General features: G+C 44.1%; 1 protein-coding gene across 1 annotated transcript; it reads right to left on the reverse strand.

Moving 5' to 3' along the window:
• Positions 1–35,589: 35,589 nt before the first annotated feature.
• Positions 35,590–36,834, reverse strand: LOC123426226. Its single transcript, XM_045110013.1, has 5 exons — positions 36,750–36,834; positions 36,532–36,547; positions 36,082–36,311; positions 35,780–35,878; positions 35,590–35,672 (listed from the first exon to the last, which is right to left on the reverse strand). Exons 1-5 carry the CDS (start codon positions 36,832–36,834, stop codon positions 35,590–35,592), a joined length of 513 nt encoding a protein of 170 aa, XP_044965948.1.
• Between the last annotated feature and the right edge of the window lie 35,255 nt (positions 36,835–72,089).

A 72,089-nucleotide genomic window follows, 5' to 3' on the forward strand; every position in this document is an offset into this window, starting at 1 on the left:
AATTGGTGTAGGCACCACAGGAACAACTTCCTATGCACTGCTACACACTAGTCGAAGTGATGGTTCAGTGACCTCATCAAGTTCTATCACCCTCCCACTCAATTTTTTCGAGAGAAACCTTTCCTCAAGAAAGAACCCGTTTCTAGAAACAAACACTTTTCTTCCGGATCTGAGATAGGAGATGTATCCAACTGTTTTGGATATCTTATGAAGATGCATTTATCCGCTTTGGGTTCGAGCTTATTAGACTGAAACTTTTGCACATAAGCATCGCAACTCCAAACTTTCAAGAAACGACAGCTTAGATTTCTCTAAACCTTATTCTATACTGTGTCATCTCAACGGAAATACGCGGTGCCCTATTTAAAGTGAATGTGGTTGTCTCTAATGCATAACCCATAAACGATAGTGGTAATTCGATAAGAGACATCATAGTATACACCATATCAAATAGGGCGTGGATAAGTCGTTCAAACACATCATCACACCATGGTGTTCCAGGTGGCATGAACTGCGAAACAATTTCCACATTGTCTTAACTGCGTATGAAAACTCATAACTCAGATATTCATCTCTATGATCATATCGTAGACTGTTTATCCTCTTGTCACGATGATCTTCACTCTAAAATAGCTTTGAACTTTTCAACATTTCAGACTTGTGATTCATCAAGTAAATACTCTTGTATCTACTCAAATCGTCATTGAAGTAAGAACATAATGATATCCACTGCGTGCCTTAGCACTTATTGGACTACACACATCAAAAATGCATTACTCCCAACAAGTTACTCTACTTGTTTCATGTGGCATGTTTTGCATGTCTCAAGTGATTCAAAATCAAGTGAGTCCAAACGATCCATCAGCATGGAGCTTCTTCATGCATTTTACACCAACATGACTCAAGTGGTAGTGCCACAACTAAGTGGTACTATCATTATTACTTTTTATCTTTTGGCACTAATATTATGAACATGTGTAACACTACGATCGAGATTCAATAAACCATTGAGGGTAATTATTCAAGCAAATAGAATAACTATTATTCTTTTAAATGAATAATCGTATTGCAACAAACATGATACAATCATGTTCATGCTCAATGCAAACACCAAATAACAATTATTTGGGTTTCACCACCAATCCCGATGATAGAGGGAGCGTGCGACCTTTGATCATATCAACCTTGGAAACACTTCCAACACCTATCATGACCTCGCCTTTAGCTAGTCTCCGTTTATTCCGTAGCTTTCATTTCGTGTTACCTATCACTTAGCAACTTAACCGGTATCCAATACCCTCGCGCTACTAGGAGTACTAGTAAAGCACACATCAACATCATGTATATCAAATATAGTACTTTCGACTTTTCGAGCCTACTTATCTACCAAGCATCTAGGGTAGCTCCGCCTCAGTGACCGTTCCCCCCATAATAGGAGCACTTAGTCTCGGGTTTGGGTTTAGACTTGGGTCTATTCATTAGAGCAACAACTGTTTTGTTGTTTCACGAAGTATCCCTTCTAGCCCTTGCCTTTCATGAAACTTAGTGGTTTTACTAACCATCAACCATTGATGCTCCTTCTTGATTTCTACTTTTGCAGTGTCATACATCAGGAATCTCTCAAGGATCATTGTATCTATCCTTGATATGTTATAGTTCATCACGAAGCTCTCACAGCTTGGTGGCAGTGACTTTGGAGAACCATCACTATCTCATCTGGAAGATTAACTCCCACTTGATTCAAGTGATTATCGTACTCAGACAATCTGAGCACACGCTCAACGATTGAGTTTTTCTCCTTTACTTCATGGACAAAGAATCTTGTCGGAAGTCTCATACCTCTTAACAAGGGCACAAGCATGAAATCACAATTTCATCTCTTTAGAACATCACTCATGTTCCGTGATGTTTCAAAACATCTTCGGCGCCACGCTTCTAAGCCATTATGTATTTTGCATCGAAGTATCGCGTAGTCATCAGAAACGTGTATGTCGGATGTTCACAACATCCACAGACGACGATCGAGGTGCAGCACACTGAGTGGTGCATTAAGGACATAAGCCTTATGCGCAGCAGCGAGGACAATCCTTAGTTTTACAGACTCAGTCCGCAAAGTTTGCTACTATCAACTTTCAACTAAATTTTCTCTAGGAACATATTAAAAACAGTAGAGCTATAGCGCAAGCTACATCTTAATTCGCAAAGACCTTTAGACTATGTTCATGACAATTAGTTCAATTAATCATATTACTTATGAACTCCCACTCAAAAAGTACATCTCTCTAGTCATTTGAGTGGTACATGATCCAAATCCACTATCTCAAGTCCGATCATCACGTGAGTCGAGAATAGTTTTAGTGGTAAGCATCTCTATGCTAATCATATCAACTATACGATTCATGCTCGACCTTTCGGTCTCATGTGTTCCAAGGCCATGTCTGCACATGCTAGGCTCGTCAGGCTCAACCCGAGTGTTCCGCGTGTGCAACTGTTTTGCACCCGTTGTATGTGAACGTTGAGTCTATCACACCCGATCATCACGTGGTGTCTCGAAACGAAGAACTATCGCAACGGTGCACAGTCGGGGAGAACACAATTTATTCTTGAAATTTTAGTGAGAGATCACCTCATATTGCTACCGTCGTTCTAAGAAAGATAAGGTGCATAAAGGATTAACATCACATGCAATTCATAAGTGACATGATATGGCCATCATCATGTGCTTCTTGATCTCCATCACCAAAGCACCGGCACGATCTTCTTGTCACCGGCGTCACACCATGATATCCATCATCATGATCTCCATCAACGTGTCGCCATCGGGGTTGTCGTGCTACTCATGCTATTACTACTAAAGCTACGTCCTAGCAATATAGTAAACGCATCTGCAAGCACAAACGTTAGTTTAAAGACAACCCTATGGCTCCTGCCGGTTGCCGTACCATCGACGTGTAAGTCGATATTAACTATTACAACATGATCATCTCATACATCCAATATATCACATCACATTGTTGGCCATATCACATCACAAGCATACCCTGCAAAAACAAGTTAGACGTCCTCTAATTGTTGTTGCATGTTTTACGTGGTGACCATGGGTATCTAGTAGGATCACATCTTACTTACGCAAACACCACAACGGAGATATATGAATTGCTATTTAACCTCATTCAAGGACCTCCTCGGTCAAATCCGATTCAACTCAAGTTGGAGAAACCGAAACTCGCCGGTCATCTTTGAGCAACGGAGTTACTCATAGCGATGAAACCAGTCTCTCGTAAGCGTACGAGTAATGTCGGTCCGAGCCGCTTCGATCCAACAATACCGCGGAATCAAGAAAAGACTAAGGAGGGCAGCAAAACGCACATCGCCGCCCACAAAAACTTTTGTGTTCTAGTCGAGATTACATCTACGCATGAACCTAGCTCATGATGCCACTGTTGGGGAACGTCGCATGGGAAACAAAAATTTCCTACGCGCACGAAGTCCTATCATGGTGATGTCCATCTACGAGAGGGGATTTCCGATCTACGTACCCTTGTAGATCGCAGAGCAGAAGCGTTAAGTAACGCGGTTGATGTAGTGGAACGTCCTCACGTCCCTCGATCCGCCCCGCGAACCGTCCCACGAACCGTCCCGCGATCCGTCCCACGATTCGCTCCGATCTAGTGCCGAACGGACGGCACCTCCGCATTCAACACACGTACAGCCTGACAATGATCTTGGCCTTCTTGATCCAGCAAGAGAGATAGAGAGGTAGATGAGTTCTCCGGCAGCGTGACGGTGCTCCGGAGGTTGGTGGTGATCTAATCTCAGCAGGGCTCCGCCCGAGCTCCGCAGAAACGCGATCTAGAGGAAAAACTGTGGAGGTATGTGGTCGGGCTGTCATGGCAAAAGTTGTCTCAAATCAGCCCTAAAACCCCACTATATATAGGAGGGAGGGAGGGGAGGAGGCAGCCTCAAAACCTAAAGGTTTGGCCGAAATTGGTGGTGGAGGAGTCCTACTCCAATCCTACTTGGAGTAGGATTCAACCTTCCCACTTGGAAACTCTTTCCACCTTGTGTTTTTTCCTTCTCAACCCTTATGGGCCTTAGTGGGAACTTATGCCAGCCCACTAGGGGCTGGTTTATGTCTTTCCATAGCCCATGAGACCACTTGGGGCGTGACACCCCTCCTGATGGTCCCCGACACCCCTCCCGGCACTCCCAGTACACTACCAATGAGCCCAAACCTTTTCCGGTAATGCACGAAACCTTCCGGTAACCAAATGAAGTCATCCTATATATCAATCTTCGTTTACGGACCATTCCGGGAACCCTCGTGACGTGCGTGATATCATACGGGACTCCGAACAACATTCGGTAACAAACCATATAACTCAAATACGCATAAAACAACGTCGAACCTTAAGTGTGCAGACCCTGCGGGTTCGAGAACTATGTAGACATGACCCGAGAGGCTCCTCGGTCAATATCCAATAGCGGGACCTGGATGCCCATATTGGATCCTACATATTCTACGAAGATCTTATCGTTTGAACCTCAGTGCCAAGGATTCATATAATCCCGTATGTCATTCCCTTTGTCCTTCGGTATGTTACTTGCCTGATATTCGATCGTCAGTATCTGCATACCTATTTCAATCTCGTTTACCAGCAAGTCTCTTTACTCGTTCCATAATACAAGTTCCCGCAACTTACACTAAGTCACATTGCTTGCAAGGCTTGTGTGTGATGTTGTATTACCGAGTGCGCCCCGAGATACCTTTCCGTCATACGGAGTGACAAATCCCAGTCTTGATCCATACTAACTCAACGAACACCTTCGGAGATACCTGTAGAGCATATGTATAGTCAACCAGTTACGTTGCGACGTTTGATACACACAAAGCATTCCTCCGGTGTCAGTGAGTTATATGATCTCATGGTCATAGGAACAAATACTTGACACGCAGAAAACAGTAGCAACAAAATGACACGATCAACATGCTACGTCTATTAGTTTGGGTCCAGTCCATCACATGATTCTCCTAATGATGTTATCCCGTTATCAAGTAGCAACATTTGCCTATGGCCAGGAAACCTTGACCATCTTTGATCAACGAGCTAGTCAACTAGAGGCTTACTAGGGACAGTGTTTTGTCTATGTATCCACACAAGTATTGTGTTTCCAATCAATACAATTATAGCATGGATAATAAACGATTATCGTGAACAAACGATTATCGTGAACAAAGAAATATAATAATAACTAATTATTATTGCCTCTAGGGCATATTTCCAACAAATCCTACAGTCAGTCAGGCTCCGATACCAACACTGTCGGGACGCCGATCCTAAGCCATAAAAATCCAGCCTATAACACCTCACATCCCTATGCGGACTCACGCACGGTTAACCCCACGGCTGCCACCTTAACTTAGCCGGGACCGTTTTCGCCTTTTAACTCACGTATGCATTTGTGCCGCTAGCATTCCAAGGTCAAAGAACCCGGGTCAACAAACTAGTCATAAATTGAAGTGGCTCGAGTGTAGAGAGACATGCATACATAACCCAGCAAAGCAGGTGTCTGTCATCAGCGAGTGTAGACGAGTCGTAGCAAGCTACATGGACTCCATTACACCGCATGACATTTCCCCGTAGGGACAGACACAACAACTAAGAAGGATACATGCTGGTCAACCAATGCGTCCGGAGCAGTAGCGAACTACCAAGGCTCATGAGAAGCACAAAAGGGGCATTTCTATGTAAAGAGAGATACTAAGGACATACGTCTAGGTCTCGAATCCCGTACATATCACAGTGCATCACACGTATGCATGACATACTCGATATGCATACATACAACAATGGCATCACAACATAACCATACAACATCACAACATTTATTTAGAAGACTCGGAAGAGTCTTGCATAATATGTTCATACAGGCAGGGGTCACACGACCCGACACTCAAGACATACAAGCAGAGTCATACAAACCAAGTGGAAGCATAAAATTTGTGTCAGTACAAACAGTTGGAAGGAAAAGACATAAAGCCTGATTATCTACAGATCCCTTCTGAAAGGGGTCGGGTCGTAGCTGGGACATCAGCTACTCGTCATCATCGAGGTCTAGATGGAAACCACATGTTGGCTCGTGATAGTAAACATGAGTACAAGAGTACTCAACAAGACTTTAGAACAGATCTATCTACTCATGCACATGTATCAATAAAGGGGGTTGTGGTGTCTCATGCAGCAAGCCAGCTTTGACTCATGGCTAGACTAAACTACAATTTTAAATAGTTTTAACAACTTTGATAAGTCGTACACTATCATGGATTCCTTTGTGTCTCCCTACGGAAATGCCATACATAATACTCACGCTTATCTTGATACTTTTATGAGTAGCTGCTACTACGACAACAGACCTTCCCTGGTACGGCGTCAGGAATCCTGATGCTACGGCTAGGCCTTTAGGGACTTCCTTGGCAAATATGCAAAGGATTTCCCCGCGGCCTTGGAGCCTTGCATTGGTGTTCCCTTGAAGAGGAAAGGGTGATGTAGCACAGCGGCGGTAAGTATTTCCCTCAGTTTTGAGAACCAACGTATCGATCCAGTGGGAGGATCTCGTCAAGTGACAAGTGCCCGCACAAACACAAAGAGCTTGCACCCAACGCTATGAAGGGGTTGTCAATCCCTTATAGATTGTTTGAAAGTGAGAACTTAAAGCAACAAAGTAAACAAGCAAAGTAAAAGTGAAAGTGGAAACGATAGTTGTGAATAGACCCGGGGGCCGTAGTGTTCACTAGTGGCTTCTCTCATGAAAGCAAGTAGACGGTGGGTGAACGAATTACTGTCGAGCAATTGATAGAACCGCGCAAAGTCGTGACGTTATCTAAGGTAATGATTATATCTATAGGCATCACATCCAAAACAAGTAGGCCGATACTTTCTGCATCTACTACCATTAATCCACATGTCGACCGCTATCCAGCATGCATCTAGTGTATTAAGTCCAAAAGAACAGAGTAACGCCTTAAGCAAGATGACATGATGTAGATGGACAATCTCATATCTACGATAAAATCCCATATTGTTACCCTTGATGGCAACAAGATGATGTGTGCCTTGCTACCCCTTCTGTCCGTGGGAAAGGTCACCCACGGTATGAACCCAAAACCAAGCACTTCTCCGATTGCAAGAATCAGGGATCTAGTTGGCCAAACAAAACCCAAGACTCGGAGAGACTTACAAGGATATCAAATCATGCATATAAGAAATCAACAAAGACTCAAATATAATTCATAGATAATCTGATCACAAATCCACAATTCATCGGATCTCGACAAACACACCGCCAAAGAGGATTACATCGGATAGATCTCCATGAAGATCATGGAGAACTTTGTATTGAAGATCCAAGAGAGAGAAGAAGCCATCTAGCTACTAACTACAGACCCGTAGGTCTGAAGTGGACTACTCACGAGTCATTGGAGAGGCGATGATGTTGATGTAGAAGCCCTCCAACTCCAAAGTCCCCTCCGGCAGGGCACCGGGAAGGGTCTCCAGATGAGATCTCGCAGAAACGGAAACTTGCGGCGGCGGAAAAGTGTTTTCATGGATGCCCTGATTTTTTCTGGATTTTTAGGGAATTTATAGGCCAAAGAGCTACGGCAGGGGAACGCCAGGGAGGCCACAAGCCTGGTTGCCGCGAGCCCCCCTGGCCGTGGCAACGGGGCTTGTGGGCTCCCTGTGGGCCCCCTACCTTGGCCCTCAAGCCTCCTGATCTTCTTCCGTTCTGGCATAATTTAATTCAGGGATTTTATTCCGTTTGGACTCCGTTCCAAAATCAGATCTGAAAAGAGACAAAAACACAGAAAAAACAGGAACTGTCACTTGGCACTCAATTAATAAGTTAGTCCCAAAAAAGATATAAAAGGTAAACAAAACATCCAAAGTTGACAAGATAACATCGTGAAACCATCAAAAATTATAGATACGTTTGAGACGTATCAAGCATCCCCAAGCTTAACTCCTGCTCGTCCTCGAGTAGGGAAGTGATAAAGAATGAATTTTTGATGCTTTCATGCTACCTAGGATCGATGTCCTTTGTAACTCCTCTTATGTGACGTGAATGTTCAGATCCATTAGATTCAAAACAATAGTTTGCTATTGTCGTGGAGACAATAATAATTCAAGCAAACTAGCAAGGTAATCATGAACTTTCAAAATAACAAGGCCAAAAGAAAGTTATCCTTGCAAAACGAATTTAAATCATGCACAACCCCGGTATTGGCCAAGTAATTGTTTTCACACCTTTACTTTCTCAAACTTTTTCAACTCTCACGCAATACATGAGCGTGAGCCATGGTTTTAGCACTATAAGTGGTGTGGAGTGTGGTGGAGGTTGCAAGGCAAACAAGGAGAAGATGGTCACATTAACTAGGCATATCAATGAGCTTTGGAGATGCTCATCAATAGATATCAATGTAAATGAGTAGGGGTTGCCATACAAATGATGCATCAGAGCTAAGAGTATGTGAAAGCTCTTAAAGAAAACTAGCGGGTGTGCATCCAACTTGCTTGCTCACGAAGACCTAAGGAAATTTGGAGAAAGCCTATCATTGGAATATACAAGACAAGTTATATAATGAAAATTTCCCACTAGCTATATGGTGGTGACAAAACGAGAGACTCTCAATCATGAAGATCATGGTGCATAATATGCACAAGTGTGGAAAGATAGTAGCATTGTCCCTTCTCTGTTTTTCTCTCATATTTTTGGTGAGATCTTTGGCGTTTTTTATGGTGGGCATCTTTGGCCTATTTTATTTCCTCACATGGGACAATGCTCCATCAATGGTGATCATCACACTTACAACTCAAAACTTAAAGCAATGATGACTCTATATGGAATGCCTTTGGTAGTGTACCGTGACAATGATCTAGCATGGCATATACATCAATGGAAACATCATTCTAGCTATCTTATGATCATGCAATGGCAATGTAGAAGTGTTGGCACATGTCATGGTGGTAGTCGTATGGCAATATATCTCAGAATAGCTTTGAAAAAGCCATAGTAGGTAGGTATGGTGGCTGTTTTGAGGGAGGCTGTTGGCGGGTTTTGTGCACCGGTGGAAGTTGCACGACACTAACGAAGATAATGATGGTGGAAGGTGAAAGTGCATCTAAACCATGGAATCAACATTGGTCATGAAGAACTCATATACTTGCTGCAAAAGTTTTAGTAGTAATCGAAACAAAGCATTCAACGCATACTCCTAGGGGAAGGGTTGGCAGGTATAAACCATCGCGCGATCCCGACCGCCACACAAAGGATGACAATCAATAGACTACTCATGCTCAGACTTCATCACATAGCAGTTCACGATACGTGCATGCTACGCGAATCACTAACTTCAACACAAGTATTTTTAGATCCACAAGACCTTACTAGCATAACTTCAATATTACCACAACCACAACTCAAAACTAATTGAGATGAATCAAACTTCTCTAACTATTCAATGCACATGAAGGTGGAAGTTTTCATATCCCTTTGGATAACTACCCCTTTTGAGACTACTATCAAAGCATAGATCAACTACCAAGCCACGCACCGCTGTGCTCTAAAATATATAAGTGAAGCACATAGAGCAAAATCAACTAGATCAAAAGATATAAGTGAGGCACATGTGAGCTGAATTGTCTAACCAAAGGATATAAGTGAAGCTCGACAAAATCACGGTGAGTGCATATCTCTCTCTCTAGGTGTGCAGCAAGGATGATTGTGACAGAACAAAAATAAAAGACTCCTACGATACAAGACGCTCCAAGCAAAACACATAACATGTGGTGAATAAAAATATAGCCCCAAGTAACGTTACCGATGGATTGAAGACGAAAGAGGGGATGCCTTCCCGGGGCATCCCCAAGCTTAGGCTTTTACGACATACTTGAATCAACTTGGGGTGCCTTTGGCATCCCCAAGCTTGAGCTCTTGCCAATCTATATCTAGTTGTCCTTAAGAACTTCACCCAAAACTTGAAAACTTCACAACACGAAACTTAAACAGAAACTCGTGATAACATTAGTATAAGAAAGCAAACCACCACTTCCTTAGGTACTATAGCAAACTTAAATTCTACTTATGTTGATGTTGGGTTACTGTATTTTCAATCTTCCATGGCTAATACCCCTCGATACTATCCATAGTTTCTTCAAAATAAGCAACCAACTCAACAAAAACAGAATCTGTTAACACCAGACCAGTCTGTAGCAATCTGTATACTTGGTATACTTATGGTACTTCAAAAATTCTGAAAAATTACGACAGTCTGAATAATTTGCGTAGCAATAAGCAGCAAAAAGAATCAACTCAAAATCTCTTACATAAAAAAATTAAAACTCGTTTCATGAGCATAAATTTTTTGTCTTTTCCAGCATGACCAAACGATCATCCCCAAGACTAATCATAACGGTTTTGCTTGGCACAAACGCAAAAAGAAACACAAAAAACACAATCATAACAGAATTATGAAAGTGTGGAAAACACAAAACAGAAAGAAAAAGGATAGATTCGCTGGGTTTCCTCCCAACAAGGGCTATTGTTTAACGCCCTTAGCTAGGCAAAAGGTGATGGAATCACGTATAGTCATCTTTGGTGCTCAAACCATAAGTAGCCCTCATCATTGATTCATAAGGCAATCTTATTTTCTTTCTAGGAAAATGCTCCATGCCCTTCCTTAGGGAAACTGAAATCTAATATTCCCTTCCTTCATATCGATTATAGCACCAGTAGTCTGTAGGAAAGGTCAACCAAGAATAATGGGAGATGAAGGATTGCAATCTATGTCAAGTACAATGAAATCCACGGGTACATAGTTCTTATTTGCAACAATAAGAACATCATCGATCCTTCCCACGGGTTTCTTGACAGTAGAATCCGCAAGATGCAAATTAAGAGAACACTCTTCAATCTCATGAAAACAAATAATATCACGTATTGACTTTGGAATCGCGGAAACACTAGCACCCAAATCACACAAAGCATTGCATTCATAGTTTTTGATCTTGATTTTGATAGTAGATTCCCACTCATCATGAAGTTTTCTAGGTATAGAGACTTCTAGTTCGAGCTTCTCTTCAAGAGATTTCATCATAGCATCTACGATATGTGTGGTAAAGGCTTTGCTTTGGCCATAAGCATGTGGAGAGTTTGCAATGGATTGCATCAAGGAAATGCATTCAAACAAGGAGAAACTATCATAGTTGAATTCAACACAAAGCCTTTATAGCTTGGCGGCAGTGATTGAAGGATTCTGTCAGTGATAGCCTCTTGCGGGAGTTCAATCCCCAGCTCAGCTAGACGGTTTGAGTACCCAGACATTTTGAGCACATGTTCACTGACAGACGAGTTTTCCTCCATCTTGCAAGCATAGAATTTATCGGAGGTCTCATACCTCTCGATCCGGGCGTTCTTCTGAAAGATAAACTTCAACTCCTGGACATCTCAAATGCTCCATGATGCTCAAAGCGACGTTGAAGTCCTGGTTCTAAGCCCTACAAGACTGCACATTGAACTATTGAGTAGTCCTCCTTACGTGCTAACCAAGCGTTCTTAACATCCTGATCAGCCGTAGTGGGTGGTTCATCTCCTAGTGCAGCATTAAGGACATAATCCTTCTTCCCAGCTTGTAAGATTAGCTTAAGATTACGAGCCCAGTCTACAAAGTTGCTTCCATCATCTTTCAACTTAGCTTTCTCTAGGAACGTATTAAAATTCAGGGTGACTGTCGCGTGAGCCATGATCTACAACACAAATATATTCAAAGTGGACTTAGACTATGTTCAAGATAATTAGAGTTTAACTTAATCAAATTATTTGCTAAACTCCCACTCAAAAAGTACATCTCTCTAGTCATTTGAGTGGTTCATGATCCACTTACACTAGCTCAAGTCCGATCATCACGTGAGTTGAGTATAGTTCCAGTGGTAAGCATCCCTATGCTAATCATATCATCTATATGATTCATGATCGACCTTTCGGTCTCATGTGTTCCGAGGCCATGTCTGCACATGCTAGGCACGTCAAGCTTAACCCGAGTGTTTCGCGTGCGCAACTGTTTTGCACCCGTTGTATGTGAACGTTGAGTCTATCACACCTGATCATCACGTGGTGTCTCGAAACGACGAACTGTAGCAACGGTGCACAGTCGGGGAGAACACAATTTCGTCTTGAAATTTTAGTGAGAGATCACCTCATAATGCTACCGTCGTTCTATGCAAAATAAGGTGCATAAATGGATTGACATGATATGGCCATTATCACGTGCTTCTTGATCTCCATCACCAAAGCACCGGCACGATCTTCTTGTCAACGGCGCCACACCATGATCTCTATCAACGTGTTGCCATCGGGGTTGTCGTGCTACTCATGCTATTACTACTAAAGCTACATCCTAGCAAAATAGTAAACGCATCTGCAAGCACAAACGTTAGTATAAAGACAACCCTATGGCTCCTGCCGGTTGCCGTACCATCGACGTGCAAGTCGATATTAACTATTACAACATGATCATCTCATACATCCAATATATCACATCACATCGTTGGCCATATCACATCACAAGCATACCCTGCAAAAACAAGTTAGACGTCCTCTAATTTTGTTGTTGCATGTTTTACGTGGTGACCATGGGTATCTAGTAGGATCGCATCTTACTTACGCAAACACCACAACGGAGATATACGAGTTGCTATTGAACCTCATCCAAGGACCTCCTCGGTCAAATCTGACTCAACTAAAGTTGGAGAAACCGACACTTGCCCGTCATCTTTGAGCAACGGAGTTACTCGTAACGATGAAACCAGTCTCTCGTAAGCGTACGAGTAATCTCGGTCCAAGCCGCTTCAATCCAACAATACCGCGGAATCAAGAAAAGACTAAGGAGGGCAGCAAAACGCACATCACCGCCCACAAAAACTTTTGTGTTCTACTCGAGAAGACATCTACGCATGAACCTAGCTCATGATGCCACTGTTGGGGAACGTCGCATGGGAAACAAAAAAATTTCCTACGCTCACGAAGACCTATCATGGTGATGTCCATCTACGAGAGGGGATGAGTGATCTACGTACCCTTGTAGACCGTACAGCAGAAGCGTTAGTGAACGCGGTTGATGTAGTGGAACGTCCTCATGTCCCTCGATCCACCCCGCGAACAATCCCGCGATCAGTCCCACGATCTAGTACCGAACGGACGGCACCTCCGCGTTCAGCACACGTACAGCTCGACGATGATCTCGGCCTTCTTGATCCAGCAAGAGAGACGGAGAGGTAGAAGAGTTCTCCGGCAGAGTGACGGCGCTCCGGAGGTTGGTGATGACCTTGTCTCAGGAGGGCTCCGGCCGAGCTCCGCAGAAACGCGATCTAGAGGAAAAACCGTGGAGGTATGTGGTCGGGCTGCCGTGGAAAAGTCATCTCAAATCAGCCCTAAAACCTCCGTATATATAGGTGGGAGGCAGGGGACATTGCCTTGGGACTCAAGGAGCCCCAAGGGGGTCGGCCGAGTCCAAGGGGGAAGGTTTTCCCCCCACAAACCGAGTTGGACTTGGTTTGGTGGGAGGGAGTCCTTCCTTCCCTTCCCACCTCCTCTTTTTTTTTCTTTTCTCCTTTGATTTTCTTCTCTAGGCGCATAGGGCCCTCTTGGGCTGTCCCACCAGCCCAATAAGGGCGGGTGTGCCACCCTCAAGGCATACGGGCTTCCCCAGGGTGGGTTGCCCCCCCCCCCCCGGTGAACTCCTGGAACCCATTCGTCATTCCCGGTACATTCCCGGTAACTCCGAAAAACCTTCCGGTAATCAAATGAGGTCATCCTATATATCAATCTTCGTTTCCGGACCATTCCAGAATCCCTCGTGACGTCCGTGATCTCATCCGGGACTCCGAACAACATTCGGTAACCAACCATATAACTCAAATACGCATAAAACAACGTCGAACCTTAAGTGTGCAGACCCTGCGGGTTCGAGAACTATGTATACATGACCCGAGAGACTCCTCGGTCAATATCCAATAGCGGGACCTGGATGCCCATATTGGATCCTACATATTCTACGAAGATCTTATCGTTTGAACCTCAGTGCCAAGGATTCATATAATCCCTTATGTCATTCCCTTTGTCCTTCGGTATGTTACTTGCCCGAGATTCGATCGTGAGTATCCGTATACCTATTTCAAACTCGTTTACCGGCAAGTCTCTTTACTCGTTCCGTAATACAAGATCCCACAACTTACACTAAGTTACATTGCTTGCAAGGCTTGTGTGTGATGTTGTATTACCGAGTGGGCTCCGAGATACCTCTCCGTCACACGGAGTGACAAATCCCAGTCTTGATCCATACTAACTCAACTAACACCTTCGGAGATACCTGTAGAGCATCTTTATAGTCACCCAGTTACGTTGAGACATTTGATACACACAAAGCATCCCTCCGGTGTCAGTGAGTTATATGATCTCATGGTCATAGGAATAAATACTTAACACGCAGAAAACAGTAGCAACAAAATGACACGATCAACATGCTACGTCTATTAGTTTGGGTCTAGTCCATCACGTGATTCTCCTAATGATGTGATCCAGTTATCAAGCAACAACACTTTGTTCATAATCAGAAGACACCGACTATCTTTGATCAACTGGCTAGCCAACTAGAGGCTTGCTAGGGACAGTGTTTTGTCTATGTATCCACACATGTAAATGAGTCTTCATTCAATACAATTATAGCATGGATAATAAACGATTATCTTGATACAGGAGTTATATTGAATTTTCTATGAATTTCCAAAGTTTTGCACTTATTCTGGAATTAAAATAAAACAGAATTAGTATTATTGCATCAGCATGACATCATCATGTCAATCTGGGTTTTGAAAGTCAAACCTGACCAGTGGGACCCACTGGTCAGTGACTGTGGCCAAATTTTAATTAAACTATAAGTTAATTAGTTAGTTAAGAGGGGCTGGCCCACATGTCAGTGACTGTTTAGTAATTAACATTTTCTTTAATTCTTTTTAAGTTAGTTTTATTTAACCAGGGTCTGGCCCCACCTGTCATAGGATGAGGGGAGTCAACCCATCGGCGCTGGGGGGTCAAACCAACCTGCGTTGAGCCGCTAGTGGCTCCACGTACGGCGGAGGGCATCGGAAAAGCACCTCCCGCGACCAAATGAGCGGCGGATGGCACCAGAGGAACGACCACTCATCCGCGCATCCATTTTTGCAAGTCACAGCGGGTGAAACGACCGGGGATGATGCCGGCAACGAGCTTGGCGGTGGCCGAAGCTCGGACGTCATCGAGATCAACTAAACAGAGGGCAATAGGGCCGGGGATTGGCTCCTACTGCATCTACAAGATGCACTGAAGCCGATGGTGGTCCTAGTTGGACCAACCATCATCGAAACATCACCGGCAACGAGCTCCCGCGGCGAATCTCATCGGGGTCCGGTGGAATCAAGCGCTAGGCCACGGGATCGATGGGGAAAAGAAGGGGGAAACCATCATGAGCTCACAGGGGTTGCAGAGACGACGAGAGCGGGCTCGGGGATGGCCTGGAGAGGGAGAACGACGGCGGTGAGCTTCGGTGATCCGAGGAGGAAGATGATAGCGTCAGGGCGATGCAGGGCTCGAGGGCTTGCTTCCTTTGGCAGGGACGACGTGCTCGACGAGGCAGAGTGAACAGCGTGCTTAGGGAGGCTTGAGGTGGCCAGGGACAACGGCGAGCTTGAGCTCAGGCTCGTCTCTAATGGCGGCCAAGAGAGAGAGGCACATGAGGGCAAATGGGGAGAGGGAGAGAGCTGGAATGGATCACGGGGGCTTATCCCTTTGCGGCAGCGCGGCGGGGAGGCCAGGCAGGCACTAAGGTGCGGGACCGCTCCGGAGAGAGCGGTGGCCACCTTCTTCTGCCTACTGGCGCGAGGAAGACGACAACGAGGGAGATGGGCTGGGCCAAGGTAAGCGCTAGATGGCATTTTTCCCTTTTACTTTCATTTTGTTTCTGTTAAAACAATTCTGACATTTGTTTGATTTTATTGTTGGCTCCAAACTATTTCTAAAATAGTGAAAATAATGTTGGGGTGTTATTTGGAATATTTCCAAACCCAATTAAAGAATTCAACATTTTATGAAATTCTGAAATATTTGAAATCACATATATAGTTGATTTCAGTGGCTTTTGTGTTTTAAATAAAATGCCAAAAGTATTTTTAAAAAGAAATCCGCCCCGGAATTGTTGTTTCCAATATTTGTCAAAAATGATGAACTTTTATGAAGGTTATTTTGAGTTCATTGATTTGTCACAAGTTTTGAATTGGATTGAATAAGAAGTTGCTAGGGTTTTTCTCTTGGATTTCTATTTTCACTTTTAATGCAATAATAAACATGAGCAAAATCTTGCTAGGCTTCAAAGGGTAGCTAGGGATGTGACAACGCTTCTATCCCTGTCGAGGCCCTCGTGCCAAAATAAGGATAGGGTCGCATCTTGGGCGTTACCAGTTGGTATTAGAGCAGTACCGACCTAGGAGCCCCCTTGATTGATCGAGCTTGGCCGAGTCGAGTCTAGGGAAAACTACTTTGAGTCTAGTTATATCGGACAGTCTGATTCTTTTTACTCCTCTTCTATGCTCTGGTGAGGAATTACGACTTAGGATATTTATTTATACTCCTGTTCTCACTATTTTTTTAGGATCACGTGGGTATTTTGGAATCTATATGATACTGATCTGACGGAGTTCTGTCTTGGTTCCTCCTATCTGACTTGATTTCTTTTGGGGAGTTGAGCTCCAGCGGATTCTTGAGGACATCGTTATTATTCAGACTTCTTAGTATCTCAAGATGGAGAATGTTCGAAATGGCTTCAATACTAGTAGTGGTGAGAGGAGTCCGACATCCCCAGTACTGGTGGAGTGCGTTCGGATGTATTTCCATACTTAGTATCGTTGTGTTTTTGAGGGTCTGATGTAGATGAGTTTCCGAGATCTCTGGTTGTGTGTTGACGGATGTGATACACTGGACGAGTAGTGTTACTACTAGGAGTTGAGTGATCTATTTTACTCCTTTTATCCATGGACCCGATTGCATAACCAGAAAATTTCGGGAGTTCTTAGGTGGGAATTCAAGTTGTTACCTATAGGACAATCTTCCAACAGACGCATGATGTGAGGTTGGGGTTCGACATGTAGTGGATTCGTTTGTTCACGGTCGATTTTATAGAGGACAGTCTCGGTATATGTTATCAGTATGCTTTGACAAGCCTTGTAGTTCGCTACTCCTAGGGAGCATATTCGAGCATCATTTCAATATGACAATCCAATGTACGATTGAGCCCGTGCGAACCTTACCACGGAAATATCGGACAAAATCTTTGTCATGAATTTGTCCTGGCTTATTTGCAACACATCCTTTGTTTTCTTGGAGTATGGTAATTCAAGTTGCTTCGATGTCAACTGGTGATTTCATATCTTTTCCAAGTGGTGTTCTCATATTTTTATGGGAATGATAATTCCTTTGCTCAATCAAATTTTCTTATTAATTCTTTTCAAATTGGAGTTGTCATGTCAATTCTTTTCCAACCGGAGTGCTTCTGTTCAAGTAATTCTATCCTCTCCATGTTTTGCAAGATCTATCCTCTTATTTCATTTCGGAGTTCGTCTCATCTATTCAAAGTTGTCTTTGTTTTGCGCACCCTCCCGCCCTTTTCTTCAGCTATTAATTATCATCCAAGTGCCTTTCTTTTCAATTTTGCTTTCTCTATTCTGTGTTCCATGTTGTATCCGATGATTCATTGTGAATATTTCTAGGAGTTTTGAGTTCGTTATTCTTCATTCTTATTTTGTTCCTAGGTGGGTTCAATTCAAGCTTTCGGTCTTCATCATATCCTTTTAATCCTTTAAATGATTCCTATGTTGGAAATTCTTATTCAAACATCTGTTGTTTGTTCATCCATCTATGTTCTAGCCGAAGTGTTGAAGATATCTTAGAAGTTTCTTGTTTTCAATCGTTTCAATTATTTCGAGGTTCTCACATCATGAAGTTTTCATTTGTACCGGTGCAATCAATCTTTCTTAGCAGTCCATTCAACGGTGTTTTCTTGTAGTGGGCCCGTAACCAACAGGTTGTTCTCCAAGTTTTTACCTAGGTCTTTTAATCTTTTCCAGAGATCTCTAATTCTATTCAAGTGTGACGTAAGAATGATTTTCATCAGTCATATTCCTTCTCCAAGATCTATTCAAATTAATTTTCTTCTTTGGCTCAACTTTTCATTATTCATCATTCCGGAGTGCCTCAGTAATTCATGGTGGTGTTTCTTGTCATCATTCTCATCTTGGGAAGACCAAATAAGTTCTTCTTATAAATCTTTGTCAATTCTTTTGAAGATTGTCAACTCGGCTCCGTGCTTTCTTCTCAATTGCTGCAATCATGAGTAATTCCTTCCATATCTATCCGGTGCATTTCAGAGATTTTTTCATTCTCGATCCTATGAAGGCCAGCATTTCAGAAGATTTCTTCGTTCTCAACTTTCAGCTTTCATCCTTAAATTCTTCTCAATTGTTGTCTCTTCGTTTGTCTCTCTATTATTCCGCTACTTATTCAAGTTTTCTCTTAGGTGGATCATAATCTCTTCATTCTCACGTATGTTCATTCATTCATGGTATTCCCATTCGTTTGCAATTTTTACCAGTGACTTGTTCAAGCATTCTCTAGTCGAATCATGCTCTCTTTGTCCTCATGTAGCCCACTTTATTTATTTTATCATGTTTCATTCCAAATTCTTACCGGTGGTTGTTCAAGACTTCTTCAATTTGTGCCCTATATCTCTTTTCAATCTTTTCAAGAAGAATAAGTGGTATGCTAAATCCGTTGCTTGTCATCAATTTAAGTTGATGAAGGAAGAGCATGACATAATTCTTATTCCTGTTTCATCAAATGATTTCAATTCATCTTCCGGAGTGGCTCATGATATCAAATTTCTTATCTCAAGTGCTTCATCATTCTTTTCCTGCGGTCAAGTTTTTCTCAAGTTTACCTTCGTGAAGTTCCATATAATTCTTTGCAAGGCCATAATCTTATTCTATCATCCTACATTTCTTTTCATCATTCTTCTGTTCCGGAAGTTCTTCATGGTGGTTTGTTTGGGATGTAATTTCTTCTCAAGGTGTTCTTCAAGATTTTTATGGTGGTACCTCTAGTGTTATTTCTCTTGCATTTCCAAGTGCAATTCTTCCTCCTTTTTCCTTATAGGTTCTATTATAGCATTCTTGACTCATGAGGAGTCTTTAGGAGAATTTGTTTCAAGAATGAGATATTTAAACCCACCAATTCTTTCAATCATAAGATATTTTCAACCCATGATTTCTTCATTGAAGTATCTTGGTTTAATTTTCACCTAAAGATTTTCCTATGGATTGTTGCTATTATGGTGATTTTCATTGATCCAAATTGACAATGTATCCTCTTAGTGAAAGAAGTTATGCATATCTTGTTGCTCCCAATCTATCCTTGTTTCTGTTAGTGGTTGGTTCTCACCTCATTATTTGGGATGGGTTTCACAAGTCGACTACAAGCTTGATCTTTTTGTTGTTGGTTTTCCATTGTAGTAGAAGTTTTCATTTTCTTCTTCATTCTTTCTTCCCAATGATCTAATTTCTGTTCTCTTGTTCCGGAGTTGTTGTGATGTTGCTCTCTTTTATCCATTTTCTAGTTCTGTCAAGATCGTGTTCTTTCCTTTCTTATTCATTTAACCGGAGTGTTGTGTCTTCTTTCCTACCGAAGTGTTGCCAAAATTTTGTTTGAATTCTTGCTTGCTCCTCATGTCATTCTTCACCCCTCTGCAACTTTCACGGATGATTGGTTTCACTCGTTTGTCAAGAAGCGACTAAGTTTTACCTCTTCCTTTCCTCTTCCTCTCCCCTTTTCATTCTTAGATCTCGGGTCGAGATCTCTTGTTACTGTAAGAGAGTTGTAATAGACTGAGACCGACGCTCCAGAAGAATCCCCTTTTATTCCATTGTTGCCATGTTAATTATTTTTTTGTCGCACTCAACATCGCATAATTCAAATCATTCGCATTGCATCGGCACTCCGTTGCCGTTTGTTTTCAAAACATGCATCCGTTATTAGTAACTGGTTCTCTACGTTATTGTTGTTGACCATTTCGAAACCAACCACACACGCACATGCCCGCGACATCATTAAAATATTGATTTTAAAAGTGTGCATAAAACTTTCTTGGATTGGGTTTAAACGAGGCGTGCGGTATAATTTTAATGTAGGTAGGCCGCCTGCCAAGTTTCGTCACAATCGGAGTTCGTTTGATACCCAACCGTCAAATATATGTAGCGACACTATAGTTTGTTTAATTGTCGGATGTATCGATGTTTTTAAAACTTTGTCACAGGCTGCACCATGTCGGGACCCCGATCCGAAGTCATAACTACCCAGCTTGTAGCACATCACATCAATTTCTGGCCTCACGCACGGTAAAATCCATGGCTGCCACCTTACCTTGGCCGGGACCGTTTGCGTCTTTTGGCTCACGTATATGAATGTGTCGCTAGCATTCGAATGACAAAGAATCCGGGTCGACATGACTAGTTATAAACCAAAGTTGTACATCCGTACAGGGACATGCTTACAAAACACAACAAAGCAGGTGTCGGTCAACAGCGTGTGTAGACGAGTCGTATCAAGCTAGAGGGACTCCATTACACCGCATGACATTTCCTCGAGGTGACAGACACAACAGCAAAGAAGGATACATGTCGGTCAATCAATGTGTCCACAGAAGTAGCAAGCTACCAAGGCTCAGTGGAAGCACAAAGAGGCATTTCCCCGTAAAGAATACTACTAAGGACACACAACAAGGTGTCGAATCCCACACATACCAATGCATTTCAAACATACACACAATATGCACGAAATTTGTAGATACAACATGGCATCACAACGTAACTCTACAGCTCAAGTATTTATTAAAGACTCATAAGAGTCCATATAGTGTGATATTACAAGAAGGGGTCACAAGACCCAACACTCAAGTCATACAAGAAACGAACGGAAGCATAACATGTGTGGGTACAGACATCAAGAAACTAAAAAGATTGAGAAAGCCCGTCTATCTACAAGACCCTCCATAGGAACCATACCTCTGTCTGGGAATTCCAAGCTACCCGATCAACACCGATCTTATTGTCAAAATCAGTAGCAAGACTGGTGTCTTTTCTACAAAAACATAAATTAAGCAACAGTGAGTACACAAGTAGTCAGCAAGACTTACATCATAACTAACTACATATGCATCAGTATCAACAAGGGGTTATGGGGTTTAATACACCAGGCCAACTTTGACTCAGTGGCTATCCTGTACTATGACTACCAGCAGTTTAATAATGTGAGGAAGCGCACACGAGTCCACTAGCTAGTCTCCAGAACAATACACCACTATGGATCCACTCCCGTCTATCTACGAGAAGGCCATCCATAGTACTCACACTTATCTTGCGCATTTCATAGTATCCACTTCAAGTTGTCTATGACCATATAAGTTTCCAAGTAGTCCTTCTCCATGGACGCGGTTGTTCGAACAGATTAAATTACCCTGCAGGGGTTTACTTATTCACACAAGCTCTCACCACTTATCACCATATGCACGCCATGCATCTCGGCAACCTTCAAGCGGAAGCACTAGCGTGGGTGTCGGCCACGACCTGAATAACCACTCAAGACTCTAGTCCACGTTTATCACCTATTTGAGACTGAACCCGCAAGGAAGTCCGGCCAAAGTTTCGTCTACGACCCCAAACGATGTGTACAGTGTCCCCAAGCCCACCTCGACGGATGGTTCTACTTTTGGTACACCGGGCCACGATGCCTAGTTTGTCCCAAGCCCACCTGTACGGGGTGCCACTCGGTAGACTAGTAACATGACCAACAAACACCAGAAACTAGTTGCAACTCCTGGACAGAGATCTAGGTGATTAATAAGTCGAGAGAGAGTCAATTAAGGATCCCAATGTGCGGTAGTAGCTAATCTTGGATAACATACACATGACTCAGTTCTTAAGGACGGTCCGAATGAGACAACCCACCATGTACTCCTACATGGCCTCTCATCGCTACCTTTACCAAAACGGGTTCACACACTTAGCTTTCATCATTAGAACATGATCACATTCATTCCAGACCATCACCCAGATGGATCAAACCTGACATGACTCTAAGCATAGCAAGCATGGTAGGGAAAAGGCATAACATGGCTCAATCATCTACTAGGTATGCTAGGTTGCTTGGTTCACCTATTTACTAGGACAATGACAACTCATGCAGAGGAATGGGTTCAACTACCGAAGAAGATAAGAGTTGAAGTGTATCGTCCTAATGCATTAAATGAGAGAAAGAGCGAGAGAGTGGGATTGTATTGCAATGCTCAAGGGAGTTTGCTTGCTTGATAAAACATCAACACGTTAGTGCTCCTCAGATGGACACTCGACCTTACCCTCCAAAATAGTACCTATCACAAAGAAACAACCAATGATGGGGAACAAAACAATACACATCAGATGCATGGATATGACATGGCAATATGATGTGGTTTGGACTAATGCACGTAACACCATATTTAAATGAAATAGGTTTGAACCCAAGTTTTAAATTCAACTCCATATGTGAGGTGACATATTGCAATTTGAATAAGATGTCCAAATACTCCTATTTAGGTTGCTCTATCATGCATTAAAATAGTACAGATGGATTCTTTGGATTTTTCTGATAATTTTTCATATATAATTTATTTCATTTGGATTTACTGTTGAATTTCTATGAATTTTACAAGTTTTAGCTATTTCTGGAATTATTTTAAACCAAGAAAATAATTATTGCGTCAGCCTGATGTCACAGTGACATTAGCAGATCAAAGGCCCCAGCCCAGGTGAAACCTCGGCCTCGTTCCCACCTGTCACTGACCCAGGGTTAAGCTGGGCTTAACCCCGCATTCACCAGGGGTTTGAACCACTATGGGGCCCACTATGAGCCTCTTGCGAGGTTAATTAGGCAGGGGGTGGGGGTTATCGCTAATGATGAGCCACGACACCTCGCTGGAGTACCGCCGGCAGCGAGCACGTCCGACGGTGGTTTTCCCTCGGAGTTGGGTCTTCGGCCATCGTTTGACGCGTGGAATGACGCGTTTGGAAGCGCGGAGCAAGCCGCTTTCGTTACCGCAGGTGGAATGGCACGAGGTGGCCCATAGCTTCACCGACGATGACAGCTATGGCAGCCGGTGCTCGGGTAGGACGGCTCTTGGCTAGGGGCATTGGGAGGAGGGGCTGAAGATGGCTATGACCTCAAGCGAGCTTGCTGATCACTCTAGAGTGCTCAAACGGATAGGGCATGGGCTCTAGCCACGCCGGCGCCATGGCCGGTGGCAAGAGACTTTGGGATCCGGTCGCTAGCGTGGCTAGGCAAGGGGATCAAAGACAAAACTAGGGGGAAACGAGCTGGGGCTCACCATGGAGCTAATGGCGATGACAGCGCGGTCGGGGGTGTACTGTGGTCGGTGAATCGACTGCAGCGGTGTTACCGGGCGAGAGAGAGAGGGAGCGAGCCAGGGGAGGGAGAAAGAGAGCAATGGAGGACGGAAAGAGGGGAGGATAATAGGGGCACGGGTGAGAGTGTCACGCTGGTGCTCTTAGAGGCCTCCAACGGCGAGCACACAGGCAGGAGGTGGCCGGGAGCGTGCTGGCTTGCGGCAGCCACACGCCCCAATCCTCGTGGCGAGAGGTTGAGGGTGATTGGCGGCTGGGCTTTTGGGCGAGCCCCTCGTGGGCCGCACGTAAGTTCTTCTTTTTTTAATTTGTTTTGTTTTTTCTATTAATTGCAATATGTTTCTGCATTAGTAAAAAAATACTATTTCAATTTTGTTGTTTGTGAAAATAATTATGTGGTTCTAAATATAAAGTCTAGAGCCACATAACAATTTCCAGAATTATTGAAGGTGGTAAAAGCATTTATGGAATTTTATAGCTACAATTCAAATAATTATAGATCTAATTCAGCGAGCAAAAATGGCATGGAAAATTAGAAGTCACCTCTGGTTGATGTTGCCACATTTTTACAAAGTTGATGAACATTTTTGAAGACCACTTTGGTTCATTGAAAAATATTTTGGTTGAATCTACTAGAATTCAAGTAGTGCTAGGGTTTTGATCATCCCATTTCAGGTTTAACAAAAATTTAAATATGATGTAGTCGCAACCATGAACCCTAGTTAATGCTAAAAGTAGGGATGTGACAACTCACCCCCACTTAAAGAATCTTGCCCCGAGATTCAGGAGTCGTCGGGAAAAGGTCGGGGGTGCTCAATTCGAAGACGATCTTCTCGCTCCCACGTAGCTTCATTCTCGGAATGATGAGACCACTAAACCTTAAGAAACATGATGTTCCTATGCCGTGTGACACGCTCAGCTTGATCGAGGATATGAACAGGATATTCTCGGTAGGTAAGGTTATATTGGAGATCAAGCGTCTCGTGGTCCACTTCGCGCATAGGATCCTTGAAGCAACGCCCGAGTTGAGAAACGTGGAAGACATCATGGACTCTAGAAAGCTGAGGCGGCAGTTCTAATTAGTAGGCAACTTCTCCCCACTTAGCAAGAATGCGAAAAGGACAAAGGTAACGAGGAGCCAACTTGCCCTTGATACCGAATCGATGGGTAACCTTCAAAGGAGTAACCCAAAGGTAAGCATTTTCGTCAACCTCATAAGTTACTTCCTTATGATGGCAATCATACTGGCTCTTCTTACTAGACTGAGTTGTCTTGAGATTTTTGTGAATAACACGAACTTGCTCTTGTGCCACTTGGATCATATCTATCCCAAAGAATTGTCTTTCACCTGTTTCTGACCAGTTCAAAGGTGTTCGACATCTTCGTTCATAAAGAACTTCAAAAGGAGGTTTGCCCAAACTAGATTGGTAGCTATTATTATAAGAAAATTCGGAAAATGGAAGACACGTCTCCCAATCCATTCCAAATGTGATAACACAAGTTCTGAGCATGTCTTCTAGAATTTGGTTGACTCTTTCGACTTGACCACTTGACTGAGGGTGAAAAGTGGTGCTAAAGGAGAGATGAGTTCCCATAGCATTCTGGAAACTTTCCCAAAATCGAGAGGTGAAAAGACTTCCGCGGTCTGAATTGATTTCCAATGGAACACCATGTAGGGACACTATTCGAGAAATATATAATTTAGCCAACTGACTAGTAGTGATACTCTCTTGGACAGGAAGGAAATGAGCCACTTTGGAAAGACGATCAACAACCACAAAGTTTGAATTATTCCCTTTCTTGGTCCTGGCAAATCTAGTGATGAAATCCATTTCAACTTTATCCCATTTCCACTCAGGAATAGCTAAAGGATGAAGGGTGCCAACAGGCCTTTGGTGCTCGGCCTTGACAGGACGATAAATGTCACGGTTGGCAATGAACTCAGCGATTTCTCTCTTCATTCTGGTCCACCAAAACCTTTGGCGTAGGTCCTGATACATCTTGGTGATGCCAGGGTGGATTGTGAGAGGAGATTCATGGGCCTCCTTAAGGATTAACTCTCGAAGTTGTTGCTTCTTAGGAACTACGAAACGGTTTCCAAAATATACTACCAGCAACTCCCTTTGCAACATTATCCTTGATCCGGTAAATAGCCACATCATAATGCAGGCTAGCTATAATCTAATTCTCCACGGTAGATTTCGCCACGAGGGTAGAAAGGGATCCGCGTGCATCAATGTGAAGATTAAGCTTGCAGCATTCCTCATGAAGAAGTGGTTGACCTTGTTGCAACATGAGATTGTTGAAGTAGTACTTACGGCTTAATGCATCAGCCATGACATTGGCCTTGCCCGGGGTGTATGTAATTTCCAAGTCGTAATCCATAATCAGCTCTAACCATTGTCATTGTCTGAGATTCAGATCTGAATGGGTGAAGATATACTTCACACTTTGGTGATCGGTGTAAATCTCGCAATGATTAATAAAAAGGTAATGCCGCCATGTCATCAGTGTATGGACTACTGCAACAAGCTTAAAATCAGGCGTTGGATAATTGTCTTCATATGGATGCAATTGTCGGGATGCATAGGCGATCACCTGTCGATCTTGCATAAGAACACAACCATGTCCTTGTCTTCAGGCGTCGCAATGGATGACAAAAACCATGGAGAAATCAGGTTGCACAAGAATGGGAGCTAAAGTCAAACGTCTTTTCAATTCCTGGAAACTATGCTCACATTGTGGCGTCCATTTGAACTTGTTATGTTTATTTAGAAGTTCCGTCATACCCTTGGCAACTTTGTAAAATTTCTCAACGAAACAGTGGCAATAGCTTGCTAAACCAAGGAAACTCCTAACTTGCTTAACTATTTCAGGTGGAGTCCAGTCAAGAATGGCCTGAACTCTCTCGGGATTGACTGCAATGCCCTTACGAGAAATCACATGGCCCTATTAGGTCACTTCTGGTATCCAAAATTCACACTTGGAGAACTTGCCATAAAGACGGTGCTCTCTATGTTTTTCTAGCACAAGTCTAAGATGCTCAACATGCTCTACTTCATTCTTTGAGTAAATCAGTGTATCATCGAGGTAAACCAGGACAAACTTATCTAGATACTCCATGAAGATTGAGTTCATGAGATGAGAGAATGTGGTTGGAGCATTGGTTAGACCAAAGGACATGACCGTGTACTCATATTGTCCATAACGAGTGACAAAAGTTGCATTGGGAATGTCTCCATTCTTGATTTTGATTTGATTGTAGATTAACCTCAGATCCATTTTGGAAAATACCAAGGATCCAACAAGTTGGTCATACAGATCGTTGATCCTTGCAAGTGGATACTTTTTCTTTATTTTGACCTGATTGACGGGTCGGTAATCTACAACCATCTGATAAGGTCTTCTCGAAATTGGAACAGTTCATGGGATGATATCTATCACAAACTCTACATCCCTGTCGGGAGGAATGTCTGGCAGTTCTTGTGGAAAAACATCCGGAAAATCTCGGACTATCGTAATATCTTCAAGCTTGGGAAGAGGGTTGGCATTGAGTGAATAGAGGTGACGTTGTGCAACTCGTGTGAAACATTGAGTATCTTGCCTGATGGGTGCATAAGCTGAACTGACCTGGTAGAACAATCAATCTTGGCATGGTCAGATGCCATCCAATCCATAACCAAGATGATGTTAATATCCGAAGACTTAAGAGATATCAACGAAGCAAGGAATACCAGTCTATCAACAAGGATTTCATTTCCATAGCTTATTCTTGTGGTTTGCCATCTAGACCCTGGAGTCTGAATTTCGAGAGCAGTTGACATATCACAAAATGAAATGTCATGCAACCGGGCATAGCTTTCTGAGATGAAAGAATATGATGCCCCTATATCGAGCAGAACTAATGTTGGATGACAATTGACAAGGAGCATTCCTAGGATGGCATCTAGGTCATCATGAGCTTCTTCGGTTGAGACGTGATTCACACATCCATATTTACTGATAGTTGGCTTGACATGGGTCATCTTGACTGATGGCTGGTCATGACCAATAGGCTTCCGATACTGAGTGCAGTTCCGAGCAACGTGTCCTGGCTCTCCACACTTGTAACAAATCACTTGGGTTAAATGTGGAACCATACTGACAGACAGTCCACCATTAGGCTTGAATGGAGAATACAATGAAGCTGGGCGAGGCACCACACAAGAGGGCGTTCGTACATATCCGGGTGGAAGTGCTGAGTTAGAAACCCAAATTCGACGCTTCTAAGATTCAGAACCGGAAGAAGAACCATTGTCACGGGTGTGCTTATGAGACTTTTCATAAGTTGTTTGAGATGTCTCTGCATTGATGGCCTTGTTCACCAGAAGTTGGAAGGTAGCACAATCGTGTAAGTGAAGCTCACGATACAACTTTGGGTTGAGACCCTTGCTGAACCTAGCCTGCTTCTTGGCATCTGTGGACACTTCTTCCGTGGCGTAACGAGCAAGGTTCCCAAACTCTCGATTGTAAGCATCAAAATTCATTGTACCCTGGATGAGATTACAGAACTCTTCCGTCTTGCGGTCATTAAGACCCTGAGGAATGTGGTGCCCCCGAAATGCCTCAGATAAATCTTTCCAAGAAGTGATCTATACAGCTGGACGCATAGCCTCATAGTTTTCCCACCATAAGCTAGAAAGACCTTCCAGATGGTATGCAGGAAAGGTGACCTTGTCAGGTTCGTCTACACTAGCAAAACATAGCATACGCGTGATACTACAAAGCCAATCATCTACATTAAGTGGATGAATGGAGTGATGGTAGGTAGGTGAATATAGCTTGAGGAAGTCACAGATGGTCACTGTCCCATTACACTGATGTGCGGTGTTCTCCTCAATACGTGCCAATAGGCATTTGGACTCACACTTGTTTGTCTCAATGTCTAGTATAAACTATGCCAACGAGGGTCAATCAGGCAGAACATCAACATCTTTCGTTCCAAGTCTGAGGCCCTTCTTGCGACCAATGGAAGCTTGGGTACTGTGTGACATCCTGATGATCACAAACTAGGATTGATCATGGTGACATTCCAGATAGATAGATAAGAATGCAAAAGAATTAGATCTTCAAAGAAAACCTAAGAAAAATTGGACAAAATAACCGTTCAGAATGCTCAAAAATGAGACATCCTACAAAAGATTTAGGTGGAACGACACCTATCATGATAATCTCAAGATTATGCTCATACTTACAAGCTACACAGAAGACACTCGAAGATTGGAATGCGAATCGGATCAACCAATTCTATAAGTCTACATAATAGAACTCGTGATCCTGGTAAATAGGTAAGAAGCCTAGCTCTTAATCCCCGTAGAAATGAAGAGGTGATTGAGAATCAGAATAACATGGGAGAAGATGTAAAAAGAGCCTTACGTTCCCTTCCACAAACAATTCCCTTATATAACTATAGAGTTGCTAGACTCAACATCGACCAGGTTGGCTTGGTAATCCTACAGTCAGTCAAGCTCTGATACCAACACTGTCGGGACCCTGATCCTAAGTCATAAGAACCCAGCCTGTAATACATCACATCACTTTGCAGCCTCACGCACGGTAAACTCCACGGCTGCCACCTTACCTGAACCGAGACCGTTTGCGTCTTTTCACTCACGTCTATGAATGTGTCACTAGCGTTCGAACGACAAAGAACCCGGGTCGACATGACTAGTTATAAACCAAAGTGGTACATCCATACAGGGACATGCATACAAAATCTAGCAAAGCACGTGTCGGTCAGCAGCGTGTGTAGACGAGTTGTAGCAAGCTACTGGGACTCCATTACACCGCGTGACATTTCCCCAAGGGGACAAACACAACAGTAAAGAAGGATACATTCCGATCAATCAATGGGTCCGGAGCAGTAGCAAGCTACCAAAGCTCCGTGGAAGCACAAAGAGGCATTTCCCCGTAGAGATTACTACTAAGGGCACACAACTAGGTGTTGAATACCAAACATGCCAATGCATTTCAAACATACACATGATATGCACGATATGTGTGGATACAACATGGCATCCCAACATAACTCTACAACTCAAGTATCTATTAAAGACCAATAAGAGTCAACATAGTGTGATATTACAAGCAAGTTCACTAGACCCAACACTCAAGTCATACAAGCAACAAACGGAAGCATAGCATGTGTGGGTACAGACATCAAGAAAGTAAAAAGGCTTAGAAAGCATGTCTATCCACAAGATCCTCCATAGGAACCATACCTCTGTCTCGGATTTCCAAGCTACTCGGTCAACACCGATCTTATCATCGATATCTCTAGCGAGGCTAGACACTCTTCTGCAAAAACATAAATTAAGCAATAGTGAGTACAAAGGTACTCAGCAAGAATTAAATCAGAATTAACTACATATGCATCAGTATCAACAAGGGGTTGTGGGGTTTAATGCAGCAAGCTAACTTTCAGTCACAGGCTATCTTGTACTACGACTACCAACAGTTTAATAATGTGAGGAAGCGCACACGTGTCCACTAGCTAGTCTCCACAATAATACACCGCTATGGATCCACTCCCGTCTCCCTTCGAGAAGGCCATCCATAACACTCACACTTATCTTGCACATTTTACAGTATCCACTTCAAGTAGACCATGTCCACGAACGCGGCTCCTCGAATAGATTAAATTACCCTACAGGGGTGTACTTCTTCACACACGCTCTCACCGCTTATCACCATATGCATGTCATGCATTTTGGCAACCAAGTAGTCCCGGTTTATCGCCTATTTGAGACTAAACCCGCAAGGAAGTCTGGCCAAAGTTTGCTCTGCGGCCCCAAACGATGTATACATGGTTCTCAAGGCCACCTCAATGGATGGTTGTATGCTTGGTACACCGGGCCACCATGCCTAGTCTGTCCCAAGCACATGTGTATGCGATGCCACTCGGTAGACTACTAACATGACCTACAAACACCAAAAACTAGTTGCAACTCCGGGAGAGAGATCTAGGTGATTAATAAGTCGAGAGAGTCAATTAAGGATCCCTATGTGTGGTAGTGGCTAATCTTGGGTAACATACACATGACACAGTTCTTAAGGACGGTCTCAATGAGACGACCCAGCATGTACTCCTACATGGCCCCTCATCGCTACCTTTACCAAAACGGGTTCACACACATAACATTCATCATTAGAACATGATCACATTCATTCCAAACCATCACCCAGATGGATCAGACCTGACACTACTCTAAGCATAGCAAGAAAGGCACGGAAAAGGCATAACATGGCTCAAGCATCTACTAGTTATGCTAGGTTGCTTGGTTCAACTATTAACTATGATAATGACAGGTCATGTAGAGGAATGGGTTCAACTACCGAAGCAGATAAGAGTTGAAGTGTATTGTCCTAATGCAATAAATGAGAGCAAGAGCACGAGAGTGGGATTGTATCGGAATTCTCAAGGGGGTTTGCCTGTGTGATAAAACATAAACACGTTACTTCTCCTCAGATGGATACTCTACTGTACCCTCCGAAACAGTACCTAACATGAAGAAACAACCAACAAAGGGGAACAAATCAAAACACATGATATACAACAATATTATGCATGGATATGACATGGCCATATGATATGTACCTAGAAACAGATTTAAGTGAAGTAGGTTTGAACCCAAGGTTTAAATTCAACACCATATGCGAGGTTACATATTGCAATTTAAACAAAATGTCAATATACCCATATTTAGATTGCTCTATCATGCATGAAAATAGTACAGATGGATTCTTTGGTTTTTTCTGATAATTTTTCATATGTAATTTATTTGATTTGGAGTTACTGTTGAATTTTTATGAATTTTACAAGTTTTAGCAATTTGTGGAATCATTTTAAGCCGATAATATAGTTATTGTGTCAGCCTGATGTCATAGTGACATCAACTGGTCAAAGGCGCCAGCTCGGGTCAAACCTGGGGCTGGGACCCACCTGTCACTAACCCAGGGATAAGTTGGTCTTAAGCCCGCGCTGACCAGGGGTTTGACCCACTATGGGGCCCACTGTCAGTCTCTCTTGAGGTTAATTAGGTAGAGGGTAAGCTATAATGATGGGCCACGTCACCATGCCGGAGTTTCGCCGGAGGCGACCACGTCCGATGGTGGTTTTGCACCAGAGTTGCATCTTGGGCCACCGTTTCATGCGTGGAATGGAGCATTTGGAAGCGGGGAGCAATGTGCTTCCATTCCGCAGGTGGAACATCACGACACTACAAGAAATAAGGTCAATTATGACTCCCTATATTGGTCATTAATTCATCATTGTTGTTTTTTATTGACCTTTCTTGACCAAATTTACAAGGTCAATAGTTGGCCGTCAAGAATGAACAAACTTGACTTTATAAAATTTTGGTCGTAGATCTCTATTAACCAATTTTTTTGTTCGCTCATTACCCATTTGTGTGAGACACGTAGGATGTGACGTGGTTGTGCTGACATGGCATTGCTAGTGACCAAATGGAATCATCATAAATTTCACAACCCAATTCAATAATCTAGTCTACATGGGCCTCCACCAATACTATTTTATTATTAAAAATGTCTAAATTGTTTAGGCTGATGCATTATTTTGCCAAAAGCCTGTATATCTCAACATAGACCCATTAAAAAACAAGTTCAAGATTGCAAATTAGTTGTATATATTTCATTTAAGTAGCACATCACATGAATTACAATAGATCATCCATCGACTCCTCTACACATAAAGGTTCAAGGCCCAACAAATGCACAACAAAAATAGTTCTACAAGTGCAGGTGTACAGCAAAAGGGCCCAACAAGTGCATAATCACACATCAACATACTTCGACACATAACATCAATGATAAACGAAGCTTCGTGTTCCCTCGTCCTGTCCTGTCCTCTACTTCTTTTGGGTTCTTCAGATCATCCTGGTAATTCAAATAATCAAACATAAGAAAGCATAAAAAATAATCAAATATTATAATGTACAAGTAATAAATAAATTAGAACTACTAGTCGTTAACCCGTGCAGTAGCTATTTTTGAAAATTCATACAATACTTGAAGGCACTATTAGAATTTGCAAGCTGGTAGTTTTAATAGAGCCGTCTCCACCAATTTTGTTTTCCTTTTTTAACCTTCATTCTTAAGTGGTTACATTTTTTCCTTCATATATCAGTACACCAACATAAAAATATATACCTAAGTATAGACGATACCTAAATTTGTAGGCCACACAATAAACAAACGGAGTTGACAAACCCTAAAAAAACTGAGTTAACAGGAATAAAATATATAGGCACATAATTTAAGCTATCAAAATTACAAACTAAATACATGCCTCGCTTAGTAGATCAAAAATGATTCCAGCACGGAAGGAACGATGAGAAACATAAAAATATTGTGCAATGAAAAAGCATGATACACACTTTACACCTGGTTATCTTAGATCTGCTTCATAATTAATTATTATACTAACTATTTTCTCCTCTTGCTGCCACTATCAAAATTAAAACCAAAATTCTATGATATCACTAATTAAAAACATCTAACTCAACCAAAAATTGAAGAAGAATGGCCAAGTTATAAACTTCATATAATATTTTTATGAAATATGACACTATATAGTCCACATCCGTTACAATTTACCTCATGTTAGCTATTAGGTGCCATCCTATATAATGTGGACAGATAAGTAAAATTAGGAAGGAAGTGGTCGTACTGAACCATTGTTTGCAACCTTATGGAAGTACATGTGACATTCGATCCAATGCAAGCCAAAGTAGCACGAACAGCAAAGCGCTGACCCTGCAGTACATAATCTATGTGAGATCATCCATCTTGTAGTTTGTGGTTTTGGCCTGGGGTGTGTAGCAGGCTGGAAACACTTACGACAGAAAATAAGACGACACTTTGGGGATAGTTCTTTGAGCCCTAGGTACGCGAACAACAACCACTTGACCTTCTGAATGTAACCTACACATATGCATTCTTATTCCACATACAGTAGTGCCATTGTTGTGTTCGTTGCCTAGTACACACATATAAATTTCCTTTTAAAGTTCAGATCAATGGATACAAATATTTGAAATAAAAATAATATCAGCAGGACTCATAGCTGAAAAATTACTGTGTAGTGGCAAACTTCTTTTGGGTGGACTGAACTGAGGAACTCACATATGGGAAACAGAAGCTTCAAAGATAACTTTAAGATTAGTTAGCAGGTTATTGTTAGTTATGAACTCAAATGTATGCACCATGGCTCACCTACTACAACTACATAATTATTTATTGATTTTATTATAATTAAATGAAATTTGTTCCTAGCCAACATGAGAGAACAACGAAACACTAATGGCCTACTAGGTTTCTATAACCCATAAATTGACTATTCTACATGGAACGGGAACTGGATCACATAATTAAGCATCTGTAGGAAAATAAAGAAAATATTTGTCTAATTTCCTCTACTAGGACATTTCTATAAGCACTAGTGGCTAGGGCGCGCCCAGGGCATGCCTCATTTGTGTGACTGAGCGCAGCAATCTTGCTATTGTTTGCTGAGGCGTTCACTGTGTGGTGGTCTTTTCAATTGTTTTTTTATCCTGTGGGCAGCACCAGATCATGCAACTATTGCTAAACTTATGCAACTTATTGAAATCTAGAAAGCAGAGCAAACCAATAGAAGTGACAGTATCATCTTTGAAAAATAAGTTACAACAGTAAAAATGCATTGGTGGCTCTGCACATTTATAAATTACATCACGTAAGTAAAGACAGGACCACAGGAGCATCATATGCACGGATAAGCTTATATGAACAAAGAAGTAGCAGTCTCGTAGCCTAAATGAATGATTACAAAGATGAAAGGTATTTAAATGGTTGACACTGGCGAAAAGTAGATACTGTTAGAAGGTTAAGTTGACCTCCATGACCATCACCGGCTCGACGGCCGATGACCACCCGCTCGAAGGCCACCGCGTTGGCAAGCGTGTAAGAGTGTTGAACCCCGATCACGTCAAGTTCGTGGAAGCTCGGACTGACCCTGCAGCTCTCACCACAGAGGAAAGAAATATGTAAATAAGTTAGATCCTTGCTCATGTCTTACAGATAGCAGCTAGAATAAATACTTCAAAGCACTCTTGTTTAGAAAGTGGATTCATTCTCAAATATAGATAGACAAAGTAGACATGAAGGTTTATATGTCACCGGACAATTATGTGACCATGATGACAATATGTATCTTGATAAGATAGATGGTGAGGCTAGGAAAATATAAGATTTCTAGGGTTTGGCATTCATCCAACCATATTCAGAGTTCAAGTCAGGTCAGAGCTCCACTTCAACGCACTGGGCTAGCTAAGTTCAGAAACATGACATCTTGGATAGTTCAAATGGTCAAAAGGTGAAGATTTCAAATTAAGAATCAGGATCAAATTTGCTTTCATTTATCAGATACTCTTGTTGTAATTTCAGCATAAGAGGTGTGACGTACTGTTCGATCCCATTTTTCAGTAACTATCACTACAGTTCTAAAATGAGAGACATTTGAAAACTACTTCTTTTCATAGCAGAAAGTCTGAAGTTATGTGTGACTTACCAAGTCGAGCAAGATGTTGGAGACCTTGTAGATCATCGACATGTTGGGGTCGTGAAGAAAGGCAAGCCCTTGGCCGTGACAATGGCGATCTTCATCCTTATCATCCATGGAAGGGAGCCATTTGGACCTTAATAAGGAAATATGCTGTTTCGGGACAGTTTCCTCCTCTACATTGACCTAGAAATGTAATTTGAAAGTAGAAGAACTTGGTCGGATTATTAATTTTTCAATCTTTATGGCATCGGCCGCCGATGACTGAGACACCATGTTTCTGCGGCGAACGAATTTTCTAATTTCGAAGCAGTGAAGCGTCAAAATATATTTTGAATTTTCGGCAATCTCGCTTGTTATTTGGAACCTACAATTAATCATAGTCCTCAATCCTTGTTGGAGCTATCTCTCGAGGATTTCAACAAACATATGATGGGCATGAGCGTATGGCAAACCTGCTAGTCTTGGACTCTTGTGTTCTGCATCTGATGCATCGTGGATGACAGTAGTAAATCGCTGCTAAAATGCCATGATTTTGAAACACCATCGGCATTGACTACTCTCAATAAACACAAAAGATATTTCATCATACCAACGTGTACAGGGGTGCCCTTCTCAGTTAGAACTCTGTAGTTTGTGATTTTAGGCCATTCCATGGAGTCCACCATGCACTCATCACAAATAATGCTAACTGCATTACAATAATGACAACCATTTGATCAACTTCAAACGACTCTTCGTCCACCTCTTCTATTGCATCTACCACCTTGAAATAGAGATATTAACTGAAGACCTCCAAGTAATAATATCTTGGATAATACAGAGACCCGCGCACGAAAAACGAATGGATTCAGAGACCCACGCGTGGGGGAAAGAACGAAGGGAGTTGCTCACCTCTTGTATCCGAGGATGGTGCCGTGGACGTAGATCCGCACGCGCTGGCCGACGGCACTCCTCCGTCGCGGCCGTGCCTGGCCCAATATTTCATCTCCTTCCTGGTGAGGGCCAACAGGCGGCGACGGTGGTAGACACTCCAAGCGACGGTGAGACGAGTCCATGGAGCGGCGAGGCAAGTCCAACTGGCCACGATGGAGAAGGAGCAATTTTTCAAGTGAAAATATACCCTGATTTCATCACGTCAGTCAATTGAGTCATTGCATGAATTTTACATTGTACAAAAGACAACAAGTTCAGTTATCACAAAGATAATTGTTAGTTTAGTGCCAACAAAAGACAACAAGTCCAGTTATCAGTATCACAAAATATAGCAAGTTCAGTTATCACAAAGACAACAAGTTCAGTTATCACAAAGATAATTGTACAAAAGATAACAAGTTTAGTTACCCTGCTATATATGTGACTGATTTTTGTTAGGACAAGTACTATAAATACACAAAACTGCCAACGAATTGCAAGATATCTAAGATGTTTCATCATAGGTAATATAAATACATGACACAAATTCTCATATAGCCATTCCCATGGCAGATCACACCATGCTTGAATCAAATACACAACCACGAGTATGCAATGGATATGAAGACAAGAAAGATGTTAATTACCTGCTCCAGGTATAGGTGCAGAGCCACCAGCGACGTCCTTGTCGTTGCCATTGCTGCTGTCCCCAACCTCACCATGCGCATCCATGCTTCCTCTGCAGTTGCGGGTTCATCTACGCCTACATCAACGAGCAGATGAGCAGCGTCGTGCCGGTGACCGGTGCGCTTTGTATTTGGGCGGCCTCATGGTGACGCAGATTCGATGCGTACGACGGGGAAGAGTGGGTGGCAGATTGGGTGGGTGAGGTACGCGGAGACGCAGGGAGGAAGGCGCGAGGGGGAGGGGATGCGTGAGAGTGGAGCTTGCTTGTCTTTGACGGAGGAGGAGCTCGAGCCTCCGGCATCGGCGCCGCCGGCAGAAAAGGATATATTTTTATCGGCTTGGTGATTTAGGGGTGAAAATGAGGGCACGGGAGAGGAATATACCCATTCGCGGGCGTCTCGTGCTTTTGGGGGCCTTTGGCGCGTTTTTTCGCGAGCAAAATGACACTCGCGGGAATTGATTTTCGCGGCCGAAAGTGTTGAAATTTCTTGGCCGAAACGCCATATTTTAGTGCTTGATGTAATTAGTGAAATTTCGGAAATTTCATTGAAATTTTACTGAATTTTAAAACTGTGGGGAGGATAGGTGGGTGAGAGATGTTGATTACGTATCACGTGAACGGCTAACATGGCCTGTAGTGGTGTGATCCGAGGGAGATGGATTCTGCGTCCTGATTGGTTAGAGAAAGGTGCTATCTACAATAATTTCTAAGTGCTAAAAATAGAAGGGGTTTGTGAAACATGTACCAAAAATATTTTCCAAAACGACATCACTAAATGTTTCACTCAATAATACCACATTTAATGGATGATAACCAACTTATTCAATTTTGATCTTTAAACCTATTTTTGCCATTTAAACGGTTTTCTGCCGAATCAGAAGGCAATCGGTCAAACAATTTTGCACAAGGGTGCATCTTGGAATAGCAAAAAATGTGGCAAAAGGGAGTTTTCATTTTCTTTGGACCTAAAATTCATTTTCCATTTGTAGCCTTGTCGACACCTATACAAGACATGTAGGCGAAATTGTTGAGTTTTCTGCACGGTCACCTCTATTTAAGCCTATGACCTTCTTAATTTTTTCATGGAGGACCTATAATGCGAGCATAAATAGAGCTACACATGCCAGTGAGACTTTTGGGCAATGGGGATATGACCTTCTTGATAGAGATGGTCAAACTTTTCTTTGGTTTGGACCCTCTTAGAAACCTCATGACCTTTTTGTATATTTTACTCATAGATCTATGACACATAAAACAATTGTCATTGTTTTTTGTCATAAACGAGCTTATTTCTTGTAGTGCGAGGTGGCTCGTAGCGTCGCCGGCAACGACGGCTACGACGGCCAGTGCTCGTGCTCGGACAGCTCGTGGCTAAGGGCATCGGGAAGAGGGGCTAAAGATGGAGTGCTCAAACGGGCAGGGCATGGGCTCTGGCCAGACGGCGCCATAGCCGGCGGCAAGAGCCTTCGGGCTCTGGTGACTAGCGCGGCTAGGGAAGGGGATCGACGACAAAACTAGGGGGAAACGAACCGTGGCTCCCAGTGGAGCTAATGGCGGTGACGGCAGGGTCGGGGGCGTGATGTGGCCGGCGAATCGACGATGGCGGTCCTCTCAGGCGAGAGAGAGAGAGCGAGCTAGGGGAGGGAGAGAGAGCATTGGTAGAGAGGAAAGATAAGAATATAAGAGGGGCACGGGCGAGAGTGTCGCGCCGGCGCTCTTAGAGGCCTCCAGCGGCAAGCACACATGCATGAGCTGTGCGGGAGCGTACCCGCGTGCGGCAGCCACACGACCCATGTTACGCCCAAGATACGATCATATCCTCATTTTTGCGTGAGGGCTTCGACAGGTATAGAAGCGCATCGCGTCATTTTGCAAGAATGGATATCGTTACAAGTACATGTATTGAAAAGATGAGTATATGGAATGTGCTTACACTCGCCGCAAGCTACATCAAGTTCACATGAGTACAACAACATAATCAATCATCATGAAGAAGAGCAGGGTCCGACTACGGACGAAAACAAACGATAAAAGAACGACATTCATCCTTGCTTTCCCAGGCTGTCGGCCTGGAACCCATCCTAGATCGATGAAGAAGAATAAGAAGAAACTCCAATAGAACAATCATCGCGCTCACGTCCGAGTATCGCTTTACCTGTACCTGCAACTGGCGTTGTAGTAATCTGTGAGCCATAGGGACTAAGCAATCTCATTTCCAAAGGTATCAAGACTAGCAAAGCTTATTGGGTGAGGTATGGTTAAGTGGTGAGGCTGTAGCAAGCGACTAAGCAGTTATTTGAGGTGGCTAACTTACGAGTACAAGAAAAAGGAGGGTGATCTACGCATATCAGACGTGAACTAATAATGATCAAATGAATGATCTTGACCACTACTTCCGTCGGACATGACCCCACCGTGTCCTTGATCGGAGAAGGAGCTCACGAAAGAAACAGTGACGGTTACGCACTTAATTGGCACATTTTAATTAAGCTTACTTCAAGTTATCTAGAACCGGATGTTAAACAAAGTTTCCAAGTTGCCACATATCTGCGGGCATGACTTTCCAAAAGATTTAACCCTGAATTGGTGCTCCAACTAGTCCATCACAAATTACCACAAGCCGCATGGAAACCCACGGCCACAGAACTCGTGATCTCCTCGGATTCCTTAGTGGAAAACCTCAACTCTGAGATAACCCAAAGCATTACCGGAATCCCGATGCACAATATATTTCGTAAAAGGTAAAAGAAGTCCAACAAGGCCGCCCGACGTGCCGACGATCCCGATAGGACCCACGTATCTTGTTCTCATGGCACAATCGGATGAGCGCAAAGTAAAGTGGACTAATAAAGATTTCCCGAGTTGCCCCGGGTTGGCCCTACACAAGACTCTAGTTTGGACCAACACTCATAAGGAGCACTGGCCTAGGGGTTGATTAATTTTCCACGGGGTACGGAAAGCCCCGATGCAAATTTTACTAGGTTATTAGGAAAATGTAGTACCAAAGTTGGGCCTTGCCAGACCAGTTTTAATCTAAGACGAATTATCAAGGGGGTCCCGATAACAACCCTGATCGTGTTAGGAGCTCTCAATTATGGAATATATCATGGGTAGCCGAAACTAAGGCGACAAAGATGGAACAAAACACCAGGCTAGAAAGCCGGGCCTTCCACCTTTTACCAAGTATATAGGTCCATTAAATTAATTTGCAATTAATATGGTGATATAACAAGGAACCCATGTTAATACATGGAAGCAACTACACTTGTGACTAGCAACACTATCCAATGGTTAAGCAAGAAGTAACATAGCTAATCAATAGTTTGCTAGGTTGTAGAAAGGTTGAAGGTTATCATGGCAATGTTAAGAGGATGACATTTAACCGGTGGTAGGCAGCGAGACATAATGAAAAAAACGAGACAACGAGCATGGCATTGATAGTCATGGTATCTACAGAAATGGTCATCTTGCGTGACATCCCACTTGGAAGAAGAACGAATCTGTGAAGCAGACGAACCGACGTAGTCAAACGGATCCTCACATTTTGACACGCTTGCGGAACTCTATCAAGATGAAGCAAACCAGAAACAAGAATCAACACACAGTGTTGGGGATATTATCTGTTGGATAACCTGCCCTAGTTGGGCCGGGTCACCGTAGCTGGCGATTCATCTCAACATGGTTTGGGCCTTGGGCTGGTAAGGCCGGAAGTCATATGGCAGTTCTAAACCTTGGGAAGGAGTCCATAATAGAGAAGGTCTTCAAGCCTTGGAAAGATGACGAATTAGAGATCGCAAGAGTCATGGTTTGTCTAAAGGAAAGGACCCTTGTAAACCCTCAGGAGTCGACCTGTATATAAAGGCGACTCCCAGGGAGGAAGAGGAGAGGTCAGAAAACATTGAGCGGTAGGTCAGGCGAGTCATGCCCTCCTTGTAATCGAAAAACCATCAATACAACTCAAAGCAGGACGTAGGCTCTTACCTCCTCACGAGGGGCCGAACCTGGGTAAATCTTTGTCTCGCTCCCGTTCAACCCCTTTGAGTCGCCACCAAGGTGCGATGGCTCCAACACTAAGTCCTTTGACGAGGACATCTGCCGTGACAAAACCATGACAGTTGGCTCCCACCGTGGGGCCTGCGCATGGTGGAGTTGAGTTCTCAAAGGGAGCCCTACCAGGGTTTGGGAGCTACAAGACGGGGCTCATGACCCGGAGCCGCTGTGGGAAGTACTACATCAACAACTTGCTATTGGGGCCCGAGGCGGACTCGATCGAATCTGGTTAGTGGGTCCCCTTCGGCAAGATCAACGTCTTCGTCGGCATGATTGGATCGTCCGGGCCTGAGCCGGACACCTCCTCCGACATCATCGCGCCGGCCAGGTACGTCTGCCCGGTTGTGATGCCAAACCTAACCCATCCGGTCTTTGTTGGGTTCACGCAGGGATCTAAGGAGCCAGAACACTCAGCGACCCAGGAAACCACACCGGTCAGCACTGATGACAAATCGTCCATGGGCGATTCATATTCAATCCAGTCCCTACACGGGGGCTGCCTTGGGGGCTTGTCACTGGCCATGGACCCCGAAGTTCTTGACCGGACTCACCGTCAGATCGTCGTTTACATTGCAGGGGCGACTCAACCCTCGCCAAACCCAGCAGGCAGAGATGGAAATGGCGAGACGTCTAGAAGCCCGGCCGCGATTCTCGTGGAGTTAGGAGCGGAAATAATAAGGCTCATGGCGACCCCCATCACACCAGAAAACCAGGAGGCGGTAAACACGGAATTGACAAAGCTAAGAGAAGGGGTGGCAAAGGCTCAGCGGGATGCCGAGGTGGAGTCCGCCAGGATCGAGACCCCACAGGCTCAAATTACGACTGAGATAGCTCGCTTGAATACCGATAACTGGCGGCTTGAAAGACACCAGCGCGCATCTGACGCCGTCCATCAGCGGAGGCACCAGGGTCGCTTGCCCCTGATCTCAACCCGACCCGCCTGTTTGACACTCCGCGAACTCCTGGGGCAGGAGCCGCCCCGGGGGGAGGGCCAGGCCAGCCACCGAACCCGCCGTTTCAACCAGCTGTGGATCGCGTTCCCCGATTCCAGACACCTCAAGGTCACTTTTCCAACCCGGTGGACAACGTCCTTGCCGCAACTCGCCATTTGGAATCCCTTCCGATTCACGGCAACACCCAGCCGAGATAGAGGCGATGAACGCCATTGAGATGTTGAAGACGGCGGTGGTTCAAAACGCCCAGTTCTCACACAGCCTGGATCGGCTGCATTCTACTCCCCAGGCAAGACGCACTAGGAGTTGGCCAGAGGACCAGCCCGCTATAACTAGCGGACCGCGACCCTTTCCCTAGGTCAAGTCGCCTGATCACCGAGAGCCGCCAGGGCGGGATCACCCGGACGCCCAAGTCGCCCCAGCACCTCTTGTTGGGAGCGGCTGACAAGTTGGGGTGCCGTGCTTCGCCCCCGCCCTTCGCAACGAGCGAATGCCCAAGGATTTTAAAGGGCCTAGAAAGGTACCTAACTACACTCCGGACCTTGAGCCGGCGTCGTGGGTCGAGAGTTATGAAATCGTCATGGACATGCTCGATGTAAGCGAAGCAGTTTGCGCCAGATAATTCACAATGATGCTCGAAGGGATGGCGCGTAATTGGTTAAAGAACTTGCCCCCCAACTCCATCCAGACATGGGCTGAATTGAAAGAGCGTTTCATCAAAAACTTCCGAGGAACCTGCAAACGTCCGATGACAATAGTCGATCTACAGCACTGCGTTCAACGCCCGGATGAGTCGGCCCACCACTGGTCACAGCGGGTCGCGGAGATCATTCACTCATCAGACGGCATTACGGCGGCTCAGGCTGTGCTGATCCTCGAGCAGAATTGCCACTATGAGCCCTTGGTGCAGAAGTTGGGACGACTCGAGCGAAAGGTCCAATACATGGGGGAGCTGATGGACACCCTCACTAGATACGCTGAGGCGGACGATACCAAAGATCCCAGCGAGGATGGTGGTAAAGCTAACTCGCCAAGGAAGGGCGAGTCATCCAAAAATCATACCCGGGTCCAGGGACGCGCCCGCCATAACCAGGGAGTGAATAGCAAGAGAAGGCAGCAGGAAGAATCTTCGGACTTAGTCGCCAACACCAACACCAATAATGGCAACCAGCGCCAGAAGAAAACTAGGGGCTACAGTGGTAAAAAATCTCGCAACTATAATGAGTTACTCAAGGGCCCCTGCCCGCGCCACGCCATGGAAGACGGACGGGCGACTCATTCCTGGGAGGACTGCTACGTAATGCGAGAGTTTCGGACGGAGGCGATCAAAAAAGGGCAAAGCGGTGACCTGGACCAACGGCAGGAACAGTTCAGCGCACCTAATCAACGCTAGAACCCCTTCGGTGGTTTCCCCGAACCCGGGGCTCAGGGTGGTTCGCAGCCAAGCAGTGGCCAGTATCCAGTGCATCACCAGCGACGGTATAACCCGCCTGGATTTTTTCAGCAGCCACCCCCACAGGGGGCTTCGCATGGACAGGACGATAATGGCGGTTTCCGTAACAATCCCAAGCAGTTAAGCAATGGGCAGTACCACATTTTCACCACCAATGCCTGCAGGCGTGATAAAAAGGTGAGTCACCGAGCGTACAGTGTGTCTGAGCCGGCACTCCCTAGATACCTGCACTGGTCCGAGCAGACTATATCATGGAGTAGGGAGGATCACCCGCCAAGAGTTGATAATCCCGACGACTTAGCGTTGGTCGTGGCTCCCCAAGTTGGGGGATACACTTTATCGAAGGTACTGATGGATGGTGGTAGCAGCATCAACATTTTCTATTTTGACACTTTCCAAAGGATGAACCTGTTGGAGAAAGATTTGATGCCCTCAACTACGGTATAACACGGGATCGTCCCAGGAAAATCAGCGTATCCCATAGGCCGAGTCAGGCTAACAGTTGCGTTTGGCACGGCGTCTAACTACAGGAGCGAGTCGCTTATGTTTTAGGTGGTCAGGTTAAAAATCCCCTATCATGCGCTATTTGGGCGGCCGACTTACGCTCGGTTCATGGCTCGCCCATGCTATGTTTACCTTAAACTCAAGATACCTGGTCCCAAAGGACCCATCACGGTTGATGGTGATAGGAGGATTGCAAGGGAGTGTGAAGAAGGGGATGCGTCTTACGCAGAAGTCGCCTGTGCTGCGGAGGAGCTCAAATATCACCAGGCCACTGTTGATCCGGCTGATATGTCACCCTTAAAAAAGCTGACGACAGACGCTGAGCCGCCCCTCAAGTTCAAGCCAACTGATGACACTAAAACGGTGGATTTTGTCCCTAGCGACTGAACCAAGCAGTTCACTATTGGGACGGGTCTGGATCCCAAATAGGAAAGCGCGCTCACCGAATTCATCCGTGAGAATCGGGACATCTTCGCATGGAAACCTTCTGACACGCCTTGTGTGCCGAGAGAATTCGCTGAGCACCATCTTAATGTTGACCCAAAGGCAAAACGTATTGAGCAATATCTTCTTAGGTTCAATGAGGAACGACGCAAGGCAATCGGGGAGGAGGTCGCCCGTCTCTTGGCCACCGGATTCATCGTAGAGGTCTTCCACCCCAAATGGTTGGCTAACCCGGTCTTGGTGCTCAATAAGAATGGTACCATCCGTATGTGCATTGATTACACGGACCTTAACAGAGCTTGTCCAAAGGATCCTTTCGCTCTTCCCCGCATCGACCAAATTATTGATTGGATGTCGGGATGCGAGCGTTTGTGCTTCCTGGATGCTTATTCTGGATATCACCAAATCAAGATGGTCGTGGAAGATCAAGAGAAAACAACTTTTATAACCCCCTTTGGGGCTTTTTGCTATGTGTCCATGCCATTCAGACTCAAGAGTGCAGGGGCGACTTATCAGCGCTACATCCAAAATTGCCTCCCTGGCCAGATCGGACGCAACGTCCATGCCTATGTCGATGATATTGTGGTTAAAACCCACAGGAAGGAAACGCTATTGGAAGTTCTCAAGGAAACTTTTGATAATCTGCGGGTATATCAGATGAAGCTTAATCCCACCAAGTGTGTCTTTGGTGTTCCTGCAGGGAAGTTGTTGGGATTCCTGGTGTCTGAGCGCGGCATCGAGGCTAACCCGGACAAGATCGAAGCGGTTATCTCCCTTGGCAAACCAGCGAATATTAATCAAGTCGAACAGATGGCGGGTCATATTGCGGCCTTAAGTCGCTTCATAAGTCGTCTGGGAGAGAAAGCTATTCGTCTTTATCGATTACTAAAAAAATATGACCATTTTGTTTGGACAGATGAAGCCGATGAAGCTTTCGAAACCTTCAAACGGCAGCTGATCAACCCGCCGGTATTGGCCGCCCCGACTGAGAAAGAGCCCATGCTTTTATATATTGCGGCAAACTCCAAAGCGGTGAGTGTGGCGGTGGTCGTCGAAAGGAAGGAGGAAGGGAAGGAATACCCTGTGCAATGCCCAGTGTATTTTATCAGCAAGGTTCTAACTCTTTCCAAGCAGGGATACCCACACTGGCAGAAGTTAGTGTATGGAGTCTTTATGGCAAGCCGGAAGTTTAAACATTATTTTCAAGAGCATCCCATCACGGTGGTTAGCTCCGCTCCCCTCGGGGACATCATCCAGAATCGGGAGGCAACGGGGCGGATTGCCAAGTGGGCGATTGAACTTGGGCCGCACCACGTGCGATACACCCCTCGCAGGGCTCTCAAGTCTCAGGCCTTGGTTGATTTCGTCAATGATTGGACCGAGTTACAGATCCCGGAAGACAGGCCTTGACCTTACATACTGGACTCTTTATTTTGACGGATCTAGACAGTTGGAAGGCTCGGGGGCTGGCATGGTGCTGGTATCGCCTCAAGGAGAAAAATTCTGTTACGTCCTCCGACTCATGTTTCCCTGTACGAACAACGCTGCGGAATACGAAGCTTTACTTCACGGCTTGCGACTTGCCAAGGAGATGAACCTTACGGGGGTCAGATGTTTTGGCGACTCTGATCTGGTGGCTTAGCAAGTTTCAGGCACTTGGGATTCTCAGGACCCTTTGATGGCGGCTTAGAGGAGAGCTGTGTCTGATGTGGCGGGTCATTTCCATGGCAAACAGGTCGATCACATTGACCAGCGCCTTAACGAGGCAGTTGATGCCCTTTCACGTCTCGGTTCCCAGCAAAAACCGGTTCCCCCTAATGTTTTTGTGGATACTTTGCATAATCCTTTCGTAAGGTTACCTTGAAAGGAGGAATTGGCAATACCAGATCCTGAGTCCCAGTTCGTGGCGGCTCTCCATGTTGCGCCGGATTGGGTTCTTCTATATCTGGCCTATCTCGCCCGAGGCGAGTTACCTACGGATGAAGTGTTGGCTCGCCAAATCGTTCGGCGAAGTAAATCCATGGTGATCATCAATGGCGAACTATATGAACGAAGCACTTCCGGGGTTTTTCAAAGATGTGTTTCCTCCAAAGAAGGGTGCATAATTCTAAATGACATTCATTCCGGAGATTGTGGGCATCACGCCGGGTCACGCTCCTTAGTTTCAAATGCGTTCCGTCATGGTTTCTTTTGGTTGAGGGCCCATGCAGATGCAGATGAGATAGATCGTCGATGTGATGGATGCCAACGTTATGGGCGACAGGCCCATGTGCCGGCTCAAGAACTAAGGATGATACCCATCACTTGGCTTTTCGCGGTCTGGGGGTTAGACATAGTTGGCCCCTTTAAGATGTCATCCAACAAGAAAACTCATTTGCTGGTGGCGGTTGACAAGTTCACGAAGTGGGTTGAAGCAGAGCCTGTTGGAGCTTGCGATGCGGAACCAACGGCCAAATTCTTGAAAAAATTGATCTTCCGGTTCGGATATCCGCACGGTATCATTACTGATAATGGCACTAATCTGTGTCAAGGAGCGATGCAGGAGTTTTGCCGTCGTGAGCACATCCGGCTTGATGTTTCTGCGGTTGCTCACCCACAATCTAATGGACAGGCGGAGCGGGCGAACCAGGAAGTTTTGTGGGGAATCAAACCCCGACTCATGGTTCCCTTGGAACGAACCCCGGGTGTTGGGTCGAGGAGTGGCCTTCGGTATTATGGAGCATCCGGACCACCCCGAACCGGTCTACAGGTTTTACTCCTTTCTTTTTGGTCTATGGAGCAGAAGCCGTTATTCCCAGTGATATAAGGCATGACTTGCCTAGAGTCGCCGCTTATGTGGAACAGAACATCGAACTGGCGCGTCAAGACTCTTTGGATGCCTTAGAGGAAGCGCGTGATTTGGCTGCAGCTCGATCGGCCATTTATCATGAGGACTTACGGCGTTATCACAGCCGCCGGGTCAAGAGCCGAACTTTTCAGGAAGGCGACTTAGTGCTTCGGCTGATACAAGATTGTACTGGCATGCATAAGTTATCACCACCATGGGAAGGACCGTTCGTCATCAGCAAAAACCTTCGCAACGGGTCTTACTATGTGGTGAATCTACGGCCTGATCGGCCCACCACGGAGGGTGAGTCAACTCGCCCCTGGAACATAGCCCACTTGCGGCCTTATTACACTTGAGTTGTTAGCTCTACGTTTAGTAAGTTTTTCATTTCTTATAAAGCAATAAAATTAAACGCCTCCCGACTTGGGGGATTTCCTGCTAATTCATCTTATTGAAAGGTATGGATCTTTATTCTTTCATCAACAAGTCGCCCAAACATGGACGCTATCCATATCAAAGAGCTTGAGTCGCCACGATGCGCTTATTACAAAACTGGGTATAGATAAGCCAAAGAGGATCGAAGTCGCCAGAAGCACGCGATTCAAACATAGGCGCCTTATGTGAATCTGTGGATTAGACCGGCTTACTAGAGGACAGTGTGTTCTCAAGTCGTTTTGTGGTAATAGCGTATACGCTTCTACAATCCTATGACGGTCTTTCCCTTAATCATAGGTCACTTGGGGGCTTCCTCTCACTGAGATCAGCCTTAATACCCATTTGGCCTGCGAAAAATTACCGCATTACAAATGGTTATACTAGACTGTGTGTTGGCCGAATCGCCATATGGACCCATGAACTCTTGGCGAGTTATTCCGCTCATGGACCCTGAACTCGCCTTGGTTAAAACATGTCTGGTGTCGGCAAGCGCCTCAAATGGAAAATAGAGAAACCATTGGTTCATTGAACCCGCTTCACTGAAGCTTGACTTGTGCCTGATCAGCCGGTCTAAATACTTGAGCTTTTGATACAACAGACTCCCTTGGGTGGCGCCTGAGTTTATTTAACTCGCCCTATCCTGTCGCGACCTGATGAGCTGACGAAATTGCTATTTTTACCATCTTGGCACTGCCACAAGGTTTTTTAGACTTTTTTCTGACTCGCCTCAAAATATCTTGGGCCAATTGCTATTTATTATCACCCATTAAACACTGAGATGGTTTGATATATGTTTTCAAGTTAAAACAGGTTGATGATCAAAATCATTCTAGCCATGGCGGGTCAAGCATCATGAAAACGCCTCACAAGGTGGATCAAGCATTTCAAAATGACTTAAGGGCGACATAAGGATTTTTCGAGATATCACAGAAGAAGTTTGATTCTTAAAAAGACTTATTACATGGCTCTCATGGCCAAATCTATGAAGTTGTATTCTGCTGATGTCCTTGGATTAGCCTGCTGCGAGCTTTGGCCGACTTCAATTTACAAGTCGCCCAGTACCCAGTTACACTTGGATAACGCGGCGAATTCATCTTCATCGTTCAGCACTGACGAGAGATCCGCCTCCAAGTCAAAAGTATTCTTGGGTCGACGCGGAGTTAAGCTGGTCATCACGAAGGCTGGCGGGTTAACTTTCTTGTTCTTGTTGTCATAGGCGGCTTGGTATTTTGATAAATCCAAGCTTGCAGCAAGCTGAGTCGCCGCCAAACGGGAGTCTTTAACAACACACTGGTAGTCCTCTTCAGCAAACTCTGACCCGTCATCCTTGAGCTAAGGAAACCCGCTGCTACTTCTTCTGGGTTTATTTCTGGAGCATATGCTAAACACCGACTCAGGGTAGTCAGTGCTCCTTTCCGGGCGGCTGACCGAGTTAGCTCGCCAATTTGAGCAGGAAGAGTAGATAAGCAGCCAAGCATCTTCTTTATTGACGTTATGGGTTCCTTGGCGCCCATCACTTCTTTCACGGTCAGCACACTTCCGGTATATAGTTGCTCCGTCAATGTGTAAATCGCCTTCAGCATTAGGACACAATCATCTTGGAGATTGGCGACTCTCGGACCTATGCAAGAGATAATGATAGTTACCAATCTATACAAAGCTATTTATTTACAAAGTGCGAGGTCAAAGGTTGGTTTTTTACCAAAGACAGCTTGCGCCATGTTGGAGATATGTCGCTTTAAGCCGAACAGCTCTTGTTGCACAGTGTCCAATTTGGCTTCAGCTGTTTCTGCTCGCTTTATCAAAGCATCTTGGTCAGCTTGATCCATTTTCAAGTCGGCTTTTAGCTTCTCCATCTCAGAGAGGATCAGTTGACATTTCTCTTCTGATTTTGCCCAGGCGTCCTGCTGATCGGTTAAACTTTTCTTCAAGTCGCCAAATGCTGATTCAGTTTGGATAAGTGATTCCTCTCGAAATATATAATCAAATGGCAAGTTTCAGAACTATTGCAAGCAACATCCCTGACACTTCGGGCTAATGTATAATTATTTACACAAAATTATAAAGTGTCAAGACCCGGCTCATCTTTTTACAGATGACCCGGCCCTTGGGGGTTACAGGTCAAAAGTTTTTTCTTCAATTATAAAGACCAGGCTCATCTTTTTACAGATGACCCGGTCCTTGGGGGTTACAGGTCGAATGTTTTTTCTTCAATTCTCAAGACCCGGCTCATCTTTTTACAGATGACCCGGCCCTTGCGGGTTACATGCCGAACGTTTTTTGTTCAATTATCAAGACCTGGCTCATCTTTTTACATATGACCCGACCCTTGGGGGTTAATGAGGATAATACTGTGTACAACAAGACGTACCTCATGTCTGTTTTTCAGCAATCGAAGCAGACTCTTCTCCATCTCATAACTCGCCTCCAGGCGACTTGCAAAGCCAGAGCAAAGTTCTTTGAATTCGAGATTCTCATACCGGGAGAGCTTAGCCTTGGAAAGTTCATGCTCAAAAACAGGTTGAGCTGACGATGATACATGCTTCGATAAAACCGTTGTGGCCGGTTTAGAGAAGCGAGTACTAGTGATAACTACAGCGTCTGGGTCTTCTGCTGTTTTCAATGGACATGGCGGGTTAGGCGCTTCCATGGTTTCCTTGGGCGAGCTGGGGAGATCCACTTGATCTTCAGGTTTGTCTTGGTCTGGTTTATCCTGGATCGGCGCTGATTCTTCGATAGGCTTCGAAGTTGTAATGGGAGTTGACCCGCCAGTTTTCCTTTTCTTCGCATGTGCCCTGAAAGGAGAGGGGGGTGTGTTTAAAGGAATGGATATTATCACTGTCAGACCAAAGGTAAATGTTATCAAAGGCTTACCCAGGGACACGGATCATCGGTGGAAGTGCCGACATCACTGAGTCGTCGGATGTGGGAGGAGAACTCTTCAAAAATAAATACTTCAAAGATATGAGCAGGTTACAAACGCGATCCCAAAGGACATAAAGAAGTGTTATTGAAAGATACCTCATTTTGCCTTTTCTTGGTTCTTGCTGGTAACCCGGACACCAAGTCTCCAGAATGACTCCGAGTTTTCCGATTTGAAGTATGGTGCGTCTTCTTTAAAAGGAAATTTGGATCCAAACAAGCATTTGGGTGTGAGAAGGGAACTTCCCCGCAAATTCGCCTGGCCGGCTTAGGTGGAGGAGAAGGTTAGTCGGAGGAAACAAAAATTACCTCTACAGAATCCTCCTGGCTTTCATAGTCTTCATTCTACACAAGAGATACAGAGGTGTAAACACAAAATTATCAGTAATGGATGGCGAGTTAAAAGAGGATGGATTTTTTACCTCCGAAAGTATGTCGCCGACTTGGGATTCATCGGCTTCAGATGGCTCAGTAACGGCAGCTTTGCCCCTGCCCTTGGATTTCTTCTTTGGAGGCGACCTAGCTTGCTTCATGGCTGACTTTTTTGGCCTCTTGGACCAAAATTTATCACCTTTCTGAAATGGCATATTTTTTAAGAGGTCATAGTCCAAGTAAGACATAAGGAATAAAAAACAAAGGGCGGGTTAAGTTATTTACCTTTGGTGCTGGGTTAATCTTGCAGAAAGGTTTAAGACCTATTTGGCCGCATTTTGCCGCGGGTTCGCCGGTCAACTTCTTGATGATGGTTACAATATCATTTTCCGTCAGAGCCGTGTGGAAGTAGCACTGAGGATGATCCAGGGTGCCGTCGAACTCGCACATTAACCCGTCCAGGCGACTTAAAGGGAGGATACGCCATTCGACCCAGCAGCGGATCAAGTCAACCCGAGTAAGGCCGCTGTTTGTCAAAGATCTTAACTCGAACAATACTGGGATAAAGTCTGACTCCTCTTCTTTGGTGAGCTTGTTTGGAAGTTTAAAATTTGTTGGAAGGCGATCTTCCCTATAACCCAGAAGCTTGTTCTCACCCTCAGGCGAAGTCTCCCGGCAGTAAAACCATGGCTTGGCATGGCGAGTGATGGGAATAAGCTATCCCTACGGCGCTGAACATTGACACCACCAAGCTCCAGGCTGGGGCCATTGTGAAATTCTGTTTGGCGATTCAAGTGGAAGAAGTACCAGAATAAGGGAACTGAGGGTTCCATCTACAAGTAAGCCTCACAAAAACACTTGGAACTGGCATAGATTGCTTATCGAGTTGGGCCATAAATCCTAGAGGCGGACATTCATAAAAGTCATGGCGTCTCTAAGGAATTTCGATCCGGGCGGCTTAAAGCCCCGTTCAAGGTGTTCAACAAAAACAACTATCTCCCCTTCCTTGGGATTGGGGACTTCTTCTCCTAACCCGGTCCGCCAACCGATAACCTCTTGATGGTCCAGATTCCCCGTTTTTACATAGTCATGAAGTATAGCATCATTGACCTTGGTCGGGAGCCAATCAATTTTGAAAATAGTGCCCATGCTACAAAGGGATAAAATTACGGGTAAATCAACACGCCAAGCATCTACTTAAAATGGTGAAACAAGTTTATTTGACTCGCCAAAGCAATTTGCCTGATGGCTGAGGGAGGTTTTTGACCCGCCGACGAAGGTCCGGGTCAGGCCGCGAAAGGCGACTTATGAAACTCTTACTACTTAAAGGAGAGGTGTTTTAGAGCATCAGTAGTACTTGTCAAGATGGTAAAGTATAAGATTATAAACAGATTTCACTCGACAAGCGATAGATTATGGATCTACCGGACAGACAGAAATGACTGTGAAAAATTTCTGGCTAAAATGGCTTGCGACTAAGGTGGGAACAGTACTGTTGATCTGGTGAAGCCTTTTCTAAGTATGCAAGTCAAGGCCGAAGAAATAAAGGTATGAAAAACATTGTTGTGCTCGCTATCATCATCGCCAACTAATCAGGAATTACGAAGCAATTCGGGAGGTACCAAGAAGACAGTAGGTATGAACCTCGAAAAACTTGGATCTGCTTTTAATGGCGGGAAGCTCACATGATGGATACGACTGGAGACGTCCGAAGAGGGGTTCGCCGCGAGCGTTGCACGGACGGGTACGAAGATCTCGGACGGACGCGAAGATCTCGGGCGGTGACGAGGTGTTCGACGGCGAGAAGGTGCTCGACATCGGCGAGGCGTTCGACGGCGGCGAAATGCTTGGCCAGGATGAGGTGTTCGGCGGTGACGAAGTTTTCGGGCGGCGCCAAAGCTTTCGGATGACGACGAGGTCTTCGGGTGGCGGCAGAGCTCTCGGGTGGCGATAAGATTTTCGCCGCGACGGCGGGGAAGAGAAGGGCGACAAGACAGGTAGGTGAAATGCGCCCAGTCCCTTCCTCCCGCGTATTTATTAGGTCGGGCGCTAGGATCGAGGCGCCACGAGCGGGAACTGCCAAAAGATAAAGATTCGCCATAATGGCGCCCCGAAATCTTTGGGATAACGATGTCGAAGGATCCGTTGGGGACTACGTCATCATCCCTTCCGAGATTCAAGGGATAAGGAGGCGCTAAAGCGGTTGGGCGACTTGAGTTTTTCCGCAGCAGATGGCGGTTTAAGTGCATGGCGCATAAGAGGAGTGAAGATGAATCGCCCCTAACCGAGTAAGTTTATTGGCGTGAAAAGAATTCAAGTCAATCTGGGGCCTAATGTTGGGGATATTATTTGTTGGATAACCCGCCCTAGTTGGGCCGGGTCACCGAAGCTGGCGATTCATCTCAATGTGGTATGGGCCTTGGCCTGGTAAGGCCGAAAGTCATCTGGCGGTTCTAAACCTTCGGAAGGAGTCCATAATAGAGAAGGTCTCCAAGCCTTGGAAAGATGGCGACTTAGAGATCGCAAGAGTCACGATATGTGTAAAGGAAAGGACCCTTGTAAACCATAAGGACTCGACTTGTATATAAAGGCGAGTCCCAGGGAGGAAGAGAAGAGGTCAGAAAACATCGAGCGCTAGGTCAGCCGAGTCACGCCCTCCTTGTAATCGAAACACCATCAATACAACTCAAAGCAGGACGTAGGCTTTTACCTCCTCACGAGGGGCCGAACCTGGGTAAATCTCTGTCTCGCTCCCGTTCAACCCCTTTGAGTCGCCACAAAGGTGCGATGGCTCCAACACTAAGTCCTTTCACGAGGACATCTGCCGTGACAAAACCACGACACACAGAATTCACCACGACACATGCACGATATAATGCACAATCTAATATGATGCATGGCCATTTCAACTATGCAAGGCATGGCATGGCATTTGACAACAATCAAATACTACACATTATGTGAAGCTCAATATGCAACGAGTTGCATATGGACGAACCTCGACATATGAATTATTTAGTTCACTCCCTTTTAGGTACACGACAATTTTAAAATGTTGTTAGAAATGGCAATAGGTGAAGCACAAAAAAATACCTATCTATGCATTTTAAATGAGGCCGGAAACATCATATAGCATCTCCGAACTGACCCCACACGTTAAAAATTGAAATATGTTCACATGATTCCTAAACACATTTTATGTTTGCTACGACAAAATAAAGTATAACACGTGAAACTATTGGTCATTCTAGTCGGTTTTCGCATATAGCTCATCTCCAACGGAGTTACGACCTACAAGATACAAGGAACACAAGATCATCTCACATGGATGCCAAAATGCATGCAAAATTATTGATGTGGCTGGGACTCAAACCCAAACCTTCTAGATGTGCATCATCAGGATGACCAAAGTGGCATGTACATGCTAGTGATCACGAAGGGGCCTTGGATGTAGATGAAATAGTAGCAAAACTTGTTACTCTGAACAGGAAAAAATGCAGAATTTCGCACTCGTGGGGATTCAATCCCAAGACCTCAAGGGTATAACACTGCTGTGCTAGCCACTATACTACGATCGTATTTGCGTATATGTTAGGAGGGCAGTTCTATATGAACATAAGAAAGCACAACAATTGTTTCCAATAGCTTCAGGGCATTCTCACCAGGTTGGCAGCGAGCAACCGCATTAGCTGACGGGCCTTGCAAGAGGTGGAGGCGAGTGTCGCGGAGGTCACGGAGTCACCGGATCCGGACGGCGCAAAACCAGATCCGCGAGTGGCAAAAACTTGAGGAGGCCATGGTCAAACTACTGGTTATTCCTGTTGTCTCACACATAAGACACAAAGCTTGAGAGATGAGAGAGAGAGCAGAAGAAAACAGAGGGAGGAGAAGAGAGGGACTGGGCATGGAGCTGCACTTGCTGCTCTAGACACCGATGGCAGGGAGTTCCTCCCGCGTGGTTGGTGTCCAGAGTGGAGTTGGCAAAGGTTGGAAGGCGTCGGAGCTACAAGGGCTGGGTGTTGCGCTCGTTGACGCGGACGGCAGGAGCTTGGGGAGGTGGTGCGACAACCGTCGTGCTGCTGCCTGCCGGCGGCTCACCGGCCAGCGGCATGTCAGAGAGGCGGACGCGCATGCACCAAGGTGCTTGGGGACAGGGCTGCTGCGGTTCGCTGGAGAGGCGGTGACCGGAATAGCGACTGAGTCGGCTTGGCTCGAGTGATGAGGGGGGCCGCGGGCGCTCCAATTGCTGGATCAAGGCATGGCTCGATGCAGGACGTGGGTGATGTGCTCGTTGGTTGGCTGCAGGAGGATCAATGATGGATGGATGGATTTGGGTTGCTGGCTTTGGCTTCCTGCGGTGGATCTGGGCGATTGGCTAGATGGGAAATACTTGGTGGGGTGCGGCGTTGGATGGGACAGGGGAGGATCCCTAGGTTATGATCTAATTTGGGCTAAGTGGATCTATATATAGTAAATGGGTTTAGGTCCGAGGGCTATTTGTACCCTCCGACTTAAATCGGACAGTCAAAAATAACTAGGTTAGGGGGTCCAATTGACTAACCGATGACGATTTGGGGTAAAACAGGGTTGATCCGGATACAACGGTCAACACCGTATATTTCGGGTTCCCTGAGGTTTTCGGACTAGGTTGCGGGCATGTCGGTGCACTTCGCTGAGGGGCTAGGTGGGGATGATAGGGAAAACGGGCAACCCGGCGACAGATATTGGAATACCGAAACGTCCGACAATTGATCGGCTATAGTGTCGTTATATAGTTAACGGCTCGGGTATCAAACAAACTCCGATTGCGATGGAATTTGGCAGCCGGACTACCTACACACTATTGACACCGCACAGAAAGTTTCAACCCAGTCCGAGAAAGTTTTAAACATAGTTTTAAATACAAGATTTAAACGATGTTGCAGGCACGTGCATGTGTGGTTGGTCTCAAAACGGTCAATGACGAAAACGGAGAGAACTGGCAACTAATAACGGTTGCAAGTTTTGAAAATTGGCAACAACTAAGTGCCGATGCAATGCGAATGATGCAATGATGAATAAGACAAACACATAATTAATGCGACGACAACGGCATAAAAGGTGAATCTTCTGGAGCGTCGATCTCGGGCTGTTACAACTCTCATACTTTAACAAGAGATCTCGCCCCGAGATCTAAGAAAGAAGGGGGGGAGTATGAGAAATAGCAAGAGGTAAAACATAGTCGCTTCTTTGACAATCGAGTGAAACCAACGATCCGTGAAAGTTGCAAAGAGATGAAGAGTAATACGATAAACAAGCAGGAATTCACACAAAATTTCGGCAGCAATTCGGTAGGAAATTCAGGATAAATTTTGGCAGCACTTCCGTAGGAAATTGAGGATGAAATTTGATATGGTGGAAAGATCTTGACAAGATTCACAACAACCAACTAAATAGATAAGCAAGGAAACAACATGATTTTGACAACCTGAGATGATTGATATAAAAGAGCAACATCACAACATCTCCGAACAAGAGATTAGAAACTTGGGTATTGGAAAGAAAAGAATGGAGAAGAAAATGACACATTCTACCACAATTGGACTAGAAGAGCACCCTTAGAAAGAATAATTGAACGGAGTTGTTGGAAAACCAACACGAAAAGAACAAGCTTGTTGTGGGCTTATGGAAACCATCTCAGCAATGAGGTGACAAGAAGGCACGATTGGCAAACAATTGATTCATCGAGAGCAACAAGATATGAAAACTTATTACACCAAGAGGATACATTGAGAACTTGGATCAACAATAATCACTCTAATAACAACAATCCTTAGGAAAAAGCTTTAGGTGAAATCTAAACCAAGATAGCTCAATGAAGAAATCATGGGTTGAAATATCTCATGATTGAAGGAATTGGTCGGTTTAATTATCTCATTCTTTAAACAAATTATCTTCGAGACTCCTCCAGTGAAAATAATTCTATAACACCACCTCAAAGGATAAAGGAGGGAGAATTGCACTTGGAATGTAAAACGCAGGATATTTGAGCCTCTCGAACAAGAATGTTGAAGAACACTTCGAGAAAGAACTGAAACCTTGACAAATCACCATAAAGATCAACTTGAAGAACGCTGGAATGAAAGGATTAAAGAATAAGATTATGGCCTTGCAAAGAATTAGATGGGACTTCGCGAAGAGAACTTGAGAAAAACTTGACTGCCGGAAAGAAACATGAAGCACTTGAGAGAAAGAATTTGATATCATGAGCCTCCCCGGAAGGAGAACTAAAATCACCTTGAAGAAACAAGAATAAGAATTATGTTAAGCTTACACTTCATGAAGTTAAATTGATGACAAGCAACGACTTTGCATACGACTTATTCTTCTTCAAAAAGATTGGAGAGAGAGCGATGGAGAACAAACTTAAGAAGTCTTGAAGGAACCACCAGTAAGAATTTGGAAAGAAACAGGATAACACAAATGAACTGGGCTACATGAGTACAAAAGAGGATGATTTGATTAGAGAAATATTTAACAGGCCACCGGTAAGAATTTACAAATGAATTAGGATACCAAGATTGAATGGACATACATGAGAATGAAGACATCTTGATCCACCTGAGAGAAACCTTGAACAAGGCACCGGAATAATTGAGAGACGAACAAAGAGACAACAAATGAGAAGAATTTTAGAATGAAAGCTAAAAGTTGAGAACAAAGAACTCTTTTGAAATGATGGCCTTCGGAGGATCGAGAAATGAACACAACACTGAAATGCACAGGATAGATATGGAAAGAATTACTCATAATTGACAACAAATGAGAGGATACATGAAGCTGAGATGAATTTTTTCAAAAGAATGGACAAATATTAGAGAGAAACACTCCTTCGAATAACCAAGCTGAGAATGATGGCATCAAGCACCATCACAAATTACTGGGATACTTCGGAAACATGAATAAAGAAAGGTTGAGCCAACAAATAAAATTGATTTAGCGATCTTGGAGAGGTAATGTGACTGATGAAATAAATTCATACATCTTATATGAAAAGCGCTTGAGATCTCCGGAAAAGATTAGAAGAGCCACATACAATCGTGGGAAAACCTGTGGGTTATGGGCCCACTAAAAAGAAAAGAACATTGAAATATTGCTAAGAAAGATTGATTGCACTAGTTTAAATGAAAACTTCATGAGGTGAGACCCTCGAAATAATTGAACGGATTGAAAATAAGAAACTTCTCAGATATCTGCAACACTCTGGGAAGAATATAGAGGGATGAAAAACAAGAAAGACTTGATAATAATTTTCAACATGGGAAATAATTGAACAATTGAAAAGGATATGATGAACACCAAAGGTTCAATTGAATCCACCAGAAAAGAAAACAAGGGACAAGAAATGATGAGCTTAACACTGAGCATCTTCACAATGAACCATCGGATACGACACGGAAGAGAAGAGAGCGGAAACAAAATGAAAAGAAATGGACTTGGATGATAATTAAATCAATGAAGAAAGGGTGGGAGGAAGGGGAAAACAAAGACAACTTGGGACAGATGAGACACACTCCGGAAGAAATGAGAGATTGATCTTGCAAATATTAAAAAAAGATTGAATTATCCTTTAACGGAGGCACACCAATTGAAAAAAATTGACATGATAACTCTGGCTGAAAATAATTGATAAGCTTATTTGATTCAGTGAAAGAATTTGTATTCCCATAAGAAAATATGAGAACACTTCTTGGAAAGATATGGAATCACCACTTGACATCGAAGCAACTTGAATTACCATACTCCAATAAAACCAAGGATGATGCTTACATATTTGCGAGAAAAAATATATGACAGAGATTCCGCTCGATATTTTCGTGGATAGGATCGCATGAGCTCAATCGTACATTGGATTGTCATATTAAAATAATGATCGAACATGCTCCCTAGGCGTAAAGAACTACAAGGCTTGTCGAAGCATACTGATGACATATATCAAAACTGTCCTTTGTAAAAACGATCGTGAACAAATGAATCCACTCAATGTCGGACCCCAACCTCACATCATGCATTTGTTGGAAGACTGTCCTATAAGTAACTACTTGAATTCCTGCCTAAGAACTCCCGAAATTTTCTAGTCATGCAATCGGGTCCATGGATACAAGGAGTAAAATCCATCACTCAAGTCCTAGAAATAACACTACCCGTCCAGTGTATCACATCTGTCAACACATAACCAGAGATCTCAGAAACTCATCTATCTCAGACCCTCGTAATCACAACGATACTAAGTATGGCGGTACCCCCGAACTCTGTGCACCAGTACTAGGGATGCAGGCTTATCTCGCCACTAATAGTACTGAAGAAATTTCAAACATCCTCCATCCTGAGATACTAAGAAATCTGAATGATAACAATGTGCTCAAGAATCCCCTGGAGCTCAACTCCCAGAATAAAATAAACACGACAGGAGGCACCAAGTCAGAAATCCGTCACATCGACATCATATAGATTCTAAAAATATCCGCGTCAACCTAAATTTTTTTTGAGTACGACGAGGAGTAGAATTAAAATTATTACGTCAAGATTCCTCACCAGAGCATAGAAGAGGAGAAAAAATAATCCTACTCTACGATATACAACTAGACTCAAAGTATTTTTTCACTAAACTCGACTCGGCCAAGTTCGATCAATCAAGGGGGCTCCAGGGTCGGTACACTCTGATACCAATTTGTTGCGCCCAAGATGCGATCCTATCGCCCTTTTGGCGCGAGGGCCTCGACAGGGATAGAAGCGCATCTCGTCATTTCACAAGAATGGATATCGTTACAACTACATGTACTAAAAAGATGAGTATATGGAATTGGCTTCAACTCGCCACAAGCTACATCAAGTTCACATGAGTACAACCACAAAATTAATCATCATGAAGAAAAACTGGGTCCGACTACGAAAGAAAACAAACGATAAAATAACGACGTCCAACCTTGCTATCCTAGGCTACAGTCCTACAATCCATCCTAGATCGATGAAGAAGAAGAAGAAGAAACACCAATAGAACAATCATCGCGCTCATGTCAGAGTATCGATTTACCTGTACCTGCAATTGATGTTGTAGTAATTTGTGAGCCACAAGGACTAAGTAATCTCATTTACAAATGTATCAAGACTAGCAAAGCTTAATGGGTGAGGTATGGTTAAATGGTGAGGCTGCAGCAAGCGACTAATCATTTATTTGAGGTGGCTAACATACGAGTACATGAATAAGAGGGCGTGATCTACGCATATCGGACGTGAACTAATAATTATCAAATGAATGATCCTGAACCCTACATACGTCAAGCATGACCCCACCGTGCCCTCAGTCGGAAAAGGAGCTCACGAAAGAGACACTCACGGTTACGCACTCAGTTGACACATTTTAATTAAGCTTACTTCAAGTTATCTTGAATTGCATGTTGAACAATGTTTCCAGGTTGCCACATATCCGCGGGCATGGCTTTCCGAAAAATTTAACCCTATAGGGGTGCTCCAACTAGTCTATCACAGATTACCACAAGACGCATAGAAAGCCTCGACCACGAAACTCGAGATCTCCTCGGATTCCTTAGTGGAAAACCTTAACTCTAAAATAACCCAAAGCATCACCGGAATCCCGATGCACAAGATATTCCATAAATGGTAAAACAAGTCCAGCAAGCCCGCCAGACTTGCTGATGATCCCGATAGGAGCCTCGTATCTCATTCTCAGGCCACAATCGGATGAGTGCAGCATATAGTGGCCTGATAGAGATCTCCCGAGTTGCCCCGGGTTGGCCCCGCACACGGCTCTTGTTTGGACCAACACTGATGAGGAGCGCTGGCCCGGGGGTTGATTAATTATCCACGGGGTCCGGGAAGTCCCTATGCAAATTTTAGTAGGTTATTAGGCAAATGTAGTACCAAAGTTGGGCATTGCCACACTAGTTTTAATCTAATACGAATTATCAAGGGGGTCCCCATAACAACCCCGATCGTGTTAGGAGCGCTCAATTATGGAATATAACACCGGTAGCGGAAACTAAGGCGACAAATATGGAACAAAACACCAGGCTAGAAAGTCGAGCCTTCCACCTTTTACTAAGTATATAGGTCCATTAAATTAATTAGCAATTAATATGGTTATATAAAAAGGAACCCATGTTAATACATGGAAGCAACTGCACCTGCAACTAGCAACGCTATACAATGGTTAAGCAAGCGGTAACATAGCCAATCAATGGTTTGCTAGATTGTAGAAAAGTTGAAGGTTTTCATGGCAACGTTAAGACACTGACATTTAACAGGTGGTAGGCAGCGAGACATAACGAAGGAAACGAGACAACTAGCATTGATAGTAATGGTATCTAGGGAAATGGTCATCTTGCATGAGATCCCGCTTGGAAGAAGAACAAATCCGTGGAGCAGACGAAGAGACGTAGTCGAACAAATCCTCACATTCTAACACGCTTGCGGAACTTTATCGAGACGAGGCAAACCGGAAACAAAAATCAACTTACGATATTCACCACGGCACATGCACGATATGATGCACAACCTAATATGATGCATGTTCATTTCAACTATGCAAGGCATGGCATGTCATTTCACAACAATCAAATACTACACATTAAGTGAAGCTCAATATGCAACGAGTTGCATATTGATGAAACTCCGCATATGAATTATTTAGTTCACTCCCATTTAGGTACACGACAATTTTAAAATGTTGTTAGACATGGCAAGAGGTGAAGCACAAATAAACTACCTATCTAAGCATTTTAAATGAGGCCGAAAGCATCATATAGCATCTTCGAACTGACCCCACATGTTAAATATTGAGATATGTTCAGATGAGTCCTAAACACATTTTATGTTTGTTATGACAAAATAAAGTGGAGCACGTTAAACTACATGTCATTCTAGTCTATTTTCGCATATAGCTCATCCCCAACGGAGTTACGACCTACAAGATACAAGCAACACAAGATCATGTGACATGGATGCCAAAATGCATTTAAAAATATTGATGTGGCTGGGACTCGAACCCAAACCTCCTGGATGTGCATCAACGGGATAACCAATGTGAAATGTACATGCTAGTGATCATGAAGCGGCCGTGGCTCTAGATGAAATAGTGGAAAAACTTGTTACTCCGAAAACACAGGAAAAATGCAGAATTCCGCAATCATGTGGGTTCGATCCCTAGACCTCAAGGGTATAGCACTGTTGTGCTAGCCACTGGGCTACAGTCATATTTACGTATATATCAGTAGCATAGTTCTATATGAACATAAGAAAGGCCAACCATTGTTTCCAATAGCTGCACGACGTTCTCACCGGGTTGGCAGCGAGAAACCGAATCAGCTAACGGGCCTTGCAGGAGGTGGAAGCGAGGGTCGCGGAGGTCACGGAGTCACCGGATCCGGACGCCGAACAGCTAGATCCGCGAGTGGCACGAGCTTGTGGGGGCCATGGACGAGCAACTGCTTGTTCCTGTTTTCTCACAGATAAGACACAAAGCTAGAGAGATTAGAGAGAGAGAGCAGAATTAAAAAGAGGGAGGAGAAGAGAGGGACGGGGCATGGCGCTGCACTTGCTGCTCTGGACGCTGGTGGCATGGAGTCCCTCCCGCGCGGTTGCTGTGCAGAGTGGAGTCGGGGAAGGCTGGAAGGCATCAGAGCTACGTGGGCTGGGTGTTCTGCTTGTTGACGCGGGCAACATGAGCTTGGGGAGGTGGCGCAACAACCATCGTGCTGCTGCCTGCCGGCAGCTCGCTAGCCAGTAGTTGGTCAGAGAGGCGGGCGCGCAGTAATCAAGGTGCTTGGGGACGGGACTGCTGCTGATGGGTGGGGCGACAAAGACCGGAACGGGTGCGAGGTCGGCTTGGCTCGGGCGACGAGGGGGGGCCACGGGCGCTCCAGCTGCTGGATCGAGGCATGGCTCAATGCAGGAGGTGTCTGATGTGCTAGGTGCTTGGTTGTACGAGGATCAATGATGGATGGATGGATTGGGGTGGCTCGCTTCGGCTTACTGCAGTGGATCTGGTGGGGTTGGCTAGATGGGAAATACTAGGTGGGGTGGCGGCACTGGATGGGACAGGGGAGGAACCCTTGATTTTAGTCTGATTTGGGCTTAGTGGATGTATATATTGTAAATGGGATTAGATCCAGGGGCTATTTGGACCCTCCTACTTAAATCAGACAGTCAAAAATAACTAGGTTAGGGGGTCCAATTGGCAAACCAATGATTCTTTGGGGTAAACCCTTGTTGATCCGGATCCAACGGTCACTACCGTATATTTAGGGTTTTGGGTGGTTTTCGGACTAGGTTGCGGGCAGGTCGGTGCACTTTGCAGAGGGGCCATGGAGGGATGATAGGCAAAATGGGCAACCCGGTGACAGAGTTTAAAATACCGAAATGTCCAACAATTGACTGACTATAGTGTCGTTATATATATAAAGGTTCTGGTATCAAACGAACTCCAATTGCGATGGAAATTGGGAGTTGGCCTACCTACACACGATTAAGACCGCACACAAAGTTTCTATCCAATCTGACAAAGATTTATACGCACTTTTGAAAACAAGATTTAAACGATTCCATGGGCGCGTGCGTGTGTGGTTGGTCTCAAAATGGTCAATGACAAAAACAAAGAGAACTGACAACTAATAACGGCTGCAAGTTTTGAAAACTCGCGACAACGTAGTGCCCATGCAATGCGAATGATGCGATGATGAATGCAACAAAAAAATAATTAATATAGCGACAACGGAATAAAAGGGGAATCTTTTCGAGCGTCGGTCTCGGGCTATTACACCGCAATCCTCGTCTCAAGAGGTTGGGGGTGTCTGGTAGTTGGGTTGCTGGGCCAGCCCTCCTAGGCCTTAGGTAATTTCTTCTTTTTTCATTTGTTTTGTTTTTTCTATTAATTGCAATATGTTTCTCAATAAGTAAGAAAAATACTATTTCAATTTTATTGCTTCTGAAAAATAATTATGTGGTTATAAATATAAAGTCTATTAACACATAGCAATTTAAATAATTATTGAGGTTGTTAATATTGTCGTGTACCTAAACGAGAGTGAACTAAATAATTCGTATGTCGAGTTTCATCAATTTGCAACTCGTTGCATATTGATCTTCGCTTAATACTTAGTGTTTAATGTTGTGAATTCCCATGCCATTCCTTGCATAATTGAAATGGACATGCATCATATCGTGCATTTGTTGTGGTGTTATTGTGTGTTTATTGTTGTTCCGGTTTGCTTTTCTTGATAGAGTTCCGAACCGCTTCGGAGTGAGAGGATCCGTTCAACTACGTCGGTTCGTCTTCTTCACAGATTCATTCCTCTTCCAAACAGGATCACAAGCAAGATGATCATTTCCCTAGATAACATTAATGCCATGTTAGTTGTCTCGTTTATTTCGATATGTATCGCTGCCTACCAATTAAATGTCAGCCTCTCAACATTTCCATGAAAACTTTTAACCTTTCTACAACCTAGCAAACCACTGTTTGGCTATGTTACTGCTTGCTCAGCCTTTGATAGTGCTGCTAGTTGCAGGGGCAGTTGCTTCCATGTTAAAACATGGGTTCCTTGTTATATCACCATATAACTGATATTTAATTAATGCATCTATATACTTGTTAAAAGGTAGAAGGCCTGGCCTTCTATCCTGGTGTTTTGTTCCATATTTTCCACCTTAGTTTCGCCTAGCGATGTTATGTCATAAATGAGCACTCCTAACATATTTCGGGTTGTTATGGGGACCCCCTAGAATTTAGTTTTGGGATGAACCTCGTCTGTCAAGGCCCAACATTGGTACTATATTTGCCCAACATAATAATACTCAAAAACATAGGGCGTCATGAACCCGAGGAGTAATTCAACATAATACATGGAGGGCTAGTGCTGATGGCGTTGGTTCTAAATAGAGCACTGTGCGGGGACAACCCGATGCAAGTTCGGAGATTTCTATCAGACCACTGTCCTCCTCACTCATCCATCGTGTCCTTGCTGAACTTTTTTTACATTTCTCCTGGGAAGATTGTTCACATGACGGACGACCTTGTTGGACTTCTTTTACCTTTCTCGAGCATCTTGTGCGGGGGATTCCGAGGATACTTTTGGTTATCTCGAGGTTGAGGTTTCTGCCGTAGCGTGTGGTAGTTTGTGATGGACTAGTTGGAGCACCCATGCAGGGTTAAATCTTTCGGAAAGTCGTGCCCGTGGTTATGTGGCAAACTTGGAAACTTTGTTTAACATCTGGTTCTAGATAACTTGAAGTAAGCTTAGTTAAATTATGCCAACTATGTGCATAACCATGGCTGTCTCTTTCATGAGCTCCTTCTCCGACTGAGGACATGGCGGGGTTATGTGTGACGTAAGTAGGTGTTGAGGATCATTCATTTGATCATCATTACTTAACGTCCCCTATGCGTAGTTCATCCCTCTTTTATTCTTGTACTCGTAAGTTGGCCACCACAAATAAATGCTTAGCGCTTGTTGCATCCTCACCACATAACCATACCTCATCCATTAAGCTTTGCTAGTCTTGATACCTTTTGAAATGAGATTGTTGAGTCCCCGTGGCTCACAGATTACTACAACGACAGTTGCAGGTACATCTAAAGAGTTAATTTGATGTGAGCGCGAGATTGTTCTATTTGGAATTTCTTCTTCTTTAATCTAGGATGGGTTCCAGGCTGGCAGCCGGGGATAGCAAGGATGGACGTCGTTCTTTTATCATTTGTTTTCGTCCGTAGTCACACCTTGCTCTTCTACATGATGAGTGTATGTTGTTATAATGATATGATATTGTTGTAGCTTGTGGAGAGTGTAAGCCAATTCCATATAGTCATCTCTTCAATACATGTACTTGTAATGATATCCATTCTTGTAAAACGACGAGATGTGCTTCTATTCCTGTCGGCGCCCTCATGCCAAAATAAGGATAGTTCCCATCTAGGGTGTTACAGTCATCACCTGCGCTAGCGAGATAGAGTCATTGCTATTTTATCATTAGTTTCCATCTGTAGGTGGACCCTTTCTTATGGATGATTGAAGTTATGTTGTCTGACTTGTAAATTAGCATGTGGTGAGTGTAAGCTAAACCATATACTCTTCTCTTCATAAATGTATCTGCAATGATTTTTGTACTTGCAAAATAGCGAGATGTGTATCTATCCATGTTGAGGCCTCGTCCCCAAATATGGATAGTGATGCAGCTTGGATATTACAGGTCTCTCCTGCGTTTGAAGTCCCGACCGCTCTAGCAATCCCCTGCAAAAATGGGGCCACCAGGTGGATGTGGAGCATTCCCCCGAACACTCCGGTGGCCGGATCATCACCGAAGGAGGTCGGTGCCATCGTAGCAACGTTGGCGCATGCTTGGTCTTCCCTCCTCTGCCTCTCCCTGCTTGGGTGGGAGGTGGGAGAAGGCTCTGACAGGAAGGCCTCGCATATCAGCGATTGGCCGGCCGGCCCCCGCCAATTTAAGTGGAAGCTCCCCCTGCTTCCCGCCTCCATTCAAAGGGGGCACACTCTTCAGAGTATGGCTTTGACATCACCCGCACCCCTGAGCGGTTGAGCCGCTCGGCCGACCGAGTAGGGCTCCTGCTATCTTGTTCCTCGTGTGTTGTTTAGCCTATTTGGTAAATAGCTCTATCTCTTTTTTTCTTTTTCTTTTTCAGATAGATTCATAAACACATAATGAATTCATTATGACTCCAAATATAATGATTCAAATTTCTAGGACCTTATAAAATCATTACCTATCCAAATATGTGCATTGCAGAATATTCCATAAAGCTTTTCTGTAGTGTTCATATTCAAATTCAAATTTAAATTTTTCAAACTCCTCTTTGCAAGATTCCTAGAGGGTCCAAATTAACTCCAAATAGAGTGATTCAAGTTCCTGATTGTCTATAAAATCATAACCTATTTTTCTAGACTTAGTTAACATTTTCCTATACTATATTTTGGTTGGAACAAATAAATATGCCCATTTACATTTATCCCATTCTATTAAATCTCTAGGAAATTTATACCAACTCGAAAAACAATGAAACCACTTCCAAAAGTTTTCTAAAATCATGCCCTATTAAATGAGTTCCTCTACACATTTTTAAGGAAAATATTTTCTCTTGACTTCTTATAGGTCCCCTAGCTGCTCCATTTTCACCTTTCGAAAATCCTCGTTGATTCAGATCCATTGAAATCCCTTTGGCTACTCTTCTTATATCCATAGGTGTCCTATAAAAATCAGACTCCTATTTATAGAGCACTTTTGTTTCTCTGCTTCTTGTGTGGCTTATTGTGGTTGTTTCCGACGATAGTTGACAAAGTAGACGAAGTGCTCGGAGTTGGACTAGGAGCTCGTGAAGACATCGAAGACTTTTCAGAACCAGACAGGCAAACCCTTGACCATGACTTGAAACCATTTCATGCATATCATATGGCACTTTGTTTCATTGCGAATCGTGTTGAATCGGTGACCACCTTGATGGGTTGTCTCCGATATTTCCTCGTTGACACTTTCGCTAAGCATGACCCTACTTTCCTATGAGGGTTGTCCATGTGGGAAGTAGTTGGGATGTTAGTAGTTGATATGATAATGGGATGGGAAAATGCATGTTTTCAAAAAAGAAATGGTTTCAATGACTTTTCGGAAACTCCGTCGGGTGCCAAAAAATCCCGAGGGAGATGGTGTTCAGTTATGTTACCACTTGAGGAAGAAGTGGTTTACCGAGACAAGTAAACCATTTATGGAGAGGGTAAACCACTTCTTGTTATTTTACTTACCACTTGAGGAAGAAGTGAGTTATGAATACTTTGCCATGAAGGTTACATTCAAGTAAAATGGCACGTAATGGATGTAAGACTCTTGTTATTCAGTTTCTATGTGTTCAGTAAGCATTGATCTCTGGGATCACTGTGCACATTCATTCGGTGATCATGACGTATGAATTGGGTCCTAATCAAGAGCTTATATCAGAGCCATCCTGATAGTAGGAAGCCCTTTGTTAGCATGGAGGTTAGTTAGAATAGGCTATTTTCCCACGCCCTTATTCTCTTGACTCTCCTCTTCTAAATTATTAAACCTATATATTTCTCACCTCTTCTAAATTTTCAAAGGAAGCGATGGTTTTTGCCTTAGAACTTCCGCCCTTATTCTCTTGACTCTCCTCGTCTGCTTTTGCAAAAGTTGCAAATGGTTTCTAGCACCCTTATGCCTCTCACCACTAGATTCCTTGAAATCTTGGTGGGTAACTTGCAAGGAAACAACCTTGCCAAACAATCATCCACATATTCAGAAGACAATGTTGGAAATACTATGACAAGATAACACCAACATAAGCTACCTTCTCGATGAATGACAACATCAAGACTTCGTAGATGGTGACACGCTCGACACTGTCCCAAAGTAATGAAACCTTGGACTATGATGATTAGGACGTAAGCTATGCAAGACCATGAAATACATCACTAATGCAGCAACCCGGTCCTTACCGTTGCTGTATTGACAACCACCAGTGGATGAGAACCTCAACAATTGGTCTGCCACACCATAGTGAGCATGAAAATGGTTCTCTTCATCCCCCGCTCTTGGTGTCGATATTGTGATCAACATAACCGACATGTCAGAACTCCATCGTGCCTTGTCCATGCCATTGCATCAAGTATAGCCCACATGGAAGTTTCAGCACCTTGGAAGACCAGAATACATTAACAGGATTACGAGGACAATAGAAGACCCTCTCAACGACAGCCAGGAGAAACTACCTTCGTTGTTAGCTTGCTAGAAAGGAGTCGTTAATGATTCTTTAGGATCAACTAAGATCATTTCGACAAACAACAAAAAGAGACATAGCAACATCTGCACATGACCTAGAAGACAGAGCATACTCCTTTGCAAGACACGAAGGAATCACGACTATTGAGTCTGAGAACCCCTAGGGTAGGATGAGTCGTGTATCTTCTCTGCAAACTCAAGTCCGTGTGATGGTCCGAATGGAACCATGTTGTGAGTTTCTTGTTTGAGCTTTGATACAAGTCGCACTTTTGCCCCAAGAAACAAGTACGGGACTATATGCCTACCTCATCTTGATGTTGTTGTTTGGCCTTTCCGACACATGTGTTTGTGTCAAAACCGGCCGATCTCAATTAGGGGGTCCGTACTATGGATGTTGGATCGATGGGTAACAAGGGATGAAGGAAACAAAGTTTACCCAGGTTCGGGCCCTCTTGATGGAAGTAAAACCCTACGTCATGCTCTTGTTTATATGATGATGGAGTATCGAATACAAAGTTGATCTACCTTGAGATCATACGTTGTGGTCTAAACCCTAATAATATATATGTTGTGTCTCATGAATATCTATCAATTAGTCTGGCATCGGCCTATATAACACACCGGAGCAATAGGATAACACGAGTACTAGTCGGCTACGTCAGTGTAGAGGAGTCCTTGTCTTGATCACCAAGTCTTGTGGAATATTACTTGTATGTGTCATCGGCTCCGTGAAGTAGCCTAGGAGTCCAACCCATAGAGATAGGTCGGTGGACCGAGGACCCCTTAGTCCAGGACTCCCTCAGTATCCCCCGAACTGGCCGTTAATGTCACACTGTTGATCCTTAGCATCACGCGTCCAAAGTCTTCGGCTTGCGGGGCGAGTTCTTCTCCCATTTATGTTTTGCCAACACCAGTTCGGCCGCTGATGACTTCCCGATTTTCGAGCATAGTTCTTCAAGTTGGGGATGCTCCTTGGTTTTTCCGAACTGCTCTTCATCTTCGGCTGTCGGTCTTCAAAACTTGTTCAGCAAATCCTCCCATCTCTGATCTTGAGGATCGCCGGGGTGAATTCGAAGAGTTTCACACATCAGGTATCCGAGGAGACCCCTTAAGTTATCATCCCTTATTAATGCCTCATAATTTTTCACGCCACACCTCGGGTTTGAAATGTTTCCCGTGCGGTGGTGTCCTCTTGCGTCCAAGCTCCAATGCCGAATTGTATCTGAGGTGTCCTCTTGCATGTGAGCTCCAACACAGGTCTTCATTCGAGGTGTCTTTTTGTAGCCGAGCTCCAACGCTGGTGGGCATCCGAGGTGAAATAGATTACCTCGGTCTATGAAAATTTGAAGGAATTCATCCGAGCTTAAATGTGGGAATAGTCTTTTATGGAGCGAGCCATTCGCATCTGAACTATATGTCGTACTGCTTTCGAGGTGGTGCACCACCTCATTCTGGGGTTGTTTTTCGGAATTTATTTCCGATTTGTGTAACTGATTTACTACCAAGATGTATAGCCAGTAGCCCTCAAGGAGTGCCTCGGTCTAAAACCCGAGATGCATTCGAAGGATAAAAATAAAACCGTTGATCCTAGTAGCTCCCGAGTCTCAGGTCAATTCATGAAATCAGCCTAAGGATCAATTCCTTCCTCGACAACATACTTTAGGACTTAAACACGGCGTGCAGTGGCCCCCGAAGCTCAGGTTGGGTGCGGCCGACCAACCCGAGGATCATAATCTCCTCGGAAACTGTTCTGCACTTGTTGTGTATGTTTTGACAACGCCAAGGTGGAGATCAGTAAAAAATATGCCGAACTACGGGTTCGAAAAGATTTTCCGATTGGTCTAATTTATTCTCTGATGAGCTACATTACTAGTAGCCCCCGAGACTTGAGTTGGGTAACATGGCCGACCCTAAGATCGTAATTCCTCGGGAACTATTTCATCCATTAAGTGTGTTTTGACAACACCGAGGGGGGGCTCAGTAGGGAAGATGCCGAACTGTAGGTCGGAAAATATTCTATGAGATGAATCACCACGCAGAAGACCTCGAACAGGAGGATTTCCCACCTTCTAAAATAAAAAAACATATAAATAGGTGTAATGTGACATAAGTTCGGCAATACCAAAAAACTTTAGCAAAAACAGTATGTTTTGAACTAAATCAACTTTCTTGCAGGTGTGCGGTATCCTCCGAGACTCAGGTTGGGCGCGGCCGACCAACCCGAGGATAGAATATCCTTAGAAACCATATTACACTTTGAATTTGCTACATTGAATAAGCAATGAAGTAGCCCCCGAGCCTTAATTTGGGAACGGGTGGTCAGATTATGGATCGAAATTTGTTTAACACAAATTTCGTTATGTTTTACACGGTTTATGTGTAATGATTCTATCTATTTAAGTACTTTACATCATTGATGCTGGGATCCGCATTGTACAACACTTTGTATACCGACCATCGGCTTCAACCTCCTCGGCAAGTAGCCGAGGAGTGTGTGTCCTACTTTATCAATCCTTTATAATGGCAAAGATTTATGGCAAACAAGGCAATATGGACATAGTGTTTTATAAACAAAGGTATTAGGAGGGATTACTTATTTAACATAAAAACATGTTCTGGGAAAATTGTTCATTTATAAATTACTTCTTCCAGGATATCTTGTTTGACCATGATAGTGAAACCTCAACTCCGATGAATGTGGGAGGAAAATATTGAGGATTTAGTTCACGGAATGTTCCCCAACTCTGTGCTCTTTAATTCAGAAAAAAATTCACTTACGTTCTCGCCGACCAATTATATTCTTAAGATGTCTAGCTTTCGGCTTCACCCAGTCTGAGGTACTAACTCGGATGACCCGGAAGTAACAATCACAAAGGTGCTCCTTTTACCCCCTAGCCAAACAACCAGTAACGTAGGGGGTGAGCACAGGAGCCAGGCAACCTAGCTTGGCCAAAATCTTAAGTCAAATTGATGCATATTTATGGCTTTATAACGATGATTACGAAAGGCAGCACTCGCATATTGAGTACAAATGTTTTTATGCTATATACTATTTTGAATGCATTGCGAATGTTTATAATCTGAAAGTGGCCCATCGTCGGCTTCCACCCCTTTGTAGATACTACCAAGTGTGTTTCTGTACTAAAAGAATCGATATGGTTGACTAGAGGGGGGTGAATTGGCAACTACAAATTTTTAGCTTGTCTTAACTAATTACCATTAGCAACAAAAGTTTCTCTATGTGAACAACTAGGTGAGCAACCTATATGATGCTAACCACAAGGATAACAAGTGCAAGCAAGAAATACACCACAACAATAACAAGTACAAAGTAAAGGTAGGAGATAACCGCAAGTGGAACCGGTGAAGATGAGGATGTGTTACCGAAGTTTCTTTCCTTTGACAAGAAGTACGTCTCTGTTGGAGCGGTGTGGAGGCACAATGCTCCCCAAGAAGCCACCAGGGCCACCGTATTCTCCTCATGCCCTCATACAATGCGAGATGCCGTTATTCCACTATTGGTGCCCTTGAAGGCGGTGACCA

The sequence above is a fragment of the Hordeum vulgare genome, chromosome 2H (assembly GCF_904849725.1).
Source record: "Hordeum vulgare subsp. vulgare chromosome 2H, MorexV3_pseudomolecules_assembly, whole genome shotgun sequence".
Lineage (NCBI taxonomy): Eukaryota > Viridiplantae > Streptophyta > Magnoliopsida > Poales > Poaceae > Hordeum > Hordeum vulgare.

What these genes read in the sequence shown, in the direction of transcription:
- LOC123426226 (XM_045110013.1), bottom strand. Translation starts at nt 36,834, where the DNA reads ATGGATGCGCATGGTGAGGTTGGGGACAGCAGCAATGGCAACGACAAG. An exon ending in ACCATCCTCGGATACAAGAG is followed by an intron (nt 35,879 to 36,081) that starts GTGAGCAACTCC and finishes ATTGTAATGCAG; the next exon opens with TTAGCATTATTTGTGATGAG. An exon ending in GGGCACCCCTGTACACGTTG is followed by an intron (nt 35,673 to 35,779) that starts GTATGATGAAAT and finishes ACGATGCATCAG; the next exon opens with ATGCAGAACACAAGAGTCCA.